Source organism: Haemaphysalis longicornis, unplaced genomic scaffold (genome assembly GCF_048455015.1).
Source record: "Haemaphysalis longicornis isolate Haplotype H1 unplaced genomic scaffold, Haemaphysalis longicornis Haplotype H1 scaffold_10, whole genome shotgun sequence".
Classification (NCBI taxonomy): domain Eukaryota; kingdom Metazoa; phylum Arthropoda; class Arachnida; order Ixodida; family Ixodidae; genus Haemaphysalis; species Haemaphysalis longicornis.
In genome coordinates this window covers 123,613,795-123,681,439 of record NW_027526204.1, presented here as the reverse complement: position 1 = coordinate 123,681,439, position 67,645 = coordinate 123,613,795, and the positions used below count along the sequence as shown (strand labels likewise).

The window sequence follows — 67,645 nt, the reverse complement described above, 5'->3', positions numbered from 1 at the left end:
GTATCGGTATACAGTTAAAAATGGATGTGACGAAACTCTATGTGACGAATTCCTGGATTTAACAAAGTTTTTCAATTCCCTATTTCCAGCCCCATTGAATCCCATGTGTTTGCGACGTCTATATAACGAAGGTGTTGCGACGGCTAACCTTGATGTAACGAATTCGCTACGCTGATGAGTCATGCTACTTCGCACTTTTTCTGAAAAATGGGCTGGACAAATGCACTAATTTACCTAACTTCGCCCGCACCGCAAACTATACCGTGCGTCTCGAAGTGTGAGTGCTGCATGCCGGTTAGGTGCTAGGCCCCCTGTTGGTGTGTTGTCGCGCGTCTCCAGTGTTTTCTAAAGTGTAGGTTCGTCGGTGATGAGTTCTGCTGCCAGAAAACGAAAAGCATTCTTTTCAAAACAAGCTCGCAATTTCTGGCGCCGTCTTCGCCGGCGCAAGAAAGACGAACGTTGTCGTCCGGTGCAGTATCCCAGCTAGCACCCTTTCAAAAAGTTTGAGTGCGGCAAAGAGCATCAAGTTCGCGAAAAGGCGCCCTTTCAGCATACGTTTTGGTCCTTGAAGCTGGTTAAGGCAGCGAAGAGTGTCAAACGGGAAAATTGATACTAAAGTTACGTTTGCGAACGCAGGGAAACCTGCGCCAATTTTTGGGAGGCCGCCTAGATGCGGCAATTTCAATCTGCCTGTCTGTGTGTTACTCTGTTCACCCCCCCCCCCCCCTCGAAAAAACAGGTGGAGGATTTCTTGAACACGAAGTATATATTGGGGAGACCAATCCAAATTACGAAAACTGCTGTCATTGCTTGTACTTGTCGACATCATTAAGCGAAAATGATGCGGCATATTTGAGGCAAACTATACGCACATAACCGCCAGCAGCATCGTTATTTTAATTAGGAATGCACGTTTGCTTTGTTTTCCCTATAGCAAAGGAACAAAAAAAGCACGCGTTAAAAACGGTGTCGAACCGATGCGAGGTGTAAGAAAACACTAAAACAAAAGATTTCCGCTCGAGCTGTTTCATACAGAACAGAAACGAAAACGTCTGCCGAACTGGGCGAGCAATACGGATGCGAGAAAATGGAATAGAATTGAGCAAACCTCTGGTGTGCTTACTATGGCAGGAACGAAATGGGGGAGGGGGTGCTGAAAAGCGGGTGGAAGAGTGGGCGCGGGGAATTTACTCAGAAGCAAGCTGCTGATACGGAGAAAATTTTATGACAAAGGGCGAGAAATGTCAGCATGAAGGACTTTTTAGACCCCTTGAATAGCAAAGACAGTGCAGTGGGGAGTTTTAAAGCTATTGTTCGTTTCCCGAGAGACTCTGCACTATAGAAGCCAGCTTGTGGCTGCCTCTCTGGCTACTTCTATTTTTTGTTTCTGCATATGTGTGCGTGGGTGTCCATCTGGTGTTTTCTTCCTTTCTTTATTTTTATCAGTACAATATATTTTAGCATTTAACTCGGATTACCTGTTATGATAGGGGTAACATTGAGGGACAAGAAGAGAGCGGAGTGGGTCAGGGAACAAACTCGTGTTAAGGACATATTAGTAGAATGTAAGATGAAGAAATGGACGTGGGCAGGGCATGTAATGCGAAGGCAAGATAACCGTTGGTCATTAAGGGTAACAGAAATGATCCCTAGAGAAGGCAAGCGTGGCAGTGGGCGGCAGAAAGTTAGATGGGCAGATGAGATCAAGAAGTTTGCGGGGATAAATTGGTCACAGTTGGCACAGAACCGGGCTAATTGGAGATTAATGGGAGAGGCCTTTGCCCTGCAGTGGGCGTAGATAGGCTGATGATGATGATGATGATGATGGCGGCCTGTTCAACGACCGTCTGAAGTAGCAAGCACAGCATTACGCAAGGCTGATCTCTTCGGTCTCACTAAAGAATTCTCTCTCCCTCTCTCTCTACTCGCCATTTCCGCTCCACAATACGTCACTCACTCTAGATACGAATTTTTATGTCTGCTTTCAAAGTGTTATGCATTTAAAAAAAACGAGGATTAATTGATATTTGTATGGGATTTGTAAGAATACAAATACGATGACCATCACGAAGTCATCCTCCACACGAACGAAGACGCCAGAATACGCTGCATTCGCAAGAAGCCTTTGCCGCAGCCTGACTCCATCATGAAGGGTTTGCGCCGTGTTTGGCTCCATACACTGCGCTACAACCGAAGGTCTATCGGGTGGAAGAGAGTTGAGGTCGGATTACATCATTCCGCACGTCTACGGGTGCATTCTTATCCTGTAATAATATTGTACGCGTGGTACTACTACAAGATTGTACTGCCATCTGCTGCGCCGAAACAAGTTCCGTTCGTAGCCGTTACAGTCGCTACCGCCACTAATCTCGCAATCTTCGCTGGCACTGGCGTCTGTCATCGTCATACGCCATCGATCATCTTCAGTTTGCGGGTTCGCTCCGTTTCTGGACAAACGCCACCCGAGGTCCTACGGTCTCATTGGCGCGTTGGTTGCAGTAGTAATTAAGGCCCTGGCGTTTCGGCCGCGCTATTTTCGGGACTTTCTTTTCGCAGGCAATAATGCCGCGGAGGTTGAGGTCGTTCTTTGGGGAGTTTTTCGTTGTTTCTTACTGAGACGCGCTGCCAGCGATCATGGCTGAAAATATGTCTGACAGCTGAGACGGGCACCGCGCCAGCGGTTTCCTGTGCCCAGCGTCCGCACTCAGAGAGAGAGAGAGAGAGAGAGAGAGAGAGAGAGAGAGAGAGAGAGAGAGAGAGAGAGAGAGAGAGAGAGAGAGAGAGAGAGAGAGAGAAGAGAGAGAGAGAGAGAGAGAGAGAGAGAGAGAGAGAGAGAGAGAGAGAGAGAGGAGGGAGAGGGAGGGAGAGGGAGAGAGAGAGATGGAGGGAGAGGGAGAGAGAGGGAGAGAGAGAGATGGAGGGAGAGGGAGGGAGAGAGAGAGATGGAGAGAGAGAGAGAGACTTTTATTGAGACGGAAAGGGTTAGGCTATAGAGTACACCCTGCTGCGAACAAGAGCGGAGGCTCATGCGGTATTGTGTAAGTATCAAACATCGCGCACTGGCAGTCACGAAATGATTGCCTCCGCCGACTAGTGGGATATTGAGCAAATACATTACTCGTGATGGTGTGATGGTGTATTAGGAGTGCTACCCAAGCGTCCGTGGCCTTAACAAACGCCCTGAAGCATGAACCCTTCGCTACAGTCAAAAGAATCCCTTTTCCTGCTCGGCAACAGCTTTATATGTGACTGCCTTCAAGCCTAATTTGTAATGGCCAATAAATCGGGGCACTTCGAGCGGGATGCTTATAATGCCCCCCGCGGGATTCGTTCTTGATCGAACATTTCGCCACGCTGTTACTGGGCAGCAAAGGGTGATTTTCTGCAGCACCATCGACAACTACCAGGAGTTCCGCAACGGCGGTTCACAAATAGGACTCTTTATATCAGAGAGAGGTTTTTCGTACCTTGATCTCACCCCCTTGTTCTCTGTGCATGCGCCGCGCCTCTTGCAACTGAGCAGTCAGTTTCTTGCTTTCATGAAACATTTGAAACCGCTTCCCGCTGTCTGAATAGCGAGAGTATGTGGTCATTATTCCTAGGTCTGGACGAAATCGCAGCCAAGGCAAGGAATAGTAACTAATAATGAACAGTGACTCTGCTGGCTAGTGGGCATTAGTTGTTTGGAAGGTCTTTCACGATGCGTGGCGCATGCGCATAGAAGAGTGGGGTTAAGATCAAGGGTACCCTATTAGCGCCACCAAACCCGTGCTCGACTCGTGGTGCATGTACAACGTTGAAGACGTTTGTGTTCCTAAGTTCCTAAGAAGGCCGATTTCAAGTTTGGAGCTTGAAATCGGCCTTTCTGGCCCGCTTGTGTCGGAACATCAATGGGCAATGGGCGGGGTGATTATGACCACCGGCAATGTCTCCCAGACCTGCGCTCCCCCGCTTGCTATTTGCTTTGACGTGATGTAACCGCCTGTAAATCTTTAGCATGCTTTCTTTATGATGATTTTGGGGGTGTGCACTCTCGAGTCTGAACATACCGCAAGTTAAAATTTAGGTCGCCCGGTTGGCTTCGCCCTAATTACAAACCGGTCAATTATCGGCCGTTTTGGTTTACCGTCAGGTGTCGCGGAAAATACTAGTTTGGCTTCAGAACCGCCTTCTCATTCAAAGAGCCCTCCGACTAACTGGGTAATCCCTGTGCGGCCCATGTAACCGAAGCTCAACTCCTAGCCACAATTATTAAGCGTGTTTACCAGTGGTTGAAAAAAAGAAGCGTAGGTCATCTAATATTTTAATTCGCTGCATCTAATCTCACGGCAACCGTGAGAATTACATCAGGGAAATTCTCATGGCAGTTTCTATAAAAGCTGGCTGGCTGGCTATTATTCGCTGAAGAATAGTTACCTCCGGACGTAACCTAACATAACCTAACCGGCGCGAACCTAACATAACGTAACATAACCTATTCTAACCTACCGAACATATCATAGCCTACTCAAACCCAGCCCAACTGCAACAAACCTAACCTCACGCAACCTAATGACACAGAACACAACCTGTACTAAACCTAATCCAACCCGTTCTAGAAGTCTTGCGCGTCGATCTCTTAATCTAGCAAGAACCAGAATAAAAAAGCATTAACAAAATCACGATGAGCGAAAACTTCAAAAATTCTGAAAGCTAAAACACCTTGCGCCAATCCACCATGTGAAGGTGATTGAAAAGCGAAGCTGTAAACGACACCCACAATGGTTACCCATGCGACGTCACTTGAATTCACACACGTGGCTCTACAAAAAGGGAAACCAGAGACATTTGAAATGCACTTAACCACACCCGTTATTACTTCATAGAGATATTCTGTGCTAAGGTTAAATCAATGCATGCTTCATGAACAGTGGTATGGTTAAGCTGTATTGGGGAATCACATGAGGGGAAACTGTTTTTTAAAGAATTAAGGGAAGCTCAAGCCCGGTGTTAGATGATCTCACTTCTCCACCGTCTCTGCCGCCTCCGAAGATCGGCCACAGAGACGGAGTATTGAGATCGTTGGTGTGAGCTTCCTTTAACTTAACCCATAGCACTTGCGCAAGGCGCGCACACGGCCGCTACACGTGCCGTGGGCGGAGCGCACAGTGGCGCAAGAGGTCGCATGACGTTATCACGTGGCATTCAGAGAAAACGCAGGGGGCAAACCCGCAGATGTGCTCGGTGAGGGCACCGTCTGTCTCCCCCCTCAACGCGTGAGCTCAATCGGTAAGACAACGAGCGTTCCGTTTCTCTATTCGTTCCAGGTTCGGTTCCTGGTGGTTCTAGCAACTTTTTGATTTGTTCGCGGCAGTTTTCTGCTGACACTAGCGGTCGCGACAGTTCGGCAGAAAAAAAAAACGCTTTCCCCCTGCCGGACTCGAATCTGAGCAACACTGTTGCAGTTTTTTAGGGAATATTTGCTCCAGAGAATCTCAGGGGGGCGTGTTTAGCCAATCAGAGGCGACTGCCGTGAGATATTTCGGACGGTAATTCTCATGGTTGCCGTCGCAGTAGACACTGCGTTTTAGTTTTACGCAATTTGAGTAGAGCAGAGGGAGTTCGGTTGAGTACTGCTGTGCATTGTTTCGACTCCATTGTTCCTCGAAAGAGTCCCCATCACATTTTAATGCGTAGCATTCTTTGCCGAGTACCCCCCAGCCAGGACCGTGTAACGCCCTGCATTTCCACAAAAATGCAGATTTTGCGAAAGTTTCACCTGTAGTCGTTTTAATAGCGTAATTGGAGGTAAATGATCCGACAAGATAGAGAAAAAAACACAAAATTTGGCTGGAAAAAACTCAAGACAGGCGGCATAAGATTGCTGTGCATTAGTAGATAATTCTCTAAATTTCTGCAGAATATTTTTTTTGTTTACACGCGCATTATACAGGGTGTCCCAGCTACCATGCACCAAGATTATAAAAAAGAGAAATGGTGTTACTCGAACGAAACCTAGCGTATTATGTTTCCCGTACAGTGGAGTAGCGGCCAGTAATTTTTTGTTAATAAGATTTAATTTAATAATCATAATTAATTATCTAAGTGTCAATGAGACACTGGTAGGTACCCACGAGAGGAATCTAACTGCGGTGTTTTCAGCGACGAACTACTTGCGAACTCATTTATTCTGACTGATAAAGAAGCCCACGAAATACGAAAAATGTGACAAATACCACGTGACGGCGCTGCCGTGGACCGCGGGTCCCCTTTGGGAGAGATGTGAAAGGCTGCGGAAATAATGATCCGGGCCTGCCAGTCGGGGAAAACTTTCACGCGGCAAGTTTGGAAATCCATGTGAGGTGCGGCAGCCGGGTCTCCGACGAAGGGTGAGGGGCCGCCAGCTCTGCTGTTTCGCCAGCCTGGCACTAGTAGTGCAAGCTGGGCCGATTTGTTCCACTCCAGTCCATACTGCAGGACGAAGGCCTTCCCCATGGTCTTTCAACCAGTTGCGGCTCAAAAACTTTCAAACTCTCGAACGGGATAAAATTAAGGGAAGACACCCCGCGAGATGAACATTTTTCATCGAGTCACTCCTGGACCTAAGGCAGCAAATTCTGTTAGTTTCCGGGCACTGGCGAAGTCTCTCTTGAGTCCAGTGGCGGTCCCAAGGGGGGGGGGGGGGGGAACGAAGGGGCGGTTGCCCCCCCCCCCCCCCCCCCTTCCATCATAGAGGTGCTCAGCTTCCTATTTTTATTTTTTAAGTTTTCCACTTGCGCGAGGTTAAATCCCAGTTGTGCGAGGTCGCAAACATCTTGCGGCCGCCAGAAATGCGGGCTCGAGCCAGCCGTTGCACCGCCCAAGGGGCGCCGAAAACCACTGTGTCGAATAAGTGATTTGTGCGCAAGCGGGTTACACCACATAAGCGTACACGCCTGCATGGTTGTCACCTCCTCCGCAGAACTGGGGCAAGGAGGGGAGCGGTTCTTTATTCGCCCCCACCCCCCAAATAAGAAAACCAATCTCTGGGACCGCTACTGCTTGAGTCAAGTTTTTTTGAAATCGACCTCGACCGCTTACCGGTATATGCAACAAACTTAACGCATCTTTATTCAGGTTTGTAAGAGGAGGCGTGCCGCTGACTGACAGAAAAGAGTGGGCGCAGAAGAGGTGCGGGTGTGGGAGTGGGCGGGGGTCTCTGTCACTGTAGGTGGTGCTGCGCCCCCTGTGGGTAGCCGTGCGCTTGCGGGTGCCAAAAGTGGGGCCTCGGGTGGTGGTGCTGCCCGCATTCGGAGAGCGGCGCCTCCCTGGTGGCCGCCCGGATGTGGGGGCCGTGCTGCGGGACGGGTACCGAGGAATGGTGCGGGGCGGGGTGAGGGTGGGGAGGCCCGTGGTCAGCGCCACCGTAGTCCTGCAGGATGTTGTCGATGGCGGCGAAGAACCTGCATCGATGAAGGGGAAGCTGATATAAAGGTTCGCATTTCGTGAAACCTTGGTAAGAAATGAGCGCGTGCTGGGCAGCATTGCGCTTGCCCAGTAAGATTAACCTGTCCACTGCGCCGTGATCTGAAGGGCTGCGGAGAATAACATGGCGGTAATATTTTGGCCTAGAGGTCCTGGATTTTCTGTTGCAGGTTAGTCCTGAGAAAGTAAATCTTGCTCTCAATCTGGGCATGTTTATTTTGTGCCGGAAAAATAAAGTCACGCTGGTAATAGCTGTTTACAACAAAGAAATTAAAAAGTAACTACACTGTTTTATAACTTACTTTCTTGTAACGCTTTGAATCTCCAACAGGATGTAATAGCTTGTCCATGTATATTTTAGATTTTTTTTTATTTTTCTGGAATATTCCGCAAGAAATTAAGAGAAACTACGGTGACGTCTCACTTGCCATGTCTTATTTGCAATGATACCCAATTCTTAGGGCAGCGAAACTATTTCTGAGTACGCAAACTTACACCTTTGGGAAGTTAGCTAATCGAACACATTTCAAGCAGCTCTCAAATGTTAAGGTTGGATAATCTATGTCGCACAGCTGAAGCGTTGTAGTTGATCGTTCCAGAAACCTTTTTTTTTTCACAATACAGCTGGAAGTAAGGGATGTGATCGTCGCGGGCAGCCAAAGGCCCATGCATTTCAGTTCACATGCTGCATTTATGGCGGTTTTGGACACAGATGGTTGTATCACGTTCTCATGCATGCACTATCAACAAGTTTTGATCAATATTGCGCAACTGCAGGTTTTGAGCGGCGGCCGTTTTAGGCCGGCACGATCACCCATGAGTGCACTCAATAAGCCTCAACTAGCGTCACTAAATAAAGGCTTTTAGAGTATCGGCACTCTTTTCTCTGATTGTTATGTGCCGCCAGAATTTTTATTGGTCGGTCGGCACCACGTTATATTTGTTTACATATGGGCGTAGCCATTTTGTTTCTGGGCGCCTCCTCTCTCTCTCTCTCTCTCTCTCTCTCTCTCTCTCTCTCTCTCTCTCTCTCTCTCTCTCTCTCTCTCTCTCTCTCTCTCTCTCTCTCTCTCTCTCTCTCTCTCTCTCTCTCTCTCTCTCTCTGTTGCACGGACGCTAGAGTGGCCGGTCACACTCCGCCCGTCACAACCGGCGGCGGTTTCGTTGGGAGAGATGGCAACACTGCAAGCCAGAAACAAAATGGCACCCCGACGCTTCAGGGTGCACGAAGTGGCGGTACTCTTAAGCGTAGCTTATTTATTGACGCTAGCCTCAACTCTGCTGACACCAGTCATTGTGTTAGTAAGCGGCGATTGTGACGAGCGATGGCTTGGCAGTTGACCGGCGTAAGCTTTGCTGCGAATGCCAGGGTAAGGGAGTGGATGAAAAACACGAATCCGTAATGCAGATCAGTGGTGAACAGACGTGTTAATAATGATTGGATTTTAATGACGCAAGGCCATTTGGGCAAAGAGCGCCAAAAAGGTGATAAGCTTACAGAGCTGCAAAGTTCAATAAAAGGTCAAAAGGGTCAGAACGAATAAAAGTGAAACCAATCAAAGACAATGAGGATGGCTAGTGTAGAATGCCGGGTTGTCATTACGCGTGGTATAGAGTGAAGTTTAGAAATTCAACTTACCCATTGGGTGGTCGCCTACAAAGTGTGATAGGCGCTGTGCAATGTATTAGAGTTCAGGGAGATGTCTGCGTAGTGTTGTGTTGAGTGCCTTACATGTATGCACTTAGGACGTGAACCACGGATAGGCCCTCTCCCCACGTGCTATACTGTATTCTGAAGACCCAGTAAGCAGGTGGCGCTGGCTGCAACAGGAGTTCTCTGGGGAACGCTTGCGCTCCATACGTTTTTTTTTTTCATCGCAAAAGGGACTTGTGCTCTCCATTGGTTTTTCCCCGCACGACGCACCTCCCAGCGCATTGGCGTCGAAAAGAACTAAAAAAAAAAAGCCATACAAGCAATAACAAATTCGGCACGCGGAATCGCTTAGCATGGGCAGGTCGCTATCTATAAAGCCGGTCGCGATCTTGACAGCAGCCGATATCAGTGACAGTGTTACCATATATCTGTGATACCGCGTTGCCAGATAGTTAACATTCTACACACCCACTGTCGCCTCATGTTCACTGCTTGCAAGCGCACTTACTCCGCACCTTGATTGGTCAAAGGAGAGACAACAGGGACCCATTTGCGTCCTCATTAACGAACCTCTGAGATATGTCCGGGTCGTCCAGCGACGTCAAGACGTAGTCCTCTTCACCCGTTTCCGTGTGCGCCGTGGCCGCAGGCGCCGCCTCCTGGGGTTGCCTGCTGCGGTCACGCGCAGGCAGCAGCGAATAAGTGTTGTGCCATCCATTCAACATTTGCTCTGCATTACATATACATTGGACAAATAAGTAATGCGGCCCCGAAAGCAATTGTGATCAATGTCATCCTTCATGATGTGTAGGTCTGCCATGAAAGCAACCAGCCAGTCGAAGGCACGAAAAAAGGACGTGGTGCGAGGGTATTCCCTAGAGTGGTAAGAATCTTGTTATTGTTACGCCTAATGGTATTGCAATATGGCTTTATTCCTGTCTTGCGGCGTGGCGAAATGACTAAGAGAACAAAAATTACTACTTTAAAGTAGAGCGAGGTGTGGAGGGTGGATGGGGAAAAAATTAAAGCCGTTCCACTGTCGGAAGTGCAGAGCACTGATTCGCCCTAACGCCGTTATACTCTCACTGCTACCACCCAATGCAATGCAAATTTCCCGCTTTCGCAGAGCTCGCGCGCCCCCTGCCTGAAACTTCGCCAGCGGGACTTCTGTTCTTTTTGTGCTTGCTTTTCTTCCCGCACATGCCGGCGTTACACTGACACTTTTTTTTTCGCTTACTATCGCAAAAACCAACCCAACGAGCGTTCCTAATTAATTGAACGCGGGCGGTGCCTGTTAATTACGTATGTTTTGCCTCGAGTGTACCTACAGTTTTCTTTGCGCTACCCAACGGGGAGATGTATTGCAAGCTCTAGCGGTTCACGAGTATCGAACGCTTATGACTGTATAAATCGCTTGGCTTTCGAAGCCTCTGGGTTGCGCCGCGACGACAGCAGCTACGACGGAGCGCCGTGTGGCTCTACTTGGGTCCAGCGAGCGAGCTGCGACGACAAGGTGAGCCCCTAAAGTGCTCTGCACTTAAAACGGCTGAAAGACGCCCAGATTTACAGCTGCAAAGTGGGTCTATTTCAGCAACGCAAAATGCGGTGCAGTTAGGAAGCGTACCTGCAGTAGCGTGTGTCGGGCGGTCGACCGTCGGCGGAAAGAATCTTGTCGATGACCTGGAAGACCGAGTCCGCGTGCATCTCGATAGCGGAGGACATCATGGTGGCCATACTGCACGGGTCAGGAGCCTAGAGAGGAGGGTTTTCGAGGGGAATTAAGTGCTGGCGAAGGAAAAAGGAAAGGTGTGCTCGCGTTCCTTTAAAATGTCAACCTTTTAAGAAAATGAACGTGGGAACGATATTTGTGAAAAGGGTATGCTTGTGAATGAAAACTTCTCAGGGGAGCAGTACCGTTCATTTTAGACCACGAGGAGGGTCATAGCTGTTTTGAATACAGCGATGTTCGTATTAGAGCCCGAGTAGCCACTATTTACTGTTAGATCCTTCCCACGACTTCAAATATTTCAAACTTTATTGTAAGGGGGTTTGGGGGATTAAAAAAAAAAGCCGCTGTCGCGCATTGGCGCGATACCTTTTTTGGAGAACAACTCCGCTTGAAAATTTCTTGCGGAGTTTAGTAGACGCCAGGAGAAAGACTTCACTCAGTTGTAATTCCTCCTATTGTTCGTGCACACAAATTTAAACCACGAACCTCGTTCGTAATTTTTCGTCCATACAAAGGGCTGCTCTTGTACTCACGGGGCATGCACGTGAGCACAAATAGTTAGCAAACTTGTAATACTGCGCGCGAGGCCGAGCGACCGACATATACGGCCGGCCGCAAGAGTTCCTGAACAAAGTTTGGATGGTGGCTTTAGGATGTTCTTTATTCGAGACTAGCGGAATGAAATTTTTAGAGGAAAATTTTAAACCAACTTTTAGTGTGCCTTGTTGTACGTTCCAGATGTTCGACACCATTGCTTGATCAAGCTATCACCAAATGAAGCATGCAGCGAGTAGCCGGTCAAAAGAAAGTATACAGATAAGTTCATAACGTTGGGAATAAGGTACCTATTGTTTTAAGCGAACAATTCATTAAACATATCAGGGGTGAAATTGTAACCCTTGTAAAGATATTTGTTTAGATAATGTGAATTCGTTATGCAGGCACAAAAGTCCCAGTGGGTTAACCGAAGCTGCATTGTGCGGCAAGCGCGCTGGCTTCGAACCCTCTTCCTCAACACGGGCTTCAGCTTCGCCTAAAAACTCGCATTCGTCGATTTTAATCAAAAAGCTTCACCCTCCCTCACTCTTCAGCACACAACTTCTGACGCCGGACGTTAACCTCGTTCCATACTGTGAGACCGACTTCAAGATGGGGCTGAAGGCTCGTTAGGCATGCGTGCTTCTGAGTACCTGTCGGTAGTCCGGCGCCGATGCCACTACTGCCGCTGCTGCAGCAGCTCCTGAAGAGACGCCGCAAAGGCATTCGAACGGAGGACACGAACACTGCCACGATGGCGCCGCGCCACCTCCAACAGATCCTGCTGACACCACTGCAAAGAAAGAATGCGCTGTCAGCATCCATCTCGCACCACGTCATTAAAGGGACACTGAGGAAAAAACCAAAGTTGGTCTGGATAGACAGATTGGCCGCAAAAAACGAATATACGAGTTGTCGCCGATCAGCACCTGAATCAGTTTCTTGAAAATAATCGCGGAAATATTAAAAAAATGAAGCTATGAGCCGCCCATCAGAGATGACGTCAATGGCTACTGAGCGGATGTGCCAAGAGTCATGTGACGAACAACAGAACAAGAACCGCACGCACAAGCTCTCAAAGAAACACGTATAACCCCTCTTTGCATCTTCCCTTCGATTAGTCATGAACAATTACAAATGTACAGGTATAATTCAAGTCATATCGACATTAGCAAGCCAGAGCAAGCTGTCAAGCGGCGGCGTTGATGGCGGTTGCAATGGTTATTGCAGGTTCGGCGAAGTCATATGTCTCTTACCTCCTTGTTTACGTGTGCGTGCGTGCGTGCGTGCGTGCGTGTGTGTGTGCGCGTGTGCGTGTGTGCGTGTGTGCGTGTGTGCGTGCGTGCGTGCGTGCGCGTGTGTGTGTGTGTGTGTGCGTGCGTGCGCGCGTGCGCGTGTGTGTGTGTGTGTGTGTGGTGGCGCAATAATCGTTACCATATCGCAGAGTTCCCGCTCTATTCGTCCCTCAATAAAAGAGGAACTCTGCACTCGAGTTTGAACTAGACTTACACCCACCTTCAGCCCACAGGTACTGACGTTTTTTTTTAACTCAAATAGGTTATGAAAGGTTTTTTTTTTCTAAAGCTCAAAAATTTTGTATTTGATCAGTGCGTTCTTCCGTTAATGACTTACGGGGCAGAAACTTGGGTCTTATCAAACAACTTGAAAGGAAACTTAAATCGGCAAAACGGGGCATGTAGCGGAGAATGCTAAGAGTCATGCTGAAGGATAAGAAAACAGCCGCATGGATTAAGGAACAGAGTACGGTGGAGGACATTCTGGTTCAATTTAGGCCAAGAAAATGGGCATGGGCGGGTTACGTAAGGCATATTATGGAAGGCATGTGAACAATCTGTTTAACAGAGTGGCTGCCAATAGACCACATATGCTGCCAATAGACCACTGCCAATAGACCAACAGATTTGTCTATGATGCCAATAGACAAGTAGAGTGGCTGCCCATAGACCACTTCCAATAGACGCAATAGGGGTCGCCAATAGACCAGTAGAGTGGCTGCCCATAGACCACTGCCAATAGTCGCAACAGGAGTCGGCAGAGGACTCAATGAAGAGATGAGCTGCAAAACTTTTTGGGGAAAGCATGGACTCAGCTAGCACTCGATAGGTAGGCGTAGGTGGAGATCTTTGGAGCAGGCTTTCGTCCTGCAGCGGACACAACTAGGCTGATGATCATGATGATGATGATGACGAAAGGAAGTGAGGGTCGCTTAACAGTGTGTGATACTAAATGCTGCTAGCTGTCGACTGCCAATGTCGTCGGACCACGACGTAACAAAAATGCGGTGGCGCTGTGGACGGTCGCGATTACTGTCACAATTGATGTGGGTGCGTATCGCACACTGCCTAGAACTACCGTCAAAAATAGCGGCCGCTGCAAAATAAGAGACGTTCACAAGACGAAGCTTTTGAATTGTTCCTCACAAATATCGGGTACGTCTATACTTACCGAACGGCGCGGCTTGCCGGTGGAAGAAGGGTTGCGAGGTAGACTCCGGTCGGTGCCCCTTGATGAGCCCGTCCAGCGGACCACCGCGCCATTCCCTTGCTGTGCGCTGCATCTGCAGGGCGAACATCGACATACAACGTCCATTACGCTAAAATTGAGACAGCAGCAATTTTTAGAGCGCAGCTTTTATTCGTACGCAGTAGATTTGGCGATGTCGGTGCCGGCTTTTACAACCGACACGAGCGGACACTGAGCACAATGGGGGTGATAGCAACGACGAGATAAATGAAGGAAGACTGCAAGGAGTTGTGTGAGGAGGAAAGCGGAGGAGGAACACGCGGTGATTGGTACAATCCTTTCTGATCTTTCTATCGCGGAGCCGACCGCTTGACCAAAGCCGTCGCTGTGGAGGCAACGAGAGCACGCGTTGATAGAGCGAGTTTGGGGGTGTGCCGTCGCTGTGGAAACGATGAGTGACTCATCTGTGGAGGCGGCTCGGGTTTGCGTACCGCGAAGGAAGCGTGAGTGATTTGTTGGCGCGTGACCACCGTAACTTCAGTTGTCCAGAGGATGAATTAATTTATCGGTTCAATAGGGTGTTTCAGGAGCAGTTGCTAGACAAATCAATTATCAGTTTGTTCTCAACAGCGGACCCCAGGGGTATGTGAGGGCACTTCAGGGGTGCGCGAAGCTTTCCCTAACCCCCTTCCACCTCCCCCACTCTTGCTGGCGGTGGGAAAAGGTGGCTTTACTGCATCACATGTAGGTTTAAATTCTCGGTGTAGCGCAAGTTTTAACGTTGGCTTTTTGCACAGCACGCCTGCAATGCGAAAACTGAAGGAAGCGCACACTAACTTCGAAGATTCGAAGGTGGCGAAGCTATACGAAACCTTCCCGACCGTCGCGACGGTTTAAGTTCCCGATTGCAGCCGATTTGCTTCTTCTTCGCTGGCGCAACGACCTTTACTTCACTTTGTTGCTATAACGGCGAATAAGAAGCAAATCGGCTGCAGTTTCTACATTCCAGTCACGCCTTTTTTACAGTACAGAGCGCATGCGCATGATGACACATGACACGAGGTTGAACGAACGAGGTGCGTACGCTGTGACGTGTCTTTCTCGTTCCGAGCAGGTGTTGCCATGATACGGCGAACGCTGGAGATTTTCTGTGATCAATGTTGGCCAATCTCCCTAAATGGGTATGCTTGCCTTGACGAACGTGCGCTCGAGGCACACGGTGAACGCTGGAGCACTTTTTTTTAATATTGGCCAATCTCCCTAACAGGATATGCTTATCTTGACGAACGTGCGCTCGAGGCACGCGTGCATGAGCACTCGGCATTTTCTTGGTATTTTTAGCTGCGGACACCAGGCAGAAACGATTTGCTCAACAGCTTCGCTGCTATAAGCCAGACACACTAAATGCAGGGTGTGGGTGTTCGAGTAATTTTTAGCCGCAAGGGCAAATAGTTTGATAATATGACACGCTTCAGCATAACGGTCAAGCACAAAGAACGGGCTTCGCATAAGTATGTGGGCAACTTTAGCCGAAAGTGCAAACTATTTGACATTATGAAACGAATAAGCATAAATCACCGCGGGGTGAATTATGCTGACCAACATAAATCATCGTTTCTCATCGCCATCTATACATTCACGCGCGCGCACACACACACGCGCACACGCATGCGCACACACGGACGTGTTCTTGCGAAACGCTGCTTAAAACGACTTGAAGACCCACTTTGGGATTCGACTCAAACCTTCGTAGACTCAAACCTTCGTAGAGAGAGAGAGAGAGAGAGAGAGAGAGAGAGAGAGAGAGAGAGAGAGAGAGAGAGAGAGAGAGAGAGAGAGAGAGAGAGAGAGAGACTTTTATTGAGTCTTGTGGTTTAGCAATGCGTGGTGGCCACCGGTTGGAGTCTAGCGGCGACGGTGGCAGCTCTTGTGACCAGGAGTGTTTGCACGTCCAGGTCCGAGCTGCCCAGCGCACGCTCGCACTGCTCATCACTATTTAAATACTGGAAATGCCCACATGGGCCCATGCCCACATGGAGTGGACAAGTGTGGCGGGGGCGCCACAGAGGAGGCAGTTCGGTGAGGTATACTGTGCGGGGTAGATGCGATGGAGTACTGCCCGACAAGAGAGGGTATTCGTTTGCAAAAGTCGTCAGAGGCGTTCCTGATAGTTGGTGATCCCTGGATGAGCGGGGGGGTAATGGCGGCGGGCGAGGCGGTAATGCACGACGATGTCGTGATAGGTAATTAGTCGGTCCCTCGCGGATCGGGCACCATGGTAGGGGGTGAGGCTTGCCCCGGCACGGATAGTGAGCCCTCGTGCCACATTGTGGGCCACCTCGTTCCCTCCCAGACCAGTGTGCGCCGGGGTCCAAATGAGTTCGACCGGAGAGGTCGGGGGATTTTTGGAGAGGATTTTGGATGCCACGAGGGAAACTGACCCACGGGCGAAATTTTGAATGGCCGTTTCCGAATCTGCGATTATAATTGTTGGAGTAGGCCGGGTCGTTAACGCAAGTGCTATTGCAGCCTCCTCCGCCGCCGCTGGGGAGGTGGTACGCACGGTAAGAGAGGTAACAGGGGCGCTATCCGGGCTGTTGATGGCTGCGGGGGCATAGCCTTCGTGATGGGGGTATTCTGCCGCGTCGACATACATGATGTCTAGTCGGACGGGCAATTTCTTCGCCAATGCTCGCGCTCGCTCCTCCCTGCGAGCCCTATGGTACTCCGGGTGCATGTTCCGTGGGAGGGGACGAACACGGAGACAGGCATGGGTGGTTCTTGGGATGGGGACCTTCGGGTCGGAGATCTCTGGTGCCCGGATACCCAAACGTTTTAGAACGTGCTCACCACTGGAGGTAGTGGAAAGTCGGCGGAGTTGGTTGATGTGATGGGCTTCAATCACCTCCTGAGCCGTATTGTGGAGGCCTAGGCGTTCAAGTCTGGCAGTGGGTGCATTCTGGGGAACTTGCAGTGCTGCCCTGTGTGCCTTCCTAATTAGATTATTAACTTTCGCCAGATCCGAATTGCTGACTCGAAGGTAGATGAGGGAATAAGTAATCCGGCTGATGACAAACGCCTGTACGAGCCGTAGCCTCTCCTGTTCTTTGAGCCCATGATTTCGACCGGAAATTCGTTTAAGGAGTCCAACCGTTTGATTTACGTGGGAGCTTAATTTTGAGATGTATTGTGTGTTGCCTCGGTTGCGTTGTATTACCAGCCCTAGCACTTTAAGGGCAGGCACCTCTGGGATCAGGTGACCATCTATGAAAACTGCGATGTTTAGGGAGCTTCGCGATCCGAATTTAGATGGTAGAAGGATCAGTTCGGATTTGGCGGGTGAGCACGCAAGGCCTGCCAGCAAAGCTTTTTCGGCAACTGCTTGGGCCCCTTGCCGCAAGGTGTCCTCGATTTGTGCGTCACTACCGCCTGTTACCCATACCGTTATATCGTCCGCATAGAGACTGTAGTGAAGGTGGGGTATTACTTCTAGGCGTTTGGGAATATTAAGAATGGCCAAATTAAAGAGTAGGGGTGATAATACGGCCACTTGCGGGGTACCAATGGAAGAAAGAGTGAGAATTTTCGATTTGAGATCTCCTACTTGGAGAAACGCCGTCCGCGCCGTGAGGAACGCACGCACGTAGTTGTAAGTGCGTTCCCCAGGGGCCATCGATTCTAGACCGCGCATGATGGCGGCGTGCGAGACCCGATCGAATGCTTTTGTAAGGTCCAGAGCCAATATTGCTGCTGTGTCGCGCTTGGTAGTAGGTGTTATTACGTCTCGAGATAATTGGAGCAGGAGAAACCTATTAAACCCCGAATAAACGATCCTCCCAACTTGTCCGATCAATGCAATGAAATAGGCAGTGAACATAGAAATATTATCGATATTACAGCGCAGCCAGTCGGCTCGTCAAAGCCCTCGTGGCTTTGTGCTGCGCTTAGTGTTGCGCTTTTTCAACCGCGTAAGTGAAATTCGCCGGTGCGTTCCTGCGGCGTCGGGGTGCGCTCTCGACGAGCCCGGGCGACCCGTGGGCTCTCCGGCGGCCGCGTCAGCTGTGCGGTGAAGCCGGGCGTGCAGAGGCGCAGCGCTTCGCTCGGCCCAGCGGGTCAGACCATCAGGCTGCGCAAACAAGTTCCTGCGGGCGGTGCCGAGATCAAAGCGCGGGCGGAGGAGATCGCGTATGGCGCGGTGAACCGCTTGTGTGGCGCAACTCCTACGAGCGCGCCAGACGTCGCTGGGTGCGCTGTTCTCAAGGGGAGGCACGGGACACCGCCTTTCCCATGCCGCGCTTTATTGAGGGTCGTGATCTCGAACTTGAAAGACTCGCGAGATTTGCAGAATCCGCGGGAGCGAATCGATAAGTTACGCAATTTCTCTTAGTTAACGCGCGGTTCACCGCCCTGGCGATGGTGATGAGAACGGTCACGTCCACCGATCGAAGCGGTCGTCATTTGCGAACGACATATCGTAATTAAAACAAACGTTTGCGAACTTGATTTCGTCGGATTTGATTTAGACTGATCCCTACACAGACCCTCATCAACTGCTACAGACGCGCTTCGTAAAACGGGTATTTCAGGGGCAGCCCTCGGTTCATCGCTGTTCTTTCAGAGTTGATGGCTCAAGAGTTATTCAGTGTAATGCAGAGTATTTTCGCGCAGTTAATATCGAGAGTGAATGAATGCTTTGGCGCAGTTTCAAATTTAACAGGTTGCTCTAGCTAAAAGGTTCCGGAGCCATTAAAACTGTCCCGTTGAAATGTATAGGCAATAACTTTTGACTACAAACTGCAAGAAAAGTATTCAGAGTTCTGCATTTTCTTCACAGAGTTCACATCACAGTCAACTCCTTGCTCTTTCCGAAATTTTAATTTCTTGCGATTGTTGTACTAGGTTTCCGGAATTATAGGATGGCCACCTTTTCTCTCTCTCTTTTTTAAAACATATTTTCAATCCATGCACTAGGTTCCTGAGCGGACGGAATTTTGACCGAGAAATCTAAGCTAGCTGGGATTTACTTCGGCTGCCTACCATGAGTACAATGATGATTGATGGAACTGCACTGTATGACTCGGTACCCTTGCAAGGCTGAAGAAAGTTCTCTTTACAGCGCTCATAAAGAACTCTCTCCAAATCTCATACTTCCTTCCCTGTATTTATTCTCATCCCCCATTCCTAATCCTCCATTCCCCGAACGCGGACAACGGGTACTCCTTTCCCGCATTAACAGTAGCGCTGCTACTACTCAATTGCGTTTTCACTATCCCCGCTTGCGTGTAACAGATTGCGCGAAAATAATGCCAAATTCTTTCATCGGGTTCAGTTTTGTAGGACACTGATTATTAAAGCGAAGCTCTATGGTCCTCCCTGACGCCGATGTACGCCAATACGCCCTGCAGGAAAGCCAACCTTCTCAGTCGATGGTGATGAATGATCGCGGGTGAAGTAAAAGAAAGAAACGCTCCTTGTGGCCGGAGTTAAACCTGGCTTCCTCGCGTTATGCAGCCGGCGTCTATCCGATTGCTTCATTTTGACATGGTCGAACCGGTTTGGCAAACTCAGACGACAACCAAAGAATCCGTCACGTAAAGAATGGCGTTGCTCTGCGTGCCGTAAGGCTGCTAGCCAGAAGACGTTAAGCCTAACTTTCCATTATGAGCTGTAAGACGTTAGGCCTGACGTCACATCTTTGGGTTTAACACCTCAGACCGGTACCCACTCAAAAAATTGCCCAATGAACGCCGGGCCGCATGTAACAATTCGCGCCGTACGCACCCCAATCCGTAACGTTTGGCCTACGGAGTGCGCATTCGAGAGTTGCCGTGGGTATTCTAGAAAAGTGGTGTGTACCTCCAGAGTAGCGCATACTCGCAGTGCGGGATTGGCCAAGCAAAGAAGCCATCGCGAGAAAGCTCCGCGTTCAACCATCGTCGTCGTTAGACGGAAGGACGCATGATTTTTTTTCCTATCTGCGGATTTTTTTTATTACTTCTGAATGAATACGCTATTCCTGCAGACCACTGAGTGTAGTTCGCACCGTAATGTGGTACCGGGTCACATGGGTGATTAGTCCCGCTTTATATCTTGTTAAGCAATTCGCTGTGTATATCCATGCGTTTTGGTATATTAGAGCGAAGCTGTGTATATAGGTTAAGGGATCCATTAATTTTTGTTCCCCGTCAGTAAAAACACCGCGAGCGAAAGCCCCTCGCGGCAAAGCCATCTTTGTCGCGGCTCGAGCAGGTTCCACAGAAAGCGGCTGAAACACTGTTACATATATTCTCCCTCTCCCGCCTCCCCAAAATACCAAAAATAAAATAGACGGAAATGGACCGCTAGGACAGCTCTATAATTACTCTAAGTTTCAATTACTAGTTGCAATTAATAAGTCCACAGCGAAGTTATAAACTTCAATGCATGCATATATGGGCATCTACGGAAGGAGTATGGTTACAGAAAACGGCCTTGTTTTATCTTGTTTTAACTCTTGTTTTATCAAAACCTTCCCGTAAACAATCAATTTCCGATAGGCCGCTAGAAAGACTATCAGTACGCCGAGTTTAATTTGCGTGTCATAAGTAATTCACAGTGAAATCTTAAATTGTACAAAATTCCCGTTTGCCGTCAATTCATGTCAGTCTAGGGAGGAAGTATGGTTCCCGACAACAGCTGCAACTTTGGTTTTCTTTCTTAAACTGCCCGGAAACAATTTATATGACAATTGACTGCTAAGGAGACTCTCTCAGTACGTCGAATTTAATTCCCTTGCTATTAATTGGTAGTTCACAGTGAAATTGTAAAGGTTGCAGAATTCCGCTTTGCTGTCAATACATGACCGCGTACACGGATGGAATATGGTTACAAAAAACAGCTATAACTGTTTGTTTTCTCTGAACTATGCCGAAACAAATAGCATGAGAATGAGCCACTGAAACGACTCTAACAATACAGATAACGTTACTTACATAGCTCAACATATAGTTTTGTTACAGCGAATATAGTTCGCTGCTCTTCCATCTTCTGAGTAGTGGAAGGGTTCTATTTTTTTTTCTGGAAGAGACACTGAAAAGAATTTGTCGAAGCCTAATTCGTGGCTATTGGTTGCCTAATTGAACTCATGTAATTCATTTTTTGACTAAGTAGCGGGAGTGTAGAGCCTCAGGTTGGGACGTCAATGATAACAACTTCCTACCTAAGAAGCTTATGTACTAGTTGCACCCACTGGCGATATTCATTAAAAAAATGGCCGCGTATCTGCTCCTTTTGTTGCAAATATCGCCGAAAGACGATAGTCGACTGACGCCCCTGCAAAGTAAATGCCTCCTTTCTCTTTCCCTCTCACCTCTCATGCTGTTTCTCTCCCGTCTCGTTCCTCCCAAGATAACACGGTAAAAGTTTGTTGTGGTCAATTTGAATTTACCGCGTTCCACTGCTACAGCTCGGGTGTGTCGATGCCAGCGCTGCCGTACGGCGGAGACGCGCGTGAATCAAGGCACGTGGATCAAGGCACCCTACTACAACATTTATAGATCCACGTTGTCCTACTCCACGAGCGTTCCAAGCGGAACGTGGACCCCATCTAGTGGAACTTTTCGTTGCTATTACCGTTTGATTTCTTAAATGCCGCCAGGAGGTAGTGCTGGCAACAGCAGGCGGTGGTTTTCTGCCGTTGATGTAGTGTTTCATTTGCTATCGCAAAATCCAAGCATCCGTAAATTTTTTATTTAAGGAACACTGAAAATATCGCTTATGTACTGATTTTCTGCCTTATATTAGCGTAATGTCTGGATCCTATTGAACAATGTTGACAAGGATGAACATTGACACCAGACTTATACGTTTAGATTTGGCTGTGGGTATATAAGACTATTGCGCAATTATTTCGTTTCACTTTGGCCGGATGGCCTAATCGAGTCACAGACAGACATACAGACAGACCGAAATTTCTGCGTTTGAGTAGCCCAAGAAAGACTATCGTCTTTAAAAAATCAAAGCCCCTTTCTTAAGACAGAGATGGTTAAAACGTAAAGCTGTTTCAACAATGTCGGAATCGCGCAATCCCATAGACGTCGTCTTCACTACGCGAGGAACCTAGGTTCGATTCCGACCACGGAAATAGTTTTTTTGTTCCTAAGACGCTTGTTGATGTACCTTCAGTTGTCATCATCATCGTTTTGTGAAAACCACTGTGTAAAGTTTGCTTTCCTGCAGTGCGTTCTGCTCAGACATCGGACGCCACCAGTAGGGCATAGAAAGCTGCGCTTTAAAAAAGCGTGCGCAATAGTCTAAATTCCCATCAATTTACTTTGGCTTTGACTAAAGCCACCAGAACCCTACGGAGGTTACATCGAACAGAAGGAGGCTGAGGTGAAGAGGCGCTACGACGTTGCCAGACGTTATGACGAGTCGAGGCTCCTTTCTTTACAAAGCAACTTAAAGGAGCCGTGAATAGAAAATACAACTTGGTTTAATTTGAAAGAACTAGGATTCAGTATATCACTCAGTTCCATTAGAGCCACAAAAGATGTTTCTTTAACGAAAAAAAAAAAAAACAAGAAGTATTTAAAAACTTTAAAATTTTGCGCCACAGTGACGTGTTATGAGCAAGAATGACGTCATACGGGCCAACAATAAAATATAATTTTCAGTGCGTTAACGGCTCGTTAGCATTCAAGTTATGCGGTCAAATGGAACTAGAGGCCCCATTACAGGCGTCCAGTCATGTGTCGTCCAGGCCGCCAATCGCACAAACAAGGTTCTGTCACGTCATAGAAAAGTTGCGGGAAATTGGCTAGGGGGTCGCGACTGCTTCACATGTGTTCTTTAATATCTCCGTTATTTGTTCGAAGATTGCGATGATATTGGTATCATTGTTATCGGGACTAAGCAGTCTTTATAATAAACCCAACTTGTATTTTGTCTTCATGGCTCCTTTAAGGCCCCGAATCCCACACGATGCAAGCCGTGCATGTTCGGCAGCGCTTTCTGAAGCCGAATTTCTCGACTGCTAATCAGACGAGGTATAAAATCAAAAGCAGCGATATGCCTGCGGTGGCTGAGAACGCGGGCCCCAAGAATTCGATTTCCGGCAGCGGTGGGGCTCCTTTTCTGGTGCAGGCGAAATGCGAAAACGCCGGTGTGTCGAGATTTCGGCGCACGTTAAGGATCCCCAGGTGGCCGAAAGTAATCCTGATCCCTCCACTATAGCGCGCCTCGTAGGCCGGTTGTAACTCCGGCGCTTTAAACCCAGCAATTAACCAGTACTTTCTCCTTGACTGTAGCTAGACACTCGGATGTTATATCGAGCGGAAGGAGGTTTAAGTATAGACAGACTTCATGATGTACGCATGGACGGACCGATGGAGTATACGTACGAATGAACGACAGCAAGGCTGCAACGGGCGACGGTCCCTCAGCGTATACAAGCTCAGAGACGTGTCTCAGTCGTGCGACGGGATCGAACACGTGCCGTTTTTTTCTAACGGCACGGACAGATGAGTGGGCCTCTTTACGGATTGTTGGCTCAGCAATCGCCTTGAAAGCAATGAAGTTGAAAGGAGAGAAGGCTGCTGTCCAGCCTTCTCAGAGAGCCTTGGTCAAACTCGCCGGCGTCTACACGTGCGTAGTTTTATTACTTGTCGAGGTGCTTTTCCGTGACACTCAGGGGCCTCATCCTTTTTGTGCTAGGCAGAAACCCTCCCCGAGACACCCTGGTTTTTAGCCCAAATCTTTTTCTACTATCTCAACTAGTTTTATTCCCTTTTATTGACAATAATTGGCCCTATACACCAATTTCACATAACCATCTTTTGACAAAAGCATGCAGCATATAACTCACCTGCGACATTAACCCACCCTTGTTTTGCCGCTCTTTGGCCTAGAAACCCTTGCGCCAGTAAACGTCATCATCATCGAGTGCAAGTGCTATAGCGCTGTATCAGCACTGGGTCTATTGTTCCAAGCATGGTATTAGAAATTATAGACCAGCACACGAATAAGATCTGGGAAGCCTTCTGAGGGGCGCTCACAGTAGCTTGTAGTGGAAACAGACACGGCCTGTAGTGGAAACAGACTTGTTGCAAATAGACTCTGTCTTTATTGCCCAAACCAAAGAAACGTACGTATTCCAAATGATTTAAGGTACTTTTTGGCAAAGGTTAACCTCCAGCACTCACTGCACCAGATGATCATAATCCCTGTGCAAAAGGTACAAAGCCATGATGCAAGGGAGTTTTAGCTGACCGTTTTTCACGGTCCGCTCCGCTCCGATAGCGAGCGGGAGTGCTACTGCGCATGTGTGGCGCGCTTGGCCGCGAACGGCATTGGTTCAGGTTGCGCCGAGCGGGCCGCCGATACCAGAGCGGACCGTCGAAAACGGTCAGCTAAAACTCTCTAATGTTTCTTTTGTTACTCCAGTAAATTGACGTACCGCTTAGAATGTGGCCTTCAGTTACACGATAGAGCCCGTCGTTACTGGCAGATACGTATCTATACGTGAGCACGACCGTCTATAGATACATACGGACGTAGCAAGCTTTGAGATTAGTTTGTGCATCAACGTTAACTTACACAAGAAAGAAACGTCCCAAAGCTTCAGAGACAGCACTTTCGCCGTCAGACCTCCTACAACGTCATCACAACGATCGGCATTCAATCTCGCTTAATGGGCAATGCATCAAAATCACCATTACCGTCCGACGAAGAATGATAACCCCCCGAGAGACGCGCAAGACGAAGCTAGGACGGCAGCGATGCGCAGGCTTTCTTACCAGGCAGTTGTTTAACTGCCGAGGGACTCCTCCGGAGCCGTCCGCGCGTGCGCGCCGGTGAGTATGTATGCGGCCCCAACGGAGGCGCCTGCGCGTCGCCGGGCCGCTGCTAAGTGGCCCATTTCTGGCGTCATTAGTCGGGCTTCCCGTGGACCGGACCGAAACCTAATAATGCTAATGGGAGGCAATTTGGCGCTGCTCCGGCTGCTGCCGCTGCCCCCACAGCCGATCGGCCCTGTGCGCGAGCAGCAGCGGAAGCGCTTGCTTTCTCCCGCTGTCGGAATTCGCTCACGGAACCCCGCGCTGAGATCCCCCCTCTTCCACTGTGCGACTGCGGTCGTCCTAAAAGGACTCCGAACTCGCCCCCCCCCTCCCCCCTTCCTCATCAATGCCGCCGAAGTTCGCTTTTGAGCAACTCCGTTTCAGACTGAACTGCTCCGCGGTGAATATATGACCATTAGCTCTGACCGGTGCCGGCTCAAAGCGAGTGTTGTTGCGTTTACCGGTGTTGTTGCGTGCGTTGCCCTGCGTCTGTGTAGCCCTTTTATGTTTATTCCTAAAAGCAACGCAATTGACCAAGTTGTTGCGTTTATCCCAGTGGTAACAGGGATGAGAATGGGACCCATGGAATCGCAAGTACCGTCTTCTCTTGACCATTTTTACATACGTTATCTCCATTTCTCTCTCACACACTCACTCTGTCACTCTTCGTAAATCTCCTAAACGCTTGAGTGAATTTGCGTATCCGTGTTCGACGGTTGAGTAAAAGCACGAGAAAGAGTAAAGAGACTGCCGAGAGAAAGCTATAGCGAATGAGTGTTCATCACGCAAAAGAAAGGGCACGCGTAGCCGACCTCAAAGGCCCAAAAAAAGAACCTCAAAGAATTCAAACCTTGTTATAGAACTATAAAAGAGAGTAATGTCGACAAAATAGAACAAAAATAGGCCTACATATAAGCGTTTTAAGGAGATCAATCCGACCGCCGTATCATCTACCTCCAAAAGAGAGGTGCTAATATTGGGATCAGGTGAGTCAAAGCTACATCTGCAGGCTATGAGGCGCGCAAGAGTAAAAAGCAGCGGCATATTTTAGACTAGTTGTGTGTCGTATCAGTGTGCGAAATCCCGACACATGCGAACAGCCACGGCCGGAAATCGAACCCTAGAGTTCGCTTGCAGTAGCTCAACGACTCGTCCACTGAGCCACGATGGCTGTGCACGTGCACACACAGAAAAACAATACATTGTTTGCTTGACACGTATGGTGAACTAAGAGATTACCTTTATTAACCGTCCATAATGCACTGTTTGGCCTATTGATTAGGACAACACTAGCCTCGAACCATGAACAGATTCGGCTTACTGATCCCGTCATGAAGCTATATGTTCGCTTGAGGTCTCTGTATTCGTGAGATGTAGCATAGGGATATGTGGGAAGCCCAGCCAAAAGCTGCGCTTTACAGTACGGAAGTCTCACCCATAAATGCCCGTAAACAATGCTTTACTGCAAGCCTGCGCGTTATGAGGAAAAACCGACTTCAACCCCGATGGTATGATGGGGATGAATTTTAACCAAAAGGGAGATGTATGGCAACGTTTTAACGAAACATTTTTTTGCCAGCACAAGAATGCTATGGTAGAAGAATACTAAGGCAAGCACGGGCAGAATTCCTCCAACACAAGTGCCATTTTCGGACGCGGCCCACACTACGTTTTTTACTCTGTCGCCGCGGTGACTGTTGTCGAAGCCAGAGAAGCGGACGTCGGGCTGGTGACGACTTATGCCACTATGAACACAGGGTTTAAAGGCGCAAGAAAAACGCGGACACTAGAAGAGAAAAAAACAACCAAGACAAGATCCTGTCGAACCAACTGGCCCCCATTAAGCTATTGCTAGCCACTATGAAATAATACCTGCACGTGACCACGGGCTCTAAGCCAGGATACAGAAACTAAAGCGACGGTCGCATCTCAACACTCGCTATTTGAACCCTGAAGACGCACAAGGACCGCATCACACCCACAGTACACATATGGACGGCCGGCTACACATGGCTCGACAGAGACCATCGACCACACGCTGCATCCGGAGCACGCAGCCTCCTATAGAACAGCATCAGGCTCCCGCAACCCAGAGGAGATCAAGCCGAAGAACGGGACCCTTCCACAGCTATAGTCACGTCAGGTGTACCTGTACCCACTACAGCACAAGAAGCTTATCCTAGAGGAGGATGTATTCTGGCGGCAGCTACCGACCAACTGAAAACCACTTCTTAGCTTACCGCAGATCATACATCCAGCCATACATAAATCCACCCATATACGCACACTGTAACACTAACAACATCCCACACTGTACGACACAAGCCGGTCTTGTCATAACACACCAGCAGCCCCCATTATCCTCAACTCTGGATTGGTGAGAGGCCTCGGTCTCTGCAGTTCGAACCTGGAGGACCAGCTACGGTTTGGGGATTGAATATGCTGACGCACGGACTTGGCTTATCCCGCGTTCAAGTAGGAAGCCCCTTATACTTGGAAATAATGTTCTTCACCGCTTTATAGGTAATTATTTAGTAGATATCCGGTTTCTTTAGACTCGCAATAAGGGCTGATGCCCTGTCAGTGACCGCAGCTTCGGAGACGTGCCGCAGTAGTCTGCTGACCTTTCACGCCGACTTCTTCGAAGATCGCGAAGCACACGCAGCTACAGCAATCACTCTAAAAGACGTGAACGTGCTGACATTCTCGAAGACGTGGTCGCTTGCCTCGCGCAGCATTTATTCCCCGCACCTTCTAGCCCAGACACAACCGAGTCTGTGTCATCCTCTCATCCCGTCATCCTCATCCGCGTCTCCTTTCTAAAACATCAAGAAGACGACACGCGGCACGCGCCACGTGTCGGAACGCCCTGCTTGCGGGCGGGCCGCTGACCTACGGGTCCCGCCCGCTCTCCGCTTCACAGGCTCCGCTGCCATCGAAGCGGCCGTCCGGAGGGCGCGCGCAGGTCTTCAAAAAAGCGCGCGCTCATCCCCAGGTGATGCCGAGCGCGCCGTGACACTTCCATGCGGCTTCGCAACAGCCGAGGCGCCGTGGTGCGACCGAGAAAATCATCCATGAGGAGGGGGGGAAGGCAAGGTCGACGCCGCCGAGTGATCGACTGACGTTCCGGTCTTCTGCGAAAGACAAGAGGCGAAGACACGCCGGCGGCCGTTTATACCGGGAATGGGAAGGCGGTCATTTTTCAACGGGAGCCTGCGTTTGAGAGGCAAATAGCCGCTTGTTTGCGCGCCGCCGCGCGCGAGATGCGGCCGTGCCCACCCGCCTGACAAATGGAGCTCGCTGGCTCGCTACACGCCGCCGATCGCCGTACACTGCAGTCCCCGGGCACATGCGAGGAGAGCGGCGGTGTGGTCGTCGGGCAGCTGCGCCCAGCCAGCGGACGCCGCAGCAGCTTTCGTTTGTTTTGGCGAGCGTTGGCGCCGAGACGCCGCAAGATTTCTTTTTTCCAATTGACGAGGCCGAACCGAAGCGCCCTTTGCCACTCGATGGTGTCGCGCGGCCGGCCGAAACGGTCATTTACGGCGCTAAACGCTCCCTTCTAAAACATCCTTTGCTCTGAATGTAGCTTGCCCGAAACTGTGGCGCATGCCTTGAGGTTGCGTCTATTATGCAGAGAAGAGCGCCGCGACCTTTTGCGGGCCTTCGCAACTCTTGAGGTTTCCTCGGCGGATTGTTTTCGGTCTCTAACTGCATTTTCTGGAAGCAGCGCACTTCGTAGATTCTTCCGAGTACAGTTTTACGACTTCCTGCTTTTTCGTAAACCCCACTTGCATGATGGCGGTGCACTGGCGTAGGCCGCGGTTGATGCTTTTTCTGGGGGTTAGGTTGGTGAGTTCCTCGTTGTAAAAAACATGATGTAAAACATGAGGTCGAGGCAGCCGAGGAAAAGCGAAAAGGGAGAAGTAAGGAAAAACGAAAACACTGGCAGAAACTGAAAACCAAATGCGCTTGACGCGTAACACGCAGAGTCACTATCATCCGATGGCTTTGAGGCTAATGACGTCCGATAAGTACCAGAGACAGCATCTTGCACTATGACTAATATTATACAGTAATACCTCGGTAACCTTAACTCGCATATCTCGAAACATCAGCTGAGTCGAAATTTTCCGCGGCACCGAACCATTTTCTATACGTCCCATGTATTTGTTGCCTTTTATTTCGAAGTATTTTTGGGCCAAACTGCGGATATCTGTAAATCTTGACTGAGAGTGGAACGAAAATTTCGCCGCCCCGGGCCGTTTCACAAGATTCGCGCGATGCTGCCGCGCCGAAGTTCCTCGATTTTTTTCTCGCTTAGCCACGCCTACCACAAAGCCGGTGTTTTCCCCGAACGTGAAGTCTGCGCCTAGAGCCACATCAACTTCGTCAAGCAACCCTGTGGCACGTCACGTGATGGTATAGACTATTATACTGAATGGACAGAACATCCCTTTCCGCCCCGCAATAAAAATACTAGGCATGGTCATTCAGGAAGACAATCAAGCCACAAATACTCTCAGCAAGCTTGGCAAGACGGCTCAACAGATGGCCAGAGTAGTAAGAAGGATTACAAGAGCTAGGAAGGGCATAAGAGAAGAGGGCACCCTCTGCTCTCATAATGAGCCGCATTGCATATAGCCTCCCCTTCCACCGGATGGATCACAAACAAGAGGAAAGGGCCGCTGCAATAATAAGAACAGCTCACAAGACCGCTCTAGGCCTACCAATTTACACATCCAACGAAAAATTCCCGAAGCTCGGCGTACACAACACCTTCAGAGAAATCAAGAACACGCTATTAGATGCCCAGAAAGAACGCCTCCTCGAGACCATAACGGGCAGAGAAATTCTCCGAAGATCTGGACAGGAGGTTCATGCAGCCTTCATTAATAGGATGGTCGATTTAACACCAGCTCAAAGACACTGTATCAAGACCTCTCCAATTCCCAAGAAAATGGACCCCACTCACAATAAGGGCAGAAGATTGGCAAGAACTCGCTACATTCGAAAAAAAAACATATCAGGACAATCCAAACGCAACCGACACCGATGCGGCCGTAAACAAGCAAGGCAATGCATCAGCCGTAGCTACCAACGAACATGGGAAGATGCTGGATGTCATCATTACCAAACAACTAAATATTCAAGAAGCAGAAACTGCTGCCGTCATACTAGCAATCAAATGGGCTGAATTCAAGAATGAGGACGCAATAATTATCCCTGACTCGACTAGGGCCATAAAAAACTTCATCTGCGGCATCGTCCCAAGGAATGCTGAAAGACTTCTTCCAAAAATTCTAAAACAGAACCCCACACTTGTCTGGACTCCCGCCCATCAGGGGCTAGAGGGTAACGAGGCGGCCGATTCTCTTGCGAGGACTACCATACACCGCAGAGACCCGGAACATTCGTACGCCCTCCCTGCTTACTGTCAAGGCACAGACAAATTAACATCCTATAGGCTTCACCGAAGAACAATGTCTACGCCACACCCAAGCCTAACTGCTGAAGAAGCGAGAAATCTGAGAAAAATACAGACGAACACCTACTTACATAAGTCCAGACTATCACTTATGTTCCCAACAAAGTATAATGAGGACTGCAAGTAATGTCACCAGAAGGACGGTTTATTTTATACAGTCTGGAATCGCCCAATTACATTGGACATAAATAGCCACCAAACCTCATTAGAGTCCCGGGAGAAAGCCCTGTCCAGCTAGGACCCTGCACAGCAGCTTGCGCTGCTTAGTACGGCCAGGGATGGCCAAATAGCTTCTGGGGTCCTGGAATTTGGATCCCTTGATCTTTCCTCCTTTTCCCTCACCCCTTTTCACAAAATAAAGTTTACTACTACTACTTACTACTACTTGCGCAGAGGTACAGTGTACTAGAAGATAGAAGTATGTCGTGCACGGAAACACCCAATGGATAGCGCTGGTCCCTTTTGCGATACAGTGCCACAAAACCCAGCCGGTGAACGTCTCTTGTATGTTTTTTTCTTCTCTTTGAAACCTTTATGAAAAGCAAGATTGGAAGCTGCTGCTGTTGAAGAGCTGGTAAGTAAAGTAGCGAATCTTTTACGAAGAACTCGATATTCTATGGCAATTCGCGCAACTTTGCTTGTCTCGTAAATCCGCTTATCTCCGAGTTAACGAGGTATTACTGTATACGTGCTTGGCGGCGCTTACTTTTCCAGTGTCGGGTAGTCCGGCCCGCTTGGCCCTAAGCGCCCGGCGAGCTTCGGCCGTGGCCTTGGGCTCGGGCGGCGGGTGGTCGTGCAAGCCCTTGGCCTGGAAGAACACCGCAGACTCCGTGTGGCGCCAGAAGTGCGTGACCGGGTAGCCGCAGTGGCCCCGGCAGGGCTGAACCTCCAGGCGTCCCGGGCAGCGGCGGTTCGGGCACGGCTTGCCTGCGTCGCGCCAAGTCGGAAAGACTTGTAATGCGCGAATTCGCTATCAGGCGAATTCGGCTTACAAAAAGCGCTCGGTATAAAACCTCCAAAGTGAGCAACCACGACCCCCATCCCGGTTGACCGGAGCGTACTCGTACGATGGAGAGTGGGCTTCAATTGTAGTAGGGATACCTACATACGCCGAAGTCCATAGCTAATAATTACTGGAAGTTCTGTGCAAAAGAAATAAGTACATATACAGCTATAAGCCTGGCATTGTGATGCGTATTCACTAATAGTACTTGAGAATGGTACATAATTTTTAGTTTTACGTAAAAGCAAAAGTGCCGAAGGGAAGGCAGAGGGTGTCGGAACACCTGACACTGGCCTAACCTCGTTTAAAAAAAAAAAAAAGAAAACAAAGTGAAGTTACACAAATACAAAATACAATACAAATAGAAAACAAAATTATGAAAATGAAACCCGACGCTCTATATAATAGAATTGGAAATGCGAAGGCAAAACTAAGAGTATGGGGGCAAACTTTGCCTTCATTAAAAAAAAAACGGTACAAGTAAGAGCCAGCAACAATTCAAGACAATTCATGAACTTGATCATCCCACCGCTTTGTATTCATAGGCTAGCATTTCCTGAACCCATTTTTTGAATTTCCGACTTCATATGGCTGCGTTTGCTAAAGAAAGAATAGATAATGGGTGTGAATTTAAAGTGTGCGGTATTCTATATACTGAAGACTGAAAACCATAATTGGTTCGAGCTTTAGAGCCTTAAATAATGCCGTGTTTTCTCAAGCATCTATTTTAAAATCCTCCTTCGTTAGTTTTTAGTTGGTTATGTATTTACACGGCTAATTTTCTTGATTTACAAATTCAAACGTGCACGACTGCCGTACGTTTGACGGACGGAGGAAAGTTTCAATGCAGTTCTTTTCTACTGTAATCGTTGGCAGAGAGAGTTGTCCTTCGTCCGTCCCTCGTATTACAAGGGAGCGTGACGACAAAGTGTGGCGACGTGTACCCTGCTGCTTCTTGCGCGCCTTGTCGCAGATGGCGGGCCTAAGGTGGACGCGGTGCCCCGCGTCCGAGGCGCAGCGCAGGCTGCACACGAGCACGCCCAGGCAGGACTTCTTGAGGATGTGCACGTTGTGGTTGTTGGTGTTGCGCATGGCCCAGCCCGAGGCGTGCCTCCGGGCCTCCTCACAGTCGGGCCGGTACACGTAGCGGCAGTGGCCGTCCGCCCACTCCTGGTACTCGTCGAACGAGCTCACCTGCACGCACGAAGAGGAGATTACTTATATGAAAAGTGCAAATGTATAGCAACGCTGTCCGCAAGCCAGCGTGAGCTTTATGTTTCTGACCTACGCTAGAATTGGCGTTAAAACCACCCCATATTCAACAAAGCAATTGCAATGACCGTAATGGAAGGAACGGTCCAGAAAGCGGCGTCGGTCAGGCTGGCTACGCAAAAATTCCCATGCGATCAAAGAGAACTCATTTAAAGATTGCCTGCATTCGAGTCAGCAAAAGGGGCAGCAAAACTCCTTGTGGCACCGGTATACACTGTAATGCACTGGGCGCCCGTTCGTATGTGCTACTCCTGTCCAGTCTCAGTACGCTGACGGAACAACGAGTAATTCATGTTTGTATATGAGCGCAGAAATGACGTAACCCCGCTGGAAGATGCGCAGTCACACACCCGACGTCCGTTAGGGAAAACCGATGTGTCGTCGTCATTTGCATCCAAGAGCTTCCAAAGCCTCCTTGAACAGTGAATCAGAGTTGGCAAGGAGACTTTACAGGAGGGGTATACTCTGAAGAAAACTAATATATCTTCATTTCTCTGGCCGTTATTTGGGAGTCGGTGCTTGTTCTGTAGCCGGTTTCATCATTAGAGTTTGAGGGATTGTGACCTCGCCAAAACGAAGGAGTTTTTAGTGCTTAGCGCAAAAATATTATTCGAAACGTAGTGCGCTTTGCTGTCGTGAGATTGGTACTACGTCAAACGACGCCCAGTGCGTCCTCATACAAGCTCACCCAAGCATATGCAATCCTAATCCATTCAGGCATATAGCGATGGAACTTCAGGAATGGTGAGAATCGGGGAGTAACCCTAGCAACAAAAAGAAAAAAACTTTGAACCCGCTAGAGGCCGGAGTTCGTTGCGTGTTGCTAACGTTTGCGGTTTTAAAGTACTGCCAATGCGTAACGATGAGTTGTATGCTTGCAGAGCCGTTAAACGTCAAACGAAATCAGAGCTCCACCATCTCTCTTTCCCGCCCTCTTTTTATGCGCCACCTTGTCTTCACCACATCGCAAGGCCTTAGGTCAAAAAGGTGCGGAACCATCACGTGTGCTTCCGACGCCGCACGTCACTGTCATTGCTTCGGGTTACAAAGCCGAAAACTCGGGGATGACGTGATCAGATCGAAATGAATGGACGTTAATGTTTGTCCTCCACAGGCCGCATGAATAGGCGAAGAGATTACAAAAGGTGCGGACATTCCCTTCACGTGATTTCAATCATACAAACATCGATCGATACATATCAGCATTTTTTTTTTCAGTTGATCTTGTGTGGAAGCTACGGCGTAAGTATGAAAGGCATTGCTTGTTCTATGGAGCCTGCGGTCGTCACGCGCGAGAGCCTCACCTAATACAGATAAGAGATTGTCTGAGTCCGAGTGCACGTACTGCCAAAAGAAGAACTTGGATTGAAAAGTAGAAAAGACTTCTGGTTTAAAAAAAATATTAATGTGAGCACCGTTTCTTCGGAGCGAACGTCCCTTTAACGTCTAGCTTAATGCTAGAACGCTAGATAGCGTCTAGCATTAAGCTAGACGCTAACTATATAACGTCGTTTTGGGCGCGGTAAATATGGTACATAGACTAAGAAGCTTAAGCAAGACGAAGATCTATTTTTTGCCACCAATGAAGTTTTTCGTCCTGCTCCTCCACTGCGACGACTGACTTAACTACACACTGCACTTAGCCGAAACGGAACAAAACATATCACGTGTTTCTCCCCCCTCTTCGCTGCTACAATCTTTCTGCAAAGCGCCGCATTTGCTTGTTCTTATACAGATAAAATAAAATGGGAAGTTAAGCGATGGGGTGTGGAAATCACTGCAAGGCAACAACAAAAACCAAGACTATCGCAAAGCCAGCAACAAGAAAGACTTGGCAGTCGCTCGTGGACGTCTATTTGTGCTGTCGGGATTTGCGCAGCGTTCTTATTATTCTCGCTTACATAACATCTGACCAAGCTTCCACGGGAGAAGGGGGGGGGGGTCGCAATATATCCAGTCGTAAAACGGAGTCACCACCCTGATCGCGCGACAGGATTACCGGTAGCCCCTCTGGTCGAGACAGCTCTGCGACGCCGCCATTGTGACTGCACCCACCGCCTCGGTGCCAAAGGCAGGGCAGGACAATGCGGCGGCGGACCCTGATGCGAATCGGGCCATCGGTGCCCCCTCGGAGTTGATGGGGGAACGCAGTGCGACCCCGCGCACCGGAGTGACAAAGCGAAGGGATACGCCGCGACCGCCGTGCTCCCAAATCTCGCCGCGTTGATCTGTAGGTCCTCCGCGAATCGCAAGCGGCGTTCAGTGACGTGCGGAACAGACCACTGGCGCCTTGTTGCATGCGATTCAGCAGGTCTTCTCGATTTGTCATTTTGGGCAAGCCAGTGCTGCTCCAGGGCAGCTCTATGTTACTTTTTTTGTCCATAAAATTTCTATTACGGCCGCAGTCCTGGACTGTCCGCGAACTGCCCAGAACTATTCCGGACTGACTAATACAAGACACCAAGCGCTTCCCCTGAAAGCCCCGGTATGGCACTTCGTGGATACGTCTCGACACTACAGTGTAGATACAATTTCTTTCTTCAAATTTTGGGGGTTAACGCGCCCAAACTACGCTTGGTCTACGAGGCGCGCCCTCGTGAAGGAATCCGGATTAATTTTGACCACCTGGGGATCTCGACAAGGGACGCTGGTCTTAATTGCACATTCTTTGCCCGCTTGAATTTTGCATTTTTAAAGCTGTCTGAAATGTCAACACGAGCATGCAGCCGACGGGGGGCGTCTATTTTTACCTTATCCAATATAACTCGTAGCGCTGCGTGTTCAGGAATAACTCGCGTAATGGGTGTGTAACCATGTGTAGAAAACTTGTCACTCATTAAAACTCCAAAGTAAAGGCGCTGGTCGTTACGTTTAAATAAATAATTCACCCTACGTATCCAAGGCACGTATCCGTGTACGATATGAGCCTCGTAATCCCAAGCAGAATATATTTTGTATGGAGTAAGTCTACCCCGTTGTAGTGTAAATTTACTTCTGAGCAGAGTGAATTTTTTTTCTGTTATGAATTACTTTTCTCCGCAAAGCTGCGCACATTTTTTTTTTTCGTTAGAAAAAGCAGGTGCTTCTGTACGATGAGTGACCCCACCCAGAAGGCCGGTACGCTTACTGTGTCACGTATAAATTTACTTCAGGTGAGTGTAAACGAACTTAAGTATAAAGTAACTAATTTGGTTGTGGTATATGTTTACTTTAAAAATAGGGTGTGATGTGGGAAGCATCAGCTCCACCAGTCAGACTCCATATACATTTTTTTAGCGCAGTGCAGTGAGAGCTTTGAAATGAAAGTGAACAGAGAGGAGTGACATCAATTAGTAATCATCCCCGGCTTTAGAGAGTTAGTGCGCAAATTAACAAACCAGTCTAGTCCCGTTTCCTCGCCTCTGCGGACAAGTGCACTGGATGAAAACATTTCCCAAAAACTGCGGGTTTACTCAACTTGCGTGTGCTTTTTTGATTAATAGTTAACTGCCTTGGTCATGGAAGTCTTCGACCGGAACCACTGCACAATCACAACCAAGGGCACGTCGTGATACGGCACAAGGAACGCATCACTGCGATCAAAGCAAAGGTCACGTAGGGTGCATTCTCCGCAATTATACGTGGACGCAACGGACTACAAAACATTGCAGACCCCTCTGTTAAGGGCTAGCTCAGAGACGGCACAAAATGCCGTGTAAGCCGCCATGAAACGCGCCACGTTCCTAGTACTCGCAACCCTGGTCAGGCTTTCCCACCAAACGCCCCCTTCACAGAGCGACAAGCGAGAAAACGTCGATTGTCGTCGCTGTCAGCAACAGATGCTCACGCATGTCAAGAGCTTCGTGGTATGACGGATGTGCCAGCCTGCCCTAAAGTGGCAGCGCCGTCGACTGCTCCGCTCGTTTCCTTAAAGACACACCGGGATCCGCCTCTCCCCCTGGATGAACAGCAACGCGCCCAGAACAGTACCTTGCGGCACGCCGCACGCGCCCGCGAGTGGAACATGCGAAGCCGCTGTTTCGCGATGTACACTGTTGTGCTATCTTTGAGTATACGCCGTCGTTGCTGCTGCGGTCAGCGGTCAGGCTCGCGCAGCTCGTGATCGGGTCGCACCCATGTATAGCAGCAGCGCCGTCCTCACTTGCATGCAGCGCGATATGCGGCTTCGGTCGGCAAGCGCGTATATATATAACGACCGGTTGTCGACAGCGGCGGCGCCCATTACGCACAGGCCACCCTTGCAGACACAGACCGATCGCCACTCGTGGCGGGTGCGCAGCTCATCGCACCCTCTGGGAGGGCGCCTGGACGGCGGCTTCCGCCAGACTCGCGCTTCTGGTTTTCACACGGTCGCCTCGGCCCCTTTCCCCCCTTCTGCTTCGGCCTAAAAGTAGTTCCCTGAGCAAAAGAAACGGCATGAAGTATAACGCTCACAGCGGTTGTTCGAAAACACCAATATTTGTCCTGGAGGAGGGCGGCGGCAGACGCCGATGTCTGACTTCCTACTACTTTTCTTTCCGGAACTTCGCATAGGTATACCTTGACCGTTTCCCTTGACACGGGAATTGCAGGTTTGATTGCTTGTCAGTGCGTGCCTGACCAACTCGAGATAGAATGGAAGGAAATATTTGATTTTTTGTAAGTTTAAACAATCTGGGGGGTCTCGCTATAATAATTCCAAACGCGACCCTCCATTTTTCTACTCCATCACACATGCTATAAATTGTGAATTTGTGGTTTTCAGTCACTGAATATTATGTATTGCTGCCTGTTACCGAAACTATACTTTTACATATCCGACATGCGAGAATCATCATCATCATGAGATTCTCTTCAATAACAGAGAGATGACCGGCTTCTTCACCGACGCGAACAGCGTAATGACGAGTCTGATTTCGATGGGGCTTCTCGAAAATATGCGGTGGAAAGAGGAGCAGAACCCTGATGCCTAAGAGAGGATGATGGCGGATGCGCAGACAGCGCATAAAATGGCACGCCATAGTCACTCTTGAGAAGCTGGACCGTACCCTTTCCCTATTAGGGACTCTCATGCGTCGTCCAGTGGAATGCGAACCTTTAAAAGGACAACAACGCGTCCGCTATTTGTAAGGAGCGAGCTTCCGATTATGCGTGCGGTTGAGTGTGTATGGTGTGGATAACGTCACCCCTTGCCATCGTGCTAAATATTATTGCCAGAAAGAGGAATTAAAAGCGTTTTTTTTGCCTCGTGTTTGAGTACAAAGCAAACAAAGAGCATTCGAAGGAGCATAAGAACAGATTGTGACTATACGCATTCCACTCTCCGCTTACCGAAGGATACATGAAAGCAGAAAATTTCACTATATCTGGTTCAGATAATGCTTACATCGTCCACGACCATTTCTATACAGTTTTTGTGTCCTTACCTTCGCTCAGGCTAACCAAGGAGCAAGGAGTCTTTTCTCGTAAGCAAGAACATTACCGGAGCCTGTGCATTGTACATATTTATACTCGAATAGAATCAACACCTTCTCACTCCCTCGTATCCGCGCTATGCCTTCCCCACGGATTCATTCGCCTGTTATGAGTGAGAGACATGTGTATGCACCGATGCGCAATAGCGGAAGCGTGCGTTTGTATTTTGCGTCGAAATGTTCTTACGACGCTAGAGACACAGAAAAAGAAGCGACAGACGTTCATTCGCAAACAGATTTCCCTCATTCAAAGGTATACCAGTGCACCTCTCTTTACGCCGTGGTAAACATTCAAAATGTTTTCGAGCACACCGTTACAATATAAGTACTTTAAGATTTGATAACCTTTTTGTTTTTTTTTTTTGCAGCCTTCTTCCCCGGTACGGGCCCTGAGACGAGCATGGACAACCTGTCGCTTTAAATCTATTTTGACATTACCATAGCACGAACAATTTTCCACTTCTTGCCGATGTTGACGCGCTTCCGACTCCGCTGGTTTATTCCGCGAAAATAAAATACATGAGTCAGTCACCTGCATGTGTACGCGTGTCGCGCTTTAGTTCCATAGCATAGTATATTATAGTATAATATATTATGGTATGATTTGATTTGATTTTTATTCTTGCGCGAAAAAACAACAAACAATACTATAGTACTATACTGTACTATAGTACAGTATAGTATAGTATAGTATACTATAGTATAGTATAGTATAGTATAGGTTAGTATATTATAGTATAGCATAGCATAGTACTGTATACTATATTATTTGAAAACGGTTCAGTGCAGCGGCGGCACCTTTGGTACGTGGCTGTCGTTGATGTCCCAGTCAGCCTGGTGGCGGCCTGGTCCAGCGTTACAGGCCTGGACCATGGCCCCGCCCTGGTGACCCGTGGCTGCAGCCGCCTCCGGTCCCTCCCTCGCCGACGACAGGGGCGACGACGATGAGGGCACGGCGCTCGCCCGGTCAACGGTACGCAGCAACTCGCCGTCGGCAAATCCGCTTGCCCCACGCCCGTGTCCTTTTCCTTAGCCGCTGAGAATCACGGGAACTTGCTGCCTACGAAAAAAAGGCAGGGACAGACCAGGGTGAGTCAAGACTTTTCCTTCTCGCTGGACACAAATTTCACGAAATGCGCTTCATAACCGAAACGCACGTGTGACGAGCTGACGCTGATGTTTGAAGTGTAGAAGTTCGCCTACATCGGAAGATTAGAGCGTTGTGAATACCAATATACCACTCGCAGCAGCAGCAGTTGCTTATTAACAGAAAATGCTAAAAACGTAAAAACAGGTTTCGACGCCCCATCCACTTTCGCGCACTACACTTAGTGACACCACAATCCGCGAATGCATGGTGAAACGGGATTGGTGGAGTTTCTTAAGCGTTTTCTGTAACAAACATGGAGGCAGCAGTGACGTGTAAATGTAAAATAAGTGTTTGATGGATCTTTTGATGCTCACGCGATTTTAAAAAGACGTAAACCACAGCAAGCACGCATCATAAAATAAGATGTCACATACCAGGTCGTAGGCCGCGTTTCAGTTGCGATTTTATTAAAATTATTTTTGAGTGCAAGCGCAGTCAAAGGATGCATGCCTGCGGGCGAACGCGACAGCTTACCGCTCCTCCAGACCACCAGAGCATGTATACTTGACACAGCCAGAGGCAAAATAAGGTGTAATTAGCGCGATTGAGGGGAAACTAGATTCCCGCGAAATTACATGACCAACTCCTAGCGTATTTTCAATGCCTGCTACCAGGGTAAGGCACGTTCCAGGCACATACCCAGCAAAGCTTCACCGACGTCACCCTTCACCGCCAATGAATAGCATGGGGTTGGCGTCCGAATTTAAGGTACACCGCCACACCAAGATGGCATAAAATAAACCCTTCCTGATTGGCCGCGACAAAATTGAGAGCCAATAAGGACAGGCTTTCAGAACGATTGCGGCGATGGAGTATCGCCGGGCTCGGCTCGCTTTGTGATGTGCTCGGAAACGTTACGAAAAAATGGAAGGTAAACGGGGTAGAGAAACTCAAGCTCTAATTATTTCTTTCTCAGCAAACAAGGAATCGTTGGCTGTCGAAGAAAAACTGACAGGGCTACGGAATGCGCGATCTGTCACTTGAAACAAAAAAAATTATGTTGATTCCTCTGTCATAGGAATCGGTAAAACACGATAGTGTAATGTGCAGCGAAATCTGCAGCTGAGCATGATTTGCGGGTCGGCGGCTGTCTTGTGGGTGTGCTTGGCGAGCGACGTCCTGCTGGCGGGTCGCTTCGGCAGAGGTGCACTGGCGTCATTTCCGTGACGGATACGACGTCAGTGAAATCTTCGTGTATCCCGGCATAAAACATTTTCCTGTTAAAGTATAAAACACGAAAACGAACAACCCTAAGTATAACGTACTCTTTAGCACTAAAGGTTGCTTCCCCGCAAGAAGACCGCGTGTGCAGGGGTGCGCCGTTTACAGGCCAATCGCTTCGTTGTACTGACGTCATTTCCGTGACGGATATGACGTCAGTGATATCGTGGTGTATCCGGGAATAAAACACTTTCGTTTTAAAAGTTACTCAGCTTTTATTGTACCTTTAAGGCGCCCGCGCTATTTTGAAAGTGTTTACTCAGTGCCGACCAGTTGGCTTCAGTAATTTATGTTTTTGCTGTGTAAGTGGGACTATCAGGATTGCAGAGCGGCTACTGAGAGGCGGACCTGCAGGCAGAGGGAAGCCAGTAAGTCGATGGCAGTATGAAATCTCAACACTCCGAGGCAGAAAATGGACTAGGGCATCGCAAAAACGGCTTAAAGAAAATGGGAGAGGCCTTTGTCCTGCAGTGGACACAAGAAGGCTGACGATAATAATAATAATAATAATAATAATAATAATAATAATAATAATAATGATGATGATGATGACATTACTTTAAGTTGATTGGTGTAAGAAGAGAGACCCGGGTATCGACGTTAACGAGAAGAGACAGCGTAGGCACCGTTGTTGGCTATATATCTAGCCCAAGGTAAAAAAAAAATGCGTCAACCTGGGGAAGTTGGCGTGAACAAATTGAAATAAAGGAGAGGTCGGAGGTGCACACGTTCACAAAAAGGGACACGACACACCTAAGTGGCGTTTCGTGAGCGTCGTGGAACGGGGCTCTAACAAGCTGGTTTAAGTCGTGAGAAAATTCAAGGACGTGAGTAAGCACGGGTTCGTTTTCTGCAGTTCCGTTGGGACACCTCGATTTGCTTATGATGCTTTTTTTCTGCCCTGCTGAGAATTTATTTATTTTATTTATTATTTATCAAACCCTCAGGGCCACAGGCATCGCAGAGGGGAGTGGTTGCACAAACAAAGCGAAAAAAAACCTTGCCGCTTTTCTGATGGAAACGAAAAGCAAAAACGCCCGTGTGTACGAGATTTCGGCGCACGTTAAAGATCCCCAGGTGTTCGAAATTAATCCGGAGCCCTCCACTACGGCGCGCCTCATCGCCTTCGTTGCGTCAGCACGTTAAACCCTACAATCAATCAATCAAAGCGAAAAAAAAAACTGAAAATATGTCAAGTATGGTTAGAAAATATAAATTAGCCTGGTTATACAAAATTAGCCAATGCACTGTGAAACAGACGATTACCACGTGTGGCTACGACATCTGCGGGAAGGTGGCTCCACTCACGTGAGGTTTTCGGGATGAATGACCGGGTAAAATCCCGGGCCATCTCGACTAACGTGAAATCTGGGGAGGGGCGAAGCATACCGTGTATAAGTGCGTCCAAATAAGGTAAGCCTCTCTCTTGCCACACGGCGCGCGCTGATTGGGCGCCGTAGAAGCGCCGGTGAGAGGAGCAATCGCGCACTTGCTGAGGCGGTGACGCGCTCTCTTGCGTTGAACCGGATTTAAGTAATTAAATGACAGACAGAATGGCCGTAAGTTGTCTTCGTGTCACACACCGCAGCATGCTAAGAAGTTCGATAAGTTGCGCTAGGCGCTGGAAAACGAGTGTGCCAATGTGTTCTTTAAGTAAGTAAGCGTTTTTGTCCATGGAGATGACATTTTCTAGCGCGAGGCGTTCGAAAACGAGTAACCCTGTGTGCTCTTTCAGTACGCCTTACGTTCTAGCGCGAGCCTGATGTGCCTGAAGTTTTGTTTGCGCTAAATAACGGGGACATGTATGACAACTGCCAGCGGTTGAGGAGTTTCAAACGCTTATGACTATATAAACCGCTTGTTTTTCGAAGCTTATGTGTTGCGCCGTTACGCCGTGGTGCTCTGTTTGGGTCCGTTATGTTGCTACTTGGCCTGATTGCGGCGGTGGCTGGACATCGTGACAGCGAAAGAGCTGCGGCGACAAGCCGGGACCCTAAAGTACTCCGTCGGAACACTGCCCCAGGCTTTCCCCTTAGAAGCAAGTCATCAGGCTTAAGCGTTTCGAGCAGCATTATTAATGCTATATACCTCCGCCATAGGTGAACTGATACACACATGTTCAATCGTCTTACTTCATATAGCAGAAATCTAAACCTGCTTTCCCTAACCACGATAACCATGCGTATATACCCACATGCGCTGGTGGCTCGGGTACTGTATTGCGTAGGTACATAAGATGTCATTTCAATCGAAAACAATTTGTGGGTTGCACTAACAAACCAATGCATAAACATGTGTAAAGTGGGTGTATTCCTTCCCACACCACTTTAACGACAGCATAACGACAATATGCACTTGGTCATGTACGACGAAAGGCGACTATCCGTCCTCTCACTAAATTTTGTTGAGATCGACGACGAGGGTCAAGGAGAAATGAAAGTACAGTCGCAAACATAATGACGGTTAAATTGACACGATTGCGAAACACTGCGGCGGTAGGATAGGCATTAGAGATAAGGCGTCTTCGTTTTGACAGCGCTTTTCGGAGTTCGGCGAGTTTGCCGATTCTGCCTCGTGTGACAAGATTGAAGTAAAGTTTAGGAACGCGAGAAATTTGGCGACGCAACATGTGAGCTCCTTGGGCAATACTTAAGGCTTTCAATTTAAGCCCGTGCGCCCAGTGTTGCTGGTGCACAGCTTCCGAACGAAGGCTTACCCCGCGGCCCGCATGTCGTCGTCTTTGAAGTTGTAATAGCACATGGTTACTCAAGCTATCAAGGCTCAGCAGGCGTGGGACATCTCGTCTCGGCACGGTTGGAAACTTGAACCTATCCATGATTCGTCGAGGTTACCCAAGAAAAAGAAAAGGAGTTGTAATAAAACATCTGCGGGAGTCTGGCTAACGATATTTTGAGAAAAAAATCTATAACGAATAAATCCTCATTAAATCGAAAGCACTTATTCAAAATCTCGCTTTATTCAAAGTGTTTCACAGTGCTCCAATGCAGTATATGCTGCATAATAGGTACACTGGGGGTCTAGTGCAGCGGAGTATACTGCATACTGGATATAGTGGGTATACTGCCCTGGGGTGTACTGCATACTAGGTATACTGGGGGTATACTGCAATGGAGTATACTGCAGTGGGGGACTTTAATTTGGAACTATTTATTGGCACTATAGTGCCACTAATTTGAACCCGTGGGAAATGTAAAAAAAGGGGAAATGTAAAAACGGGAAATGTAAGCGGGCGGGAAATGTAAAAAAAAGCTGCAATCCCGCTTTTCATGAAGTATCACTTACAACAAAGCCAGTGTCCTGTTTTGAGGAGTTTGTTATGAGGAGAGTTTACTCAGTGGAGTATACTGCAGTGGGGGACTTTAATTTGGAACTATTTATTGGCACTATAGTGCCACTAATTTGAACCCGTGGGAAATGTAAAAAAGGGGGAAATGTAAAAGCAGGAAATGTAAGCGGGCGGGAAATGTAAAAAAAAAAAGCTGCAATCCCACTTTTAAGGGAGCATCACTCACAACGAAGCCAGTGTCCTGTTTTGAGGAGTTTGTTATGAGGAGAGTTTACTCTATACACATTTTTGTATGGATACCGCATCTTCGCACGCCCTGTGAGGTTTGTCGGGTCGTTTTCTTTTTGCGTCGCCCGTTTCCTTGAAACGGTTTTCTGCGCCCGTTGCAAACGCATTTCTGCCGTAACGAAGAGCGTCAACACGATGTTCTCTCTAAACTCTACTAGCACTAGTGAAACTGTTCGTACATGTCATCCATTGTTAGCACAAAGCGAATCTCGGGCGTACTTGAGACAGAACAGAAGTGTACAAACGGACGTCCCAGCGTTCTTTTGATTAAATGTTTACGTTGGATTGGTCATTAGTCTAAGGCAGGGCGGTGGTTAGAAATTTTAACCCGATTGATCGGCAGGCCTTCATAGGGTAATTATTCGATTAATCAGTTTCGTTAGTTTAAGAAAAAGGATAAAAATAATTTCTTAATAACAATGTTACTATAAAATAGTAAAAGTAATATCACTATGCTCCCCGGCCCGATTAGGCAAGCAGACCATCATTATCATGGCGCTGAGGCGGGCGGCACGCTTATCAGTGTTGTAGTTTGGGCTTGTTTGTACATGGCTGGCGGTGTTTTAAAGCGCAGGACGAGACGAGGGACCAAAACATAAGGAAGACACACAAAATTTGAATCTAAGTTAGCGCTCTGCGTGTCTTTATGTTTTGGACGCTTATTACCGCGTTCATCACTAGCACTGCTTCTACAACCAGGAACGTCGGCACTGGCTGTTACTACAAAGGAGGCCGATTAATTATGATTTACTTGCACCAGAGTTAGTTTATACAACGATAAAATGGTGTGATTGCCTGCTCGTCGCTTCTTCTACCGCGTATATTTGTATTAAGAGTAGCCATTTTTCCGTATGTCTTGAATAACAGCTGGCAGTTTTAATCCCTATCACATCTGAGCATTCTTGATTAATTTTTTGTTGGGTTTAATGCACCGAAGCTACACCTGGGCTATAAGCCGCGTCGTAGTGGAGTTCTGCGAATTTATTTTGATCATTTGGTGAACCTTACATGCGCCGAAATCTAGAACACACGGGGGTTTTCGCTTTTCGCCCCCATCTGACGACCAGCCACCGTGGCCGGGATCTAAACTGCGTCCTAGGACTCAGCAGCATAATCTGAGCATACTTGCCTCGCGTTGTGTTGTGACGTAAGGCGGGTTATTTGAACCCAAATATTAACCTTGACGGGATTGCTTAGCGCACAATTTCAACCTAGCACTAGATTTGACCCGCCGAGCCAGCGCTGGTGAATCCGAAGCCGAGCCCGAGCGCATGCAACCTCTTGTCACCTACCAGGAAATCACGCAACACTATAGGCTGTCCCGTAAAACCTACTCTTCACCACACAAATCGCTACCGAGAGATCAGGAAAGGTTACTGCGTGCCCTGCAGGTCAACACCTTCCCGCATCCCACCAGACTACACCTCTTTGACCGGACACACGTTTCTCCCCTTTGCCGCTTCTGTGGAGAGCCTGGGACTCTCAGACACATAGTGGGCGGCTGTGACAAGTCCACCCTAGACCCCCCTAACATCCACCTTTCCACAGAGCTTTGGGAGAGAGCCTTGGCCAGCTCCGGCCTCGAAGATCAGCTGCGCCTGATCGAAAGGGCTGTCGACGCGGCCCGAGCTCAAAGGACGCCTCTCTCAAGCATTTTCTGGATTAATTAAAGTTTATTCTCTCTCTCTCTCTCTCTCTCTCTAGTTTCATTTTTCTCACTGACTTCACCCGATTAACCGGTTAAAAATTAATTAAGACTAAAGCATTAATCGATCAATTGAAAAGTTATTCAGGCAATCGCCCTCCCCTAGACCTTCTACGGAAAGAAGCGAAAGAAACGCGGGTTAAGATGCGCCTTCGAAGGGAGTCGAGATAAAAGCTAAATCGAAACAATAGATGAAGAAGAAGAGTGCCCCGCATTGGCGCGACCATCGAGAAGCACAACAACAAAAAAATCAGTGCCCTTCCACTCTGTGAGACATGACCAGGGAAGTTTCGTTAGAGTTGTCTCAGCTGGCAGTTGTCATGTAATTGGTTTCGGGATACTTTCAATACCACAAGAGTTAGAGCCGCTTCCTGTAATCGTACTCTCTCCGTAGATGAGCATGCTTCACTGCAGAACAGGCAATGTCGGAAAGCCAGCTTACAAAAACCAAGCTTACATCGGTTTTTTTAAAAGTCGGCTTTACCTCTAAACTGGAAGAGATTGTTTTCAGGGGCAGTATAAGCCTTCTTATATCAAAATATAGAGACCTTTTACCTTTTTTTTAAACAGCGGAGCTGTTTAAGCTTGATCTTCTTCCGGTGGGTATTAATAATAATAAAAAATTAAAGCCGTTCCACTCAATCTGAAAACTGTCGCAAGTGCACCGCAGTGTTTCGCCATAACGGGCTGTGGCGCCGTTATATGCTCGCTGCTATCCCCCATCACGCTCTTCGCCGCCCTGTCTCACTCCTCTCTTGATGAATTGAATGGAGGTTTGTACAATGCAATTCAAATTTCCCACCTTCGCAGTGCTACCTATAGAACAGCGCGAGCGGGCATTTTGTTCTTCTTGTACTTGCTTTCATCCTTACCAGCCTTAGTGCGCAGTTTGGAACACGTCGTTTTTGCCTGCCACTTTTTCCACTTACTATCGTACAAACCAACCCAACGGGTGCTTGTCATGGACGCGGGGGCTGCCGGTTATATACACAGATTGTGTCTCAGATGTACCTGCGGTTTTATTTGCGCTAAACAACGGGGAGATGTATGACAAGAGCAGACGTTCAGGAGTTTCGAACGTTATGACTATATAAACGCTTGTTTTTCAAAGCCTCTGTTTGGATCCGTTACGCCTTAACGTCGTGGGGCTTTACTTGGGTCCGTAATCTCACTGCGCCGCCTGATTCCGGCAGTGGCTAGACACTGTAACAGCGATCGAGCTACGGCGACAAGGTGGGTCTCTAAAGGGTTCCGCACTTAAAAACCTTTTCCGGCACCACGCTCCCGGCACGGCCTTCGCGTAGCTGCGTAGGCGGAGCCAAGCCTAGCCAAGTTATGACGTTACTGCGTCGCCGCGTCTTCAACACACCGCGCCCCATGACTCCGCGCCAAGCGCATCGTTTACACCCCCGCACAACATGGGTCGGCCGAAGAACTATAAACTATGTAACTCCGTTGTGTCTATGCTCGAGAACATATGATGTAGACGGCTACAATCCAACCCCGTGTATAGTGCCCCAGCCGCCGCGCCTAAACGGAAGCAAATAGTGGAAGATCTCGAGTACCGCACTCGTGACGTAGAGTGTAAACAGAATCACCAGAAAAACGACCCCGGACTTCGAGTGATGGGAAACTTCGAACGCCAAGACCGCAAATCCATGGGTGGCGCGAACGGCCGGTTCCAGCGCGAATTCCTAAGCACCGAGTTTGGCCACAGCTGTCGTGTCTGCGACAGGCTATGGTTTGACACCAGCTTTCCTACGTTGAGTTCCGTTCGCGACTACGAGAAACGGAAGATTGCGAAGCAAGCTCTACGCGAGTCATTTCCCGCTGAGTCCGACCATGAACAAATGAATATTTACAAGGCGGGCCGGGACTTCCTGCTTCAAGGCAAACTTGATCGACCGTACGGTTTAACGCGCCGACGCAACGCAGGCGATGAGGCGCGCCGTAGTGGAGGGCTCCGGATTGTAACTTTGACCACCTGGGGATATTTTACATGCGCCGAAATCTCGTACACGCAATCGTTTTTGCTTTTCGCCTCCATTTTTGAAAGCCGCCGGCGCGGCCAAAACAAACTTCCCCAGTTTAGCCCGACGGACGGCTTCGTTTACCCACCTAGACCATGCATCGCTACCTCTGCTTAACGAAGTTGAGGAAACGCACGGTTTCGCCGCGCATACCATTCACGAACATTCGACGCCTCACGCACGGCGCTAATCAGTGTGGCATAACGGGGCAGGTCGTCAACGTACCGATCGACGTTCAAAAGACGCCGCAGTGCCTGAATGGCCTAGCCTAGCAAGAATACCGCAAAACCTAACAAAACGTACCAAAGCCGAGCAAAACCTAGTAAAACTTAGAAAACCGGAAGAATTAAGCTAGGTCGACCCCAGCTCCGCTGTTTCTCCAGCCTACACCATTAGTGCAAGCTGCGCCATTTTTTTATGAATTTTTTTTTCCATGCGTATAAGGGGTTCTGCACAGTTTTACGGTCCCGGTTATTTGAGCGGGCGCCGCAGGGTGGCGTTATACGCTCGCGTGCGGTTCTTGTCTACATGCTCGGTGTTCGGAGATAACCTACCGGATTTTAGCCATAGACAGCTTCGCTGTAAAAACAAAAGAAAGACTGGTTGCCGCTTTTGCTCGAGCGAAGCGCCGATGACTGCACTTGCGCGAGTGGCGGCGTGGCCCAGTGGCATATCAGATCATCTACGCCGAATGCTTGTACTTTACGCTTGTACTTTGTAGTACGCTTGTACTTTACATCGTACGCGATGATTTACAAATAGAAAACAACCGGCTTTTTTTTTCCAATCTGAGCCCGAAACACCATTCCCTATATAACCTCAGGCTGAAGTCAGGCTCTCCTGTAAGTGAGAACAATAAAATATCACGCATCTCGACGAAGTGAATCATGACAAGTGGGCGAAGTACTGGGGATCGTTCTTTCCGTAAGTCACCCGTGGCATTGCCCACTCGCGCATGTAAGTGAGTGGCAACGCGTGTGTGCAGTATATACTCCGGGGTGGCTCGTTGTCGGCGTTGCCGTTGAGCCGCTGCTTCCCGAGCACTCAACCCAGGGTCCGCATGGCGTTTTCTCGCCTCCGGGGTAGCTTGTTGTCTGCGTAGACGTTGAGCCGCCGCACGACACGCCTTACGTTTGTTTTCGTCCATGGAAGAAAGAGAATGTGTGGTCTGGAACGCGCGTATATACGCATTTGCACCGCAGCTCTCTCTCTCTCTCTCTCTCTCTCTCTCTCTCTCTCTCTCTCTCTCTCTCTCTCTCTCTCTCTCTCTCTCACACACACACACACACACACACGCACACACACACACATTTTGTGAACATTTTATTTTGTTCTTGTTAACCTTTTGATGTTTCGATTTACACGGTGCTGTGCGTCTCTCTCTCTCTCTCTCTCTCTCTCTCTCTCACACACACACACACACACACACGCACACACACACACATTTTGTGAACATTTTATTTTGTTCTTGTTAACCTTTTGATGTTTCGATTTACACGGTGCTGTGCGTCTCTCTCTCTCTCTCTCTCTCTCTCTCTCTAACCTTTTGTGCACCTTTTATTTTGTTCTTGTTAACCTTGTGTGAACCTTTTGTTCACAGATGTTTCGATTTACACGGTGCTGTGCGTCTCTCTCTCTCGCTCTCTCTAACCTTTTGTGAACCTTTTATTTTGTTCTTCTTAACCTTTGGTGAACCTTTTGTTCACAGATGTTTCATTTTACACGGTGCTGTGCGTCTCTCTCTCTTCCTCTTCCTCTCTCTCTCTCTAACCTTTTGTGAACCTTTTATTTTGTCCTCGTTAATCTTTTGTGAACCTTTTTTTCATAGATGTTTCGATTTACACGGTGCTGTGCCGTGAGCACGGACGCCGGACGGACGCCGGAAGGACCAGCCTCGGCCCTGAGGTGCATCGCCCCTAAAAAAGCAGCTGACTCCACGCTAAGGCATGGCTTTACGGCTGTTTACTCTTTCACAGTATGCTGACTTGCACATCCTGGCGTACCATGCCCACAAAAAATCCCCGCCATTTAGTTCGTGACCACGACACAACATGAAAGCAGACGACATAATGCCAAGATGTTCGGGTCATCGTGAAGCAATGGTTAGTGTTTGGGATCACTGCCCCCCACTGTGTAAGAATTGCGGGAGCGGAACGGATGAAGTTGAGGCCATGCGTGTCCAACTCGAAGTTCACCAATTCGACTCCCTGTATGCGCCGTTCTTCGTACCGCGCACGGGCGAGGTATTCCAAGGGGGTGCAACAAGTAATGCGCGGTAATCGAGTAAGGCTATATACAGAAATGGCTGCGTGCATCGGCTGCTCCTGGCCGCTGTTCCTTCGTCAGACATCGCCGCCACGGCACTTATGCCAGCCGCACGCGTGACCCGAAAGGATCGTCGCTCCACATGCTCGTGTAATATGTTTCCCGCCGTACGGCAGCTCTATCGCTCATTTGCGATGTAGCAGTCACAACTGAAAGAGCAGTCCTCAGGACAGTCCTGGCCCTCTCGGGCGCTTCTTAGGCTTGTGGCCGTGATTATCCTTTTCTTGCTAGGTTTTATCTTTCATCCAGAGCGCTTTGTCCTCGGCGAGCTCCGCGCGGTGTGTATTACAGCATGTGCGCTTTGTGCGACTGTGTCGATCGAGTTCTTCTGGCGAAAGCATTCCACGCTCGCGGATGGGTCCAGTGGCTCGTCACGCACGCTTATTAGCGACTCGCTCGCGCACGGCACCGAGGCAGCCGCCGCCGAGCGAGCACACTTGATTCACGGTTATTGCGGGAGCAGCGGTGGCGTCACGACAGCGCCTTGGGGCACACCGCGAAGGAAATCGAAGAGATCAGCGCCCCAATCGTGTCGCCGACGACCGCCGGTGCCACACCACCGCGGACAGTGCGTATTGCGGAGAGATGGCTTGTGTATGGCAAGCCGCGGTATTCTTGCCTCCTTGGCGCAGACTGCGGACATAGCCGCTGTAAAGGAGACGCTTGTTGTTCTGCAAAGCATCTCTGCGCCAAACTCTTCAGCGCCACAATGATGGGAATCGGAATTGGGTGGACGTAGCGAATATCCAATGCACCTGTTCGAGCGAAGTTTCACAACGGCGGTGCACAGTGGTGCAATCCAATGTCCAGACTGCCTGAACAATATTAGTGCTCATCCGAAAAGAAAGTATAAAACATACAGATATCAAAGCAAGGCGATAAAATACGGAACACGACAAAAGCGTCAAGGAATGAGACTGCTGCCAGTTCAGACAACTCAGTTTTCTCTTTCACTTAAACCGGATGCTAGATTGCTAAATTTGAACACCAGGAATGACTCGCGAACCTCTCAGTCATGACGGGTACGAAAGCTGCATCGAGCCATATTTACTCTGATGTGGTTAAATAAACAGCCGGTAATATTCACGTGTCTTGATAGCTGAAGGAGCGGGTGGGAGGTTGCATGTTCCCTGTAATTGTCAAATCGTAGCCTAAACGGCGTCTGCGATTGAATCAATGTATGGCAGGTTACAGTTACTTGGGCGCTGTCACAACGAACATCACTTTTTTTAGGCCGATCTTTGAGGCTGCACTGGTGGATGTTTGTGTGGTAGTCACGTGTACGCAAAGTTTCTCAACTAGTCTTGTTGCAAGTATGGCATCCCAACGCGGCATCACTGTATACTTCTGGATCATGTTAAGATACCATACTCCGCGGTATACTACTCGCGGTGTTCCGGGAAAAATTGTTGCAAACAGTCGCTCTGTATAAGAATGTTGTGATGTTTAGTAAAAGAATCCCGGGGCATTACCACTAACGTGAAACCTGGGGAGGGGCGAAGCATGCAGTGTATAAGTGCATTCTTGGCGCCTTGGTATTTTTGCCCACAGGGTTGAAACCATTGGGAGGATAGAGGTATACAGCTTTGGTGTAAGTCTCGTGTCTTTGAAACCCTACGCGTTCTAGCGCGAGGTGTTGGAAAACGAGTGTCCCGGTGTGTTCTTTTAGTACGCGTTACATTCTATAGCGCGAAGCGTTGGAAAACCGGTATCCTGGTGGTTCAGTACCGTGACTGCATGATACCACAATGATATGAGATCACGAATGATATGAGATGACGCCCCCCAAAGTTGGCGCAGCGTACACTCGTGGCGCAAGGCAGGAGAACAGCAGAGCTGGCGGCCCCTGTCCCTTCGTCGGAAAGCCGGCTAATGCACCTCACATGGATTTCCGAACTTCCGCTGAAAGCTCTCCATGACTGGCATGCCCGGATCGTTTTGTTCGCAGGCTTTCCCATCTCTCCCAAAGTGGACCGCGTCAGCATTCCTTAGATCCTGCGGCACCCAGCTCCGCGAACTCGGCGTTTGTAGCGTGAACTCGACGTCTGTGCTGCCCACTTCAGGCGCGAACGCACGTGAACTGGCTAGGAGTACAGCACGCGAGAGGTCACACCGCGAACGCTGGGCAAGTGTTCTCGAAGGTCGAGCTGGTCGACGCCGAGCACTACTCACGGGGCGCACGCTCACGTGCACTCGGTATTTTTTGGTATTTTTTTTTTGCGAGCTACTCACATTGTGCAAAGCCACGCGCAAGCCTGGACGACGCCGGGGCACTGTTTTCTAGTAACGCTTTAAGGCGGAACTAAAAGCTTAAACGGCTGTGCTGTTTAAATATTTCGTATAGTGACGCGTTCTACAACAACAAGAGGTCAGTTTTTTTTCTGGTCTGCTGATCACGCTTGAACATCGAAGAGGGATGGCGATTAAGACTGCCTGCACGCTTGTAGGGATAATCAAGAAGTTAGGACGGGTACTTCTGTTTAGTTAGCACACCACTTAGCTCTACGCAGTTATACTAGAAGTTAAAGTGCGCTGGAGAACTCTTTCAAATCGAATGGCTTGAGTGTCACGAGTACTGGTTTAACAACGTTCAGGGCAGCTGCTAACGAAATAGGGCGTACCGGTTCCCGTTTGGTGGTTTACGGTAGATTTTAGTAACTATACTTCCACCCCCTTATACCCCGTCAGGTTAACGCGAAAAACATTAATAATCAACTGAGGGTAATCATTTGAGAATGATGTAAAGTAATGCACGTGATTAAAATTGTGAATGAAGGACAAAAGTTCCAACAGACTGTGGCGCCAAATTTAGAAGATGCAGTCAGGAAAGCGTTTGATGTAAGGGCGCTACTTTGGTTCTCTGGGAGGGAAATATTTTCGTACAGATGGGGAACAATAGGCATTCCCGTTGAAGTGGCGTTAACCTGAACGTAGTGCGCGCAAATGAATTGGAAATTATCCAGTTTGTAAAGGTCCATGGATGTTGGACTTCCCAGTTGGGGTAGCATGAATGGATTGTATGTGAATGTAAAGCGACGCTCATAATCCGCTGCTAAGAACCCGAGCTTTGATGTCTGATTTAACAGCTTGTCCCTGCAGGAAGGCTGGCTAAGGTCGGTGCACGTTTTCGAAACATGCGAAAAATAGTGGATAACCATTAAACGTTCGCATGGTCACTTTCGAAGGTTTGTTGACGCCGCAGTGCCAATATTTAACTGTCTGTCTCAGTCCCTTCTAACAACTGCCTCAGCTGATCGGTCGAGGCCTACACGGGGGCAATTCTCCTTCCGCTTGAAGAGATTCCTACGATTTCTTCCGACTATTACTTGCTGATGTCGTGATTCACTACCATCTTTTCTGTCTTTCGGCTTACGAAATTTGTTGCAGTCTCATAAACTAGATGTATAGGTAGGGAAATGGAACTCCCGGTGTCGGCACTCAGCATGGCACGCCACGTGACCCGCCATTTGTATGCTCTAAAAAAATAGCTACAGCGCGAATAGAAACAAGGACACAGAAAGACGACTGCATGAGCGCTGTCTTCCAACTATGACCAAGTGGACCTATGACCTATGACCAAGTGGATCGAAAGCTACTTGACCGACCGCTACCAATTTGTTCAATATGGTGCACATGTGTCCGAAACGGTTCCAGTATTATCAGGAGTGCCCCAGGGTTCTGTTTTAGGCCCCATGTTGTTTCTTCTTTTTATTAATGACATCGCTGACGTAGCCGAAGTAAATTGTTCGCAGACGATTGTATCCTCTACCAGTGAATAGACAGCTACCAGGATCAGTTAAAACTAGATGAGTCGCTAAAAAAGGTCGGAACCTGGTGTCGAGAGTGGAAAATGGAAATAAATACTGAGAAAACTGTCGCCATGTCAATAACAAAGAAAAAAACGAAGGCAAATTTTTCGTATTCGCTCGGAAATGTCCCACTTCGCAACGTCGCTGTCTGCAAATATCTTGGCATCTTGATATCGTCCGACCTAAATTGGACTGCGCATGTCGAACATATTACAAAGAAGGCTCTCAGCAAGTTATTTTTTCTTAAGCGAACCCTTCGTCATTCGACACCCCAAACAAAACTTCTAGCGTATACCATGCTTATCCGTCCAATCCTCGAATATGCGAGTGTGGCCTGGTTCCCTTTCACAAACAAACATGTAGCCGCGCTTGAAAGAGTACAACGTAAAGCAGTTCGTTTTATCTATAACCGTTATAGGCGTACCGATTCGCCTACTGCTCTTTTGAAAAGAGCGGATCTGCCCACCCTGGCGAGCCGCGCCAAACTTCATAGTCTGAGATTTTTGTATCTGGTGCTACACAACTCTTTGAAAATAAATCCAGCTAGTTATGTTAAGGCTAACTGTAAGCGCCGAACACGAAATAAGCATTGCCACACACTTGATGAGTATCCCTTCAAGAACAATGTTTTTGGCCACTCTTTTTTTCCACGAGCCATACGCGCTTGGAATGCCCTGCACCCCACTGTGTTGACACAGCCGACAGTTGACAAATTTGTTATTAGAGCGAGTGAATCTGTACTGACTTTTATGTAGCCGTGATTCCCTGAGTTGACGATGTTGCAAGTTTTAACTCTGTCTGTGAAATTACGTGTTGTATTGGTTTTTATTTGCTTGCCCTAGCAATTCAACCGATGTTTATATTCATGACGACTCTTTGCCTATCACTACGCCGAATTTTGCACTACGTCCGAGATATATGCTTGAAATCCCAAGTGCTTGAAACATGTATTTTTAGTCTGTGTATTGTTTGTTTTTACAATGTGACACCACTCCTGTAATAATCCCATCATGGGATTGACAGTATCCTGAAATAAATAAATAAATAAATAAACTGTATTTAATACGAGAAACCTTGCACCTTTTATACCCACTCTTCGTGTTAACACCAGTGAAATATTAAAAAAAAAACAGAAAACAGACGTATAATCTCTGGTATCATACCACCATATCAACACGTATTCGCGCACTTGGCACAATCTAAACAGGCACCAAATTAAGTCATGCCCGAAGTACACAACGTGTTCTAAAGGAAATCTATCTCCTTTTTGGACAACGCGATTAACGCCCGGCTTACAAATTTACTGCATATAAAAGAGTGCGTATGAAAGGTGCAACGCCTCGTATGAAATTCAGTTGGAAGCCGGCGCGCTCATCCAGTCGTCGTTCTGTATCCTTGTTTCTATTCGCGCTGTAGCTATTTTTTAAAATGAACTACCAACTCGCCCAGCACTACACTTTGTATGTCTAAGGTAATTTTTTAAACCACTTTAATACCGCACAGAGGACAGCGTTTGAGCAAGGTTGGCGCCCTTATTTGATTCGTTTTCTTCTTGCACACGTGTGTTGTTCTTAATTGAAAGGGGTGTTGCAGCGCACAAAGACAAGGGGCACACAAGGGACGGAAGAAGTAACAGGTGCCACCACTTTTCCAAGACGCATTACCGACTCGTCCACCAAGCCATCCTCGTGTCAGTCTCTTAATTCTCAATTGATATGTTGTTTGGAACATTGCAATATGCCTTTTTAAGGCGTATTGTCTCAGCTGTTGCTCAGGGGAGTATGTTATGTTTATGGTTGTTCGTTTTCAGGATTTATATTTTTTTCAAAATCGGTGCGTAAAAACCAGCGGCTATATTTTAAACCAATAATCGGGAAGACATCACGTTTTTTGGTGAAAACATCGCAAAATTCGGGGTTTTCCGGGCTAAATCCAAAGATGTACTAAGTGATACACTCAGTTCATTTTATCAGAAGGTGACACGAGCTTCTCAAGGTCAACGCGTTAAAATTGGTATTTTCTTTAAGCTGATAATCCGGGCACATCATGGTTTTCTAACAAATACTTTCTGAAATTTCGCGTTTGTTTGAAATGATTCAGTAATGATGGCAGTAAAGAGCATTCATAACCTCCAAGAAATGAAACATTTTATTCACAGAAAGCTGGTCATCGATTTTTTACGCATCCGTGCTTACGTGCGAAACATCTCCGTACGAAACATGTAAATCTCCATTCGAGACCTGTCCGATCGTTGAACGTATCTCAGCCGGGAGAAAGTGCTCTCGACATCGCAGCCCATTAACTAGGCACAACAATGTCAGTTCAGCATTTGCCAGCTTGAGGTAGCGAGCGCTAGAGTCATGCCAATACTCGATGAGTTCGAAAGCTGTGTTATGGAGCTTGCTTCCAGCAAGTACTGGTTGAGAACTGCGGACCGTACGCATCAGCGCACGATTGTGCAGATCGCTACTCGGAAAAGGTTAATTCGGGGAGAAATCGGATTTAACAGGATTCGGCTGAAACATGTTCAGATAGTAAAAAACGGCGCAAAATCGGGTTTTGCCGGCAAACGAACAGCGTTTGTTATGTTGCGCTATTTTTTAAAGCGAAGCTTTATGTCCTCACTGATGACGTTGTGCGCCAATACGCGCTGCAGGAAAGCCAACTTTCTCTGACGATGATGATGAGTGATCGTGGGTGAAGTGAAAGAGAAAAAAAAGAAAACAAAGAAAAAAAGAACGCTTCCCGTGGCAATCGAAGTTGGGTCCCTCACGTGGTTGAAGTGAACGCCAAGCCGCATGTACCGATTCACGCCGTACACCGCAAGCGCAAACGTTAGGCCTACGTAGTGCACACCCGAGAGTGTCTGCGGGCATTGTAGAAAAGCGGGGCGTATACATTCAAAGTGGCACATACTCGCATTGTGGGATTGGCCAAGCAAAGACTCCATCACGAGACAGCTTCGCGTTAAATCATCGTCGTCGTTAGACGGAGGGGCGCATGATTTTTTTCTCACCCTGTTCAGAAGGTGTGCTCCGGCCAATTGTCTTTATAGCGACGCAACAGTATCGGCCCCACCCTCCGGCACCTGTGATGGTAGTAACGCAGCCCTATATATACAGGGAAATTTTTGTGTTAAATGCCAATCCCCTTCGCATGTGTTCGGAGACTACGACGCTCTGCGGTGACATGGTCATCCGGATGACGGACAGTGGGCGGCGGGGAATCCCCGCTAAAACCAAGAGAGAGAGAGAGAGAGAGAGAGAGAGAGAGAGAGAGAGAGAGAGAGAGAGAGAGCATGCCCAATTAATTGGTGGGCGTAGCCAGGCTGCATGGTACTGCGGGCCTCCGCGCTATTAACCTTTTACCGCACGCTGAAAACTTTACACTGTAAACGAGCTTCCCGCTACCGCGGGCACTACCTTTGCGAAATCGCAATTGTGATTAGCGCAGCCTACGCCAACGTAGTGATAAACTGCTACGCACCGAAGTCGTTCATCTTGATGGGGGATGCACATTCTTTGACCAACATTTTTCTAGGCCGTGCCAAAGATTTTTGGGCCATGAAGAATCCAGAGCAAAAGCCAACGCTTAACTATGAGAGATTGTTTCATGACAGCAAGAAATAGAGGTATTTTCGTCAGCTTTCTAGCGTAAAACTTTTCTGCCTCACTCGAGAAACAGGCGTGCGCTTTGAATTTCTTCGATTTTTGTTGTGGCCTTGAAAATTTTGACAGACTGCACGTATGCGGCAACTACATCAGCAGTGGGCGGTATATGTTGCTCTAAATGTGCGACTTGGATGTATACTAAGCGACACCGTGAAAGGATTATAAGGCTGTGTGCCTCCTATACACCTGACTGCATATGATGTGAAAAAGAATGTGACAGGTTCTTTCCGAACCTGCGGAATTCGGAAATAAACATACCTGGGAGCTTCTCGCCGATTACGGGAAAACTGTCTCAGAAGGTCGGAAAGAAATATCCAAGGCGCTCTCAGCAGTCACATGCATGGAAGGCGTACAGCGTTGGAACCCCTTCATCGTAGGATCGAACCGACAGGGCCCGGCCTGTGTCGCTTTGGGCATCCCGCATTGAGCAAAGTTAACCGCCCGCGGAATCAACGGTCGGTGTGGTTGCCGTACTCCGTAGCCTTGATCCCCTTGTTCTGCTTTCTTTGCTCGCTGCACTGGGACGCGTGAGCTACCGTGAAATCCGCGTCGGTCTGCTTGTCCACTGTCGGCGACCAGACGTGCCGACGCTGGCGTTCCGAGAATTGCGCTCAAGCCCGCGTAACTTGATGTTTATGCGGTCCCAGATCTTTATCGTTGGCTGGGCAGTACCCGCAGCGATTGAATTAGCACAGTTCGCTGACAGGATGATCCAACTGCACATACGCAACACAGTCCACGACATTCCAAGATGTTACGAAGACTTAAATAATAAGAAGATCCTATAGAGAAGAGAGGTACACCCTTTGTCAAAATTTTGTGGGCCAATCCGAAGCCGAAAAATCGGCTTTACCTTTAAATGTGACAAAAATTTTTTAATGAAGTAAGAAAGAAAGGTGTTTTCTCTACCTTTCCTGCATAAAAAGTTTCAGCCTGGCTCGTTGAGTAACCTTGTACATTGAATTTTTTGCAGCTTGTGCGTTCCCGGCTTGGCCCACAAAATTTTGACAAAGACTGTACGTGTGACGAAGGTGATCTACGCGGTTCCACATCGTAACTGGTTTCAAAATGCGCGCTGTAACCATTTGGGATGCCGATTTAATTCGCGTAGTAAGCAAAATAACACACATGCGTAATACAGTCCACAACATGCCAAGATGTTCTTAAAGAAGGAAAAGCCCTATAGGGAGGAGAGAGGTGTGGCGGAGGCGTCGGTCACATCGTAACTGGTGTCAAACTGCGCGCTGTAACCGCATGCATGTGAAGACACGCACCATTCATGTGCACTCGAAGACGAGACAACTCCAGAACGGCACGGTCATCATCACTATAGGTCTCGTTTTCCGAGGGGTGCATTTTCTGGGCGACGAATTACACGTATATTGCTCTCCCGGGGCGTACTCCACCGATTCACAGTGAGGAGCACAAACTCGCGTGTATTCTCGGAAGAAGAAGAAAAAGGAAAGAGAGGAGCTAGAGACCGTGAAAACGACGGGACGACTCGTGGGGTGTATACGCGAAGGCGTGTCGAAGGCCCATTGCAGCGTTTGTCTCTCATCTTCGTTTTGCGGCATTCGGCGGCCACTTATCAGGGGGCGGCGTCGAGCGAAGATGTCATTAGTGAGACTGTGGTGTAATTTGCATTATCATGAGGCAAGCTTCTCGGCCGTCGGTCGGCTTGCGGCGTAAAGCCTGCGTTGGGCTGCGGTTTCTCTCCGACAGTAAGCCCCTCCGCGTTGCGTTTTCTTTTCCCTCGATGAGCGGCAAAAAATGATGGGTGAAAACTGTGCTTGAGCGAAGCAGCCCATCTTCTCAGCCAGGATCGTTCCTGATGATGATGATGGGTTTCGAAGAATGACACACATTTGAGCGGCGTTCAATCGCAGGAAAGAAAGGGACTTTTTGTTTCCGGTTTTTTAAACACGATCGATCATAATTTTGACATGCCTGCGATTGCATGGCCTCCCAATGTTGCCGTTGCTGGTCTTATTTTCCAGCCCATGTCGGGATGAGCGTAAGTTCTCCTGCTTCGCTAGAAAGACAACTGCCGGTAGAGAGAGAAGGCGAGATGTAGTGCATCCCTATACATGACGCGAGATGTGCACGGGCGTTACAACTTTACCGTACGCTCTGCGTGTGTTTTTACATGCATGAATCACCTGGGTAGCTTATTGCGCTCTCTGTACTTGAAAGCTTCATGTGCGTCACCACAACATCGATATTCACTACGTATGTACGCTCTTATCCGTGCTGACCGAATGAAACTCCAGTTGCAACGCGCCCTGCATTCTGTATCACGTGGTGTGGGAGTGCCAGCTCAACCCCTCACTTTCCCCGATATCTAATCCCTCGATTGAGCAGTGGGAGGAAGTGCTGGCCAGCTCTAGCCTCGAAGAGCAGCTTCGGCTGATCCACCGGGCTGAGGCGGCTGGACGCTCCAACGGGGTCCTGAACTGAGGAAACCGCCCGCTTGACTCCTCTCATTAAATACACTTTATTCTCTCTCTCCAGTGAGTCCAACGAGCAAAAGCAAGCAGGATAATGGAAGTAACAATGAAGGATAGGAAGGGAGAGTCCTGTATTAGGGATCAAACTCGGGTAGAGGACAGCCTAGCTCAAATGGAGTAAGTGAGTGAGTGAGTGAGTGAGTGAGTGAGTGAGTGAATCATCATTATCATCAGCCTATCTACGTCCACTGCATAGCAAAGGCCTCTCCCATAGATCTGCAATCATCCCGGTCCTGTGCTAACTGCGACCAACTTATCCCCGCAAACTTTTTGATCTCATCTTCTGCCCACCTAAACTTCTGACGCCCCTGCCACGCTTGCCTTCTCTAGGGATCCACTCTGCTACCCTTAATGACCAACGGTTATCTTGCCTTCGCATTACATGCCACGCCCACGCCCATTTCTTCTTCTTAATCTCTACTAATATGTCCTTAACACGTGTTTGTTCCCTGACCCACTCCGCTCTCTTCGTGTCCCTTAACATTATACCTGTCATCCTCCGTTATTCCATTGCCCGCTGAGTCGTTCTCAATTTAAGTTGAACCCTCTTAGTGAGCCTCCAAGTTTCTGCCCCGTAGGTGAGTACCGGTAAGACGCAGCTGTCATACATTTTCTCCTTCAGGGACAATGGTAGGCTGCCATTCGTTATCTGAGAAGGGGGGGGGGGGGGGTAGTGAGTGGATGTTATTGCAAAGAGAATGTCCTATGGCTTAAGTGGAGAAAGGAGAGACTGGGAGAAGAGGGTGGGTACATGTGGAGGGTGCAACGTATCACATTCCTACAAGGTAAGGAGGGCGCCTCAAGAGAAGTGAAGTTGTGACGGGCATGCAATGCGTAGAACAGGAAACAGGTGGAGCATTCAAGTAAAACAAAGTTGGCCGCAGAAAGACGAAGTGAAAATTAGGGGGAGACGTACAACGTGAAGGAAGGGACCCGAAAAATCGAAGGGTAGGGAATGAATTTGGTCATCCCAAGATTAAATGTTCAATGTTCAAAATCATGACCCTGTCATGATTTTTCTTTGTATTTTGAGCATGTTCACGCATGCGCGCTCCTGTATATATATTTCGATACGTGTAGTAAAAATTCAGTTGATGTCTAGCGCTAGTCCTGTGGGGTCTCTACTTTTGTCCCGTCCTTACCGCGCTACTTAACCATGTTTCACAGTTCGAACCAACTAGCCCACATTTACGCGTTGTCAATGGAGGCGCCGTGGTAGTGTAGCGGTCATAAACAGTCTGATAAAAATTGGTTACGACGAGGACGACGATATTCTTTCAGTATTGACTCCTGGAACAAAGGCATGGCTTCTCCCTGGTCGCCTTGAAACAGAACTTTAACCTAAGTATTTTTTAACGATAAAACGAAGTGTCAAAAAAGTGAGAGTTGTGGATGATGGCGTAAAGGAAATATTGTTTGAAAGTAAAAGGAATAAATGAAGCAGAGAGGGGCATGTAGTAGGGGGGAGAAGGGCTGACAAGGGTTGAACGATGCAAGTAACGCTGGCACTGCCGTGGAAGGCAGAACGCTCGGTGGCAGGGAATCACGAGGTAACTCATCATGCGATTGACATGTAAAAGTGGATGATGACGGGAATAATGATGTTCTTTGTGAAACAAACTTGTTTACTCGGGTGCTCAGAGCAAGAAAAATGTTTAAGAAACTAAGAGCCCGAACCCGGCGAATAATGATAAATAACGGGTAAAAACGAATGACGGTAATAGTGGCTTAAAGCAACAACGATTCCATAGCAGTACGCGGTTGCAGGTCAGGTGGTGTTGAAAATGTATTGCTGAATAAAAGGGCATAACCAAGCAATACAAGAGTGAAAAAAAAGTAGAGCACTCTGGTTACCCTTTTTTAACACTGCTCTTAAATGTTTTCTTGCTTTTGTAGTTTCTGCTCATGTTTAAAAAAAAAAAAAAAACTTGTTATTTAGCTACGTTACCTGCCACAATATGACAGGCAGCAGTTTTATCAACACTGGTAAGAATTATGATGCAGATCACGCAATGTCGCTTTGTCCCTCCTATATATATTTATAATTAATTGAACTGGTGCTGCGGCTATACTGACTATTTGGTTTTATTTTGTTAAGTAAATATTCGTGTTTCGTTCATTTTTTGTAACAGGGTTAGGGGAAGTTCAGTCTAATCTTACATTTACTTCCGCAAAGTCGCGTTGGTAGCCTTTAGAAAATCTTTTGCACAGTGCCAGGTGCTTATCAGTAGAATGCAATTTGCTATTAGAGTAAAGTGACGTTTTAATGGCATCGCCGGTTATCCACGTCTCTTTATATAGTTTCCCGAGCGGTGAGGTAATCATCGCGAGCTTTTGGGCAACTCTCGTTACACCTTGTAGTTCCTCGTTCACAATTCCACCCCACAGATACAAGTTAATAAAGGATTAAGAGTAACCACGGTAATATGGTTGTTCAAGGTAATGCTGGTTTGCTGCAGAGGACTGGACGAATGAGGGGGGGGGGGGGGGGTGAGTGGTCTAACTTTGACTCTCGTATAAATTATGCAGGCAAAGGAAACCATATGCACCATGCTATAATACCTTAATGAGCGTAGTCAGTGAGTCAGGGAAGCCATTTGGTTGCACCTCTGTTCGTTTTATCCGGAAAGAAAAACAAAACAAAATGAAGTTTTGTAGACTCTGATAAAGTCGAATTAGGTTCAAGCCGAAGCTTTTTACTTCTTTTTCAATCCAAATGCTCGGAGTACGGTTGTTGTCGGGAGGGGAGTGTGTGTGCGTGTGGAAGGGGGGGGGGGGCAAACTTTTTTTACCACCTGTGGGGGCGATAGCTCATAATCTTAAGTGTCATCACACCCACTGCTAAGCGATGTCTATGATTGATTGTGCGTTCATGAGCGTATTCAGTTACAACTGGCTGAACGAACCTTGGCGTCGCCCACAACCAACGGCCCCGCGTCTTGCGTAGCTGTAAACTGGGCGGAAACTTTATAGGGGATTCAGGACATAACGATCCCGTTGGGGTGGCGCTGATGTGACGTTCGAACTCATTTTGGTGTCCATTGCTTCAAAAGCTTGGCCGGAGAAAAAAAAAGTGTCTTTCGGTGTTCACATGGAGTAGAAACATCGCGTTCATACGTCTCGATTTGAAACAAACTCGGGTTATCTTAATGATTCCTCAGGATAAATCAAAGTTTCACGTTGCAGTATTAAAAGTAAGATACCGGAGATGAGGGTTGCAGAGGAAATCCTGCTTGCAACTTAAGAGGTAGAAATGAAGTGGCCAGGGACAAGGTTCGGCCTCGCAGTACACCGCCGAAGGAAACGTGCATTTGCCTTTCGCTGTAAAGGGACTTCCAAATGGCCTCACAGTGCGGCGAAAGTTTGGTCAGCATAAAAGGAAAGCCGCGCATCCCACAGTATTCCCTGCTCCGATGTACAGTATACAAATGCGCCGCGAAAGACGGGCGCCCAAGCGCAGAGGGAGCCTCGGAGCCGTGCTTACCTGTTTCGGTCGTCGTAGCCTTCCTCGGGCACCACAACGTTCTCGTGCGCGGTCATCGACGACCCACTGCACATCGCGCGGTCGCGCGAAGCGGTCAGACCCTCCGCCTCGTTCGCGGCCAATAATCGCGTCCGGCGAAGAACCGGCCCAGACCGTCAGCGCCCAATTGGCGGGCGAGGGAGACCGCCGTCGGCTCCCATTGGCTGCCCGCGCCTGCTCACCTGCGCGGAATCGACCAATGAGAGCCACGGGGCTTCGACAGAGGGTTCGGCCCGGGGCTCCTCCGCGCCCGGGGCTCCGACGACGACAGCTGGTCCGCTAACGCTGGCGTTCATCTGTGGATGCGGCGGCTTTGGTCTGGCGGTGTTCGCTGGGCACGGCGGAGCAGCGGCTATCGAGGCTGATGCGCTGCGCGCCGGAGAGAGAGAGAGAGGGAGGCGACGACGGCTCCCTGCCGAGAGGGCGTTTTTACGCTCTTTACTGTACGCTACGTACACGCTGGGGAACGAAGCCACCTGTTCGTTTAACTTAAAGCGCGGAGGGCAGTGTACGCAAATGGACCGCTTTAGCGGCCGCGGAAATTCGTTTGACGATGCATGTGCCTATACTTGGTGGTGTAACCTTCCATTGCGTGGCGCCAACTTCAAAGTTTTTTATTTGTTTTGGCAGAAGTCTCGTACTTATGCTAGTACTCGCGAGTACTCTCGTACTCGCGCTAATACGTTCACTGATCTACCAAGGTACCGCCGAAGAGAGAAATGAAAAATAAAGCAAGCTTGAGGATGGGTTAAACACGTTATAAGCGTATGAAAGAAGTGTCAATGGTGCTTTGAATGTAAAAATGCATTCAACTCAGTGGGAAGTGCAGGATAACGGACACAGTGACTCAGTGGCCGCTGCGGAAATCACAAAGGAGCGGGTTCGATACCCGGCTGGTAGAGCCCACGATGTATTTCGGCTCGCTTTGCGGAACAGCACCGGGAAGGGGGGGGGGGGGGGGGCTAAATTGAACTGTAGTCATACGGCACGCCTCACAGCGCGTGCATAAGACTATGATTACAACTTATTGGTATCGAGACTGGATCCCCAAAAGAAAATGAGCGCTGTACGTCCAAATAGGCCTGCTTGTGGCGGAAGTAATCTTCTGTGAACCTCCCGTGATCGATTCCCCGTAATCTCAAAGTCGTGTGGGAGTCACCGAGGGAAAACGAACTTGTGAGTACGAGTGTCACACCAGGCTACTTCAAACTACAAACAACGATTCGAAGCAGACAACCTTATATATATGTATATATATACAATTACATTTTGCGTGACCCTGTCATTTAACATGCTTGGCCCATATACAAACTGCAGTATAGCTTAAACAGTGTGCCCATACATCTCGGAGAGTGAAAACGGCAGTGGGTTTGGGTACTTGCCTTTTTCTGTCGTTGTAAGGAAGATTACAAAAATAATGATTCGTACAACATTGAAGGGTACGTTTTCTTACAAACCCACCCGGAGAATATTGTCGTTACTTTTGGTATTTACTCTTTCTGTCTAAGGGAGACACAATAAACAGTGTGGTCGCAAATTTAATCTACTTATTATTAAACGGTATGCTCTCTTATCTACCTCACGGGTGAAATTACCGGTCACTTTTTGTATTTGCTTCTGTCTTGTGTAAGGAACAAATAGACACGCGCGAACACTGTCTGTGTTCGAAAAACAGCAGTGGATAGCGTACTGTGTATAGTGTAAGAATGGGCGCAGTGAAACCGTACTCTCATCATGGTTTATGAAGAGCAGCATATTCACGAGTTCAGGCGGAGTGCGGGCGGGTGTATTTGGCTGCTTATAAACATGACCACGAGTTGTTATCAGACTCAGCAAGGCCACGAGGGAAGCACACATTTATGCTTTATTTTAACAAATCTATTTCTGATAATTCGCCACCTCTTATTCAGCCCCTGAACGCTGCTGGCTGCTCGAAAAAAAGCATCGGAAGTATTGACTGTCTCTTAATTTTCTCGCTGCATCAGTTCAATGGTCTTACGAAATAACAACAACAACAACAACAACAACAACAAAAACGTTGTCTTTGGGGTAGTTGGAACAAATGCATCGACCGTAATTTTTTTCACCATATATCCGCGACCTCTTGTGCGGGGATCCTATGCAGGAGCTGCATTATCTATCACCGCTTCACAACAACTTCCACAATGTTTAATTTATCAGAGCGCATGTCTGGGCTGACATCACCTGCCGTTCCTCATCACGTGCGCCGCAGCGGCCGCACTAATGCAACGCGGAATGGGCCGTTGCGCCGAGGGCACCTAAATCTTCAAAGCGCAGCTTTACACCTATAAAAAGCGTGCTGCTCAAGGGTACCCGGGTGAATCGCAAAGCGGACACCCTCACCGTATTTGCACGCAGATGGAGCTTACACACACATGAGCTCGTGCACGACAATTACCAGAAAACGAGAAAGCCCTTTAACATCTCCGTCTATTCTGCCATCGCTTTCGCGAAGCGCATTTCAACTGACATTTTACAGGGTGTATTTTTGATCGGAGGGAGTCAAATGAATGTAACGCCTTTGACACCCGTTCGATCATTCCCTTACGAAGCCTTGTAATCCTAGTGGCGTTGGTCAAACCGGGGGGTGCGTCTCTCTCCGTTTACCTTGCTGTCTCCCAGCGGACGACCGTTCGTTTGGCCGCATGTGCGGAGTGCGAGAAAAGAACAAAAAGAGGAAAATTGAAAGATATTCGGTGGCGGGAAGCGTAACGAGGTGCGGCGTCGATGAATGGGTCGCGGTCGCTGACAAATGACCGGCGACCACCTGGGAGCTCGCGGGCAGCAGCGGACGCAGCGGGGTGTTCCGGGCCGCACGGTGGCTGCTCCCGGGCGCCGCGCGAAACACGCGTCCGAGGGGCGCAGCCCGTACACGCGGCGGTTCATCTGCGGCGTAGCGAGGTGAGAAAAGTGTTTAATTGCGTTAGTTGGACTCGTCGGCTCGCTCTTTCAGTGTGTACCGCGGCTTCTCTCGCGGACTCGGCCTTCAGTGCCTAATCTTGAAGTCAGGGGAAAAATTGCGCTCGTTTCCCACACCACGTGAAAAACAGTGGAGCCGTAAACGTGCTGAATTATTGTTCTTTGAAACAAGCGGCAATGAGCCAATGTGCGAAGGAGACGTTAACGAACCTCGTCTCCCGGTTTTAACGGCAGAATTGTTCAGGCCGGCCGACCCAAATCCGACCGGTGTAGACAGAAAACTCCGAACGAACGTGAGCGCGTGCCTGTGGCGACCGTCCGGCGTCATCCAGGCTTGCGCGTGGGCTTACGCCACATGAGAAGCTCCTGCCTTCGCTGCCGTCGTCGTGCAGCGACCGGCGTGCCGAAGACGATGACGATGAATCTGTGGAGCCATCCCTTCACAATCCACACGTGGAGACGGCCACCGGACCAGCTGACGAAGAAGTGGAGGTCTAGCGAGGCGAGGACGCGTTACCATAGGATTTGCCCTACGCGACTGTGCCGTCGGAAGACGACGACTAAAGGGATGATGACGATTGCTACTGAATAAAACACTGTACATACTCAGTGGTCTTTGCTTTACAGTGCAGTCCAAAACGGCTTTGCACTGCTGGGGTCCGGTTGCTCCTTCACTCCTGGGAGCCACTGTCAGTGTGGAGAGAAGCTATAGCTCCACCCCAAGCTCTGCTGTTTCTCGAGCCTTGCATCACTAGTGCGAGCTGCGCCAATTTTAAAGACGATAGTCTTTCTTGGGCTGCTTAAACCCAGAAATTTTGGTCTGTCTGTCTGTCTGTCCGTCTGTCTGTCTGTGACTCGATTCGGCCACCCGGGCAAACTAAAATTGATACTGCGCAATAGTCTTATATACTCACAGCCACATGTAAACGTCTAAGCCCGGTTTATATGTTCATACTTGTCAACTTTGTTGAACAAAAACAAGACATTACGCAAATGTAAGGCAGGAAATTAGTACACAAGGGGTATATACAGTGTTCCTTTATTAAAAAAAAAATTCATGGATGATTGATTTTTCGATAGCAAATGATAATCTACGCCTACTGCAGAAAACCCCCGCCTCCTGGCGGCATATGAAAAATCACGCGGCAACAGGAACGAAACGTTCCACTGGCTAGGTTTCACGTTCTGCTTGGAACGCACGTGGAGCACGGCCACGCGGCTCTATAAACCTTCTAACTAACTAACTAAGTGGTTCGAGTGAAAAGGAAAGGAGATGCACTGGGGATATTATT

The 67,645-nt window shown here is 48.5% G+C and overlaps 1 protein-coding gene across 1 annotated transcript; it reads right to left on the bottom strand.

The window, feature by feature from the left end:
• Positions 1–7,180: 7,180 nt before the first annotated feature.
• LOC144160075 (uncharacterized) lies at positions 7,181–38,848 on the bottom strand. Its single transcript, XM_077691684.1, has 8 exons — positions 38,676–38,848; positions 32,097–32,346; positions 30,856–31,076; positions 13,830–13,941; positions 12,017–12,156; positions 10,722–10,849; positions 9,668–9,769; positions 7,181–7,421 (listed from the first exon to the last, which is right to left on the bottom strand). The coding sequence occupies exons 1-8, from the start codon at positions 38,748–38,750 to the stop codon at positions 7,181–7,183; spliced, it is 1,269 nt and encodes a 422-aa protein (XP_077547810.1). The 5' UTR covers positions 38,751–38,848.
• Positions 38,849–67,645: the final 28,797 nt, after the last annotated feature.

Excerpts from the sequence above, each read along its gene's own strand:
- LOC144160075 (XM_077691684.1), bottom strand. The coding sequence starts at position 38,750 with ATGGTCCAGGCCTGTAACGCTGGACCAGGCCGCCACCAGGCTGACTGG. Across the intron at positions 13,942-30,855 it reads GACTACCCGACACTGGAAAA|ATGCAGCGCACAGCAAGGGA; the intron begins GTAAGCGCCGCC and ends TTCGCCCTGCAG. Across the intron at positions 10,850-12,016 it reads CGGCGCCGGACTACCGACAG|GCTCCTGACCCGTGCAGTAT; the intron begins GTACTCAGAAGC and ends CCTCCTCTCTAG.